Genomic DNA, 53,869 nt, shown 5'->3' on the forward strand with positions numbered 1-53,869 from the left:
GCCAGCCTGCCAAGGGGACAGAGGGGAGGGGACTCCGCCCTGCAGGGAAGGCTCCTGCCCCAGCCCCAGGGCGCTGGGCTGGCTGAAAGGCTCCAGCTCTGGGACATGGCAGCAGAGGATCTTGCCCAGCCCCGAGCACACCGCACGCTGCAGCCCGGCCGCTTCCCAGGGCGCAGGACTAAGCGCCCCAAGGCGCACCGCCCTCCCCGGCTCCCCCTGCCCGACCCCTCCAATCCGGGCCTGCAAACTACATCTCCCAGCATCCCGCTGGCCCCACAGTGCCTCCCCCCACACACACACCTGAAGAGCCAATGAGGAACCAAGGAGCGCAGCCCCAAATACGCTTCCTGCCCCAGTGACACCAGGGCGCATTGGAGACGGTGCTGCGCCGCGGTGAGTTTCTGGGCGCGGGGGCGGAGGGTCCGGGGATGACTGTGGGGTCCAGGGCGCTCGCCTCTCCTAGGTCCCCTCCCTTGGCCAAAGGCGGCTGGGGAAAGGGGGACACCCCATCCACATAAACAAGCGTCCGCCCCTCCCCGCGTGGCTGGCGAGGGGGCCACCTGCCCGGCCCCTGCTTTACCAGGCTGCGAGCCCCATCCCCGGCTGGGTCAAGCCGCCTGTCGCCCCGCGCTGCCGCTTGCAGAGAGCCAGGCTGCAGGAGCTCAAGGACTCATCAGCCAGGGGTCTGTGGCATCTCCCCTCGGCAGGATCTGCCCCCCTGCCCCTCCATTTCCAGTGGGGCTAGGGTGACACTTCTCTGGGGCTTGTTCTTGCTTGCTCAGATCGAGGCGCCCTGTCTAGCTGCGTGCGTCGGAGACCTCTGCCTGCAGCCGCCTCCCCTCCAGAAATCATTGCAAAACAGACTAAATCCTGCCATTGCCCTGTGGGACTCGGGCGGGGAGCTCTGGTTCACGCTGTCTGTGCGTTGTCAGCACCCTGCTGGCTGCCTGGCAGCTCCTTGGAGTTTTCTGGCTCGACCCCCGTGCACTAGAAGAAGCGGCTGGTTCTTTGGTTAATAGGTAATGCACTTTACTTCTTCACGGACGGGCTTTGAATTCTGCGCCTGGGCAGTGAAGGGAGATTGGCTCCTTCACAATAGTGTTTTTTTAAATAGTGAATCAGAAAAATCATATGGAAAACGGTGCTTAATAGGGTTGAGCCTGAAATAACGTACGCTCTGGAGCTGGACTGGAGTTTACAGCTCAAACTTAATAGGCTGAGTTAAAGGATCCTGATGTGTGGGGACAATGGGATCTATAAACGAATTTAGTAACATTATTAATGGGGGGGAGCACTCATGTCATGTCTTTTATGCAGGACTCTAGAATTAACAGCTTTGGGGCTCAGGGTTCTTTGTCTGGACCTGTGTCTTGCGAGTTTAATTACTGTAATAACTTTTGATGGGTGGGATAGATACGCTACAGGGAAACCTCTAATCCCTCAAGCCAAGCTGCCTCTTCCAGATGTGCCCTGTACCTCAGTTGTTACTAACCAGCTGTCATTTTAGGACTATAATTACCAAATAAGTGGCTATAAAACACACACATCAGCTGAAGGGTGGAAGGAGAGCAGAAACCCAGTTCACTGCCCTGCAATATACTTAATCTGGAGTTGGGAGAGTTAGCAGGATCTAGTTTGTTACTAGCTTTGCAATATTAGGGAACCCTTAATGGACCATTGAAAATACTAATGCCGTGAGTTGCACTTGGATAGCACAGAGATGGGAGCATATCTGGATAGTTGTGAGGTTCCCGTAGGAAGTAGCATGTATGTGTGAATTTGAGGAGGGGGAGTTGAGTCTGCAATCTTGGTGTATAATCCTTCTGTTAAATGCTGGAGCTGTGGTAATTTTCCATGCAACTATGACTGATAACTAATCTTCTTTGGACCATAAACTCCTGAAGTCAGGGAATGTGCCCCTGCCTGTTTGGGCAGAGCAGCACTATATATACATGTTTTGCAATTGCAACATTAGCTGGCAATGTGATTATGCAACAGTGAATGTTTGGCCTAAGAGTATCTCACTTGTAGCTAATCACCTTGTCAGCAGGTGTAAGTGCTCCCTGGAGCTATGGAAGCTGGTGCTCTTTATGAGTCACAAGAATTTTTTTTTTCCCCATCCAATTTATTCTTCAGTTTTAAGGCTGCCTTTTTGTGCCATCGTGGCTCACAACCCAGCTCACGAGGCAGGTAGATGCCAACCTAGGTCTCTAGATGAGTGGGATTAAGGGGACGATAGTCCTCATCTCCACCCCAACTCTTTTATATCAGCAAGCTGCAGACCTGCCTGCGGAACTGTTTGGTGTCGCAGTGGGGATTTTAACGAGTCCTCAGCATCTCGACTGGAAGCGGAAGCGGTGATGCTGTGGCCATCAGGCCTTAAGCCAGTGTCCTGCCTTGCTCTTTGGGTGCAATTCATCATTCTTTGAAGCTAGAACGTTCCTGGACTTCTTGGAGACTCAGCTGCAAGAGAGCAAGACAGCACAATTCAATGTGGAAGACTCTGCTTAGGAACCCTGAACCAGATGCCACATCACACCACCACCAGCACCCCACAGTATTCATGGGGGCTTGGGCTTCAGAATTGCTCAGCAGGCAGCATGCTGAGCTCTCTGGAAAACCAGGCTACTTATCAGGTGCTGAAATGGGAGTTCTGCTCTCCTTACATTCTGGTATCAGCTCTGGGAGCTGAGAACCTTTTGAACAATCTCTTCTGGCAGTGATGCCTAATGGAGAGCAAAGCACTTCAGTGCAAATGAGACACCACTGAGAGAGAACTTGGAGCAAGACCCTTGGGAATCTCGGCTCCATGGTCAGAAGTGGGCTGGCTGGGGAGATGAGATGGGAGTGCTGCCAAGCTTTGTGGGTGAGGGGGTTAGGTAGGGCTGCCTCCCTCAGAAGATCAAGAATTCAGTGGGGATGGGCAAGAGCAAAGACCAGCTGGAGTGCTGACAAAAAGAAGCTATCAGAGAGTGAGATGGGAGAGACGGTCTTGGTGGCCCTGGGCCCCATATAGCCCTAAGTCACTGTTATTTTACACAGGGCTAACTTCACCTACCATCAAAATGCAGCCACCTCTGAGGTGAAGCGTGGGATCTTCATAATGGTGCACAGCGACAATAAAAAAGGAGCTGACAACAGGAAAGTGAAGGATGATCCTAGAGCCAATGAAAACTGCAGGGAGGATTTAGGGAGCCAGACTGTCATGACCAGGGCCGGCTCCAGGCACCAGCCAAGCAAGCTCGTGCCGTGGGCGGCAGATTCTAAGGGCGGCTTTCCTCCAATCCTAGGGTAGCATGGACGCCCTTTTTTTATTCTTTTCTTTTTTTGTTCGCCACTCTGGCCGCCCTGTAGGGAGCAGTGACGCGGAGGAGGGGAGCGCTCTGCTGGGAGCCGGCGGCGCGCTCCATCTGCCCCAGCCGGCGCCAGGTCTGCAGCAAGCCTAGCAGCCTGCATCCTTCCCTCCCCGACGACCTTCAACTCACCTGCAGGCGGGAGCGGCAGGAGCCCTCCCGGCAGGTGGCACGGTAGGAGGGGCCGAGTGGTGAGCGCCCTGGCTGAAGGAAGCCCTGGCCGCCCCCCTTCTCTCTCTCCCCCCGGCTTCTTCCCCCTCCCCTCTGCTAGCCAGGTCATGCACTCCACTGCCCGGGGCACATCTGCAGCGCAGGGAGTCCCGCTAGCTGAAAGTTTGCACCCTGGCTCCAGCTGCCCCGCAGGTTTTTTTGTTTGTTTTTTTTTGCTTGGGGCAGCAAAAAAGCCAGAGCTGGCCCTGGTCATTACCCAAGCTGGAATTTGACCAGCACTCAAGAGTCATTACACCTTACCTTGTGGCAAAGGTTATGGGATCCTTAGGAGCCTATGGGGTCAGGCTCTCTGAAACACAGCACCCCAAATGCCAGACTGGAGCACTGGGGACAGGACTTGCCTCGAGGAAAAGATGCTCCCAATTGAGTCACCAGCACCATTCTTTGCAGTGCCTCTGTGTTGCTTTGGTGGTGTCCCATCCAGTCCCTCACTTGGCTTGCTGCCAGGCTAATTGGCGATGTGGGCTCTGACAGCTCCAGCTGACATGGCTGTTGCTGAAGTTGTTTGAAGTGAAAACCAGGCGCTGGTGTTTCCTGCACGGGACTCTGGCCGCATTGTTTCATGATAAGTAACCAAGCTGCTTAGCCCAAGCATGTCTGAAGTGCAGCTCAGACAGGTTCTCAGTGTCCAAGCCTGCAGCTAGCTGTGGTCCATTGACCAGTTAGAATGCCGGTGATGCTGCTTCCTTCTACACCAACGCCCAGAGCTCCAAGGGCAAGAACGGGCCATCCCCTAGTCCTGGGAGACAGCTGTGCCTACTGGAGAAAGGCTGGCCTGGAAGTTTGGGGTCTTTCCCTAACCTTTGTGCCAGGCTCCTATTAAAACTGGCAATGCCAGGCCTGCGGGGCTGGGAACATCGGAAGTTGAGGAACCAGTTTGGAAGAGCTGAAGGGCAAAACTCTGCCATCTCTAAAGCAGAACTGGGCTGGGGCGAGCCAGGGGATGCTATGCCAGGAGGGGTTATGCCTAGGGAAGGCACTAATGAGCATGCTGGGAAGCAGCTTCATCCCCAGAAAAACTGTGCCCTCATCCTGCTTCCCCAGCTCCTGCCCAGTACGGCTCCCATACTGTTATGCAGTGGTGGGTCTGTAGGTACATCCCTGACCAGACACGCCCCTCCAGAAGCGTTGGCTGGACCGTGTCCTGCAGCTCAGCTGTAGCTACTGCCTGTGCAATGCCCCTGGAGAAGGGGAGAGGGAAGGGCTGCTTGCTCCACCTAGTACAGGCCTGGCCATAACTTGCCCCTAAGGCCATGTCTCACCTAGCAAAGTCTTGCCAATATAGCTACACCAGTATACAGTGCACGGCAACAGTAAAAATCTGGTATACTGATACCAGCAAACCTTCCCAGTGGAGACACCGCTTATGCTGGCAAATGTGGTTTTGCTGGCATGGCTTATCTTGGTTCCCTGTGTGAAATAAGCTATCTTTTTTGCCAGTATACTGCCGCTACACTAGGACTCTTGCCGAAATAGAGGGTGTGACTTTTTGGCAACATTTCTATCAGCCATTACTATGCTGGCAAGCTTCCAGTGTAACCCTGGCATCAGCGTCAAAGGTCTATCTAGGACAATCATTCTCAAGAACCTGTGGTGCCCGATTTGATGGTAAATTGGCAATAATGAAAGAAGCCATTATGAGGCAATGGCGGGAGATTGCAATCCTTTAGTAGTGGTTTTTTGCCTTTTGGCAGAAGCTTAAAGCAGTGGTTCTCCGACTTCTTTACTGGCGACTCCTTTCACACAGCGAGCCTCTGAGTGCGATCCCCCTGTATAAATTACAAACACTTTTTATATATTTAACACCATTATAAATGCTGGAGGCAAAGCAGAGTTGGGATGGAGGCTGTCAGCTCGTGACCCCTTCCTTCCCCCATATAGTAACCTTGCGACCCCCGGAGGGGGCCCAACCCCCTGGCTTAAAGGGACACAGTCAGGGCCTTATAAAACCTGATCATCAATAGAAATGCTTCTGTTGAGAGTCTTAATAAATAAATAAAGGTATATGTGGAGGCAGGGGGGGAAATAATATTTCCCTGCATTATCTGCAGTTCCCTGCTAAGGGAAACGCACTAGCAATTGGCCTAAAATACGTAAATGTGACCGTTTACACCAGATTTTTGTATTTCGCTCGTTCTGGGTCAATGGCAGTGCTGCCAACCTCAAGCATTCAAAAATTATGCAATTTGCTTCAATATTCTTATTACATTTAAAAAGTCGTCATAATTCAGGCTGGTTTACTTTCGGGTTTGAGCCTCTTGGCTCCTGTTTTCATGTTTTGGTCCGCAATCAGGAGGCTAGAACTAACTAGGTCAGTGAAATCTGAAATACTCCAGTAGCATCCCTGCGGGAGGTAGGGGTGTAAGAAAACCCATGAGACGCCTGATAAAATGCCAGGAGTTGGCAACAACATTGCCCGTGGATTTATTGGAGAAAAGCATAATCTGTCTGTGAAATCAGGTTTAATACCTGAGCGCTGGTAGGAACTCAAATAAGGAGGTCCTACATTATTTATACATTTACACCTGGCAATTTCCCTTCAAGTTCTGCCGTTGCAGAGTTGACTCCTTGCATAACTGATCAAGTGTCTGGGCATGACTGTAATGGAAAAGGACATCCCAGACTTGGTCAAATCATATAATAACCTGTATAGAGGTGCGAGATTAGACTATAAAGTTCACATTCATTCCCATGATATGGGTGGACTTTTTTGTGGTTGTATGGAGAGAACTCTGCAGAGTTTCAATCTGGAGTCTGTCTGCGCAGAATTATTAGAGTGCCAGCAGAGACATGGAAGGAAAAGGTGTGTGGATGGGCCTCTGTAGGACACGGCTGCTGGCTTCCGTGTCTTTATTTAGCACTGAGTACGTTGTCCCTATTTAGTAACTGGCCGACACCGTGGCAAGTGCTTATTTCCCATACACCCAAAGCTGCCACGAGCTCCTTATTGCCAACCTCTAGAGCTCAAAAAATCAAGAGTCGGGCTCCCAAAATCGTAATTTTTTTTAAAAACACTTCTCTTGAGTTGCCTTCTGATTTTTTTGAGCCTTTGGGGGCTTCCCCCTGCCCCCCCCCCGCATGTTTTTCTCCAAACCCAGGAGAGCCAGATTTGTTTGTTTGTGGTGGTGGTTTTTTTTAATGAAAGCTGAGATTCTTACGTAACCACATGACTGCAGGAGCAGGGGCTTTACCAAAAACACCCAATACCGCAAGAGCTGGCAACGCAAACTGCCATTTAGATTCTCATTATGTACAGGAAAGGAGAAGAGAATAAATCAAGTCTTCGTGGGAGTGCATGAGCCGTGTGACCTTCCGGAACATGCTGTGTCAGCTTTGCCTTGCAAAATGGCAGCGTGTCTCCAAGAAGCTGTCTGTCTGAAGAAACTTAAAGGTGCAGTACCCTGAAAATAAGCTGATGTTACAATAGGCTGATTCAAAGGAACCTGTCTTTCCTCTCTTCCCAATACATGTTCTCTGCTGGTACTGGTATCTGCTATAGGCTTGCTTGGGATTCTGCCAGTACGTAGCAGTTGAGCACACCCGCTTAATCAGTGATCAGAAAGATGAGACGCTGCCCAGCCCTGTGAAGTGGAATCTTAGCCAGGCTTATTTTTAAACTGGTTTAAAATATGCAGACATAGAAATGTGGAGACAGGGTCACCACTAGGCCCAGCAACTTATGGGGAGGTTTTTAAAGGGCGGATACCAAGCTGCGTAGCTCATGCTACAGTTCCATGGGGAGAGTGAGATGTTGCCAGGACCCTTGTGGCCAAAATAGCAGGCGGAGGCAGCTAGCGCAGCCTGGATCCAGGTACTGCTGTGCAAGGGAGTCCAGCATTCATGCAGGAGGCGAGGTGAGACTATGCCAGAAAGGCTGGGGCAATCTGTATGGGGCTGTGGGCTCGGGGGCTTCTGGTATGAAAGCACCATCTGGAAAGGAGGCGTTTCTGTAAAATGCACGAAGCAGCTGCTGCTTGGCAGTCACCCGGAAACCAGCATAACCACATCAGAGCCACTCTCACCAGAAAATTGCTGACTCCCCTGCGGCTGCACATAGGTGCAACTGCACTGACTGTGGGGAGGGAGCGCCTGCCTCCTGCACCTGCTTCCTGGGAGATGCCAACAGGTGCTCCGTTGGCACAAAGAGCCATGACTTCTTCCTCCACTTCAGCAGCTGGGCATTGTGGAAAGCTGGCTTCTAAGGCACCAAGCCACCAATGAGCTAATTTGTCTGGCTTGGTGACTTTGGCAGCTGTAGAACTTGGGAGGGAGATACCACTGCACGTAAGAGAGAGATTCTGAAGGGTCCTGGACCTCCGGTCCTGGACCCTTCTCCCCCACAAGGTTCCTGCTGTATAGGGCATCTTGGTCAGCTGATAAATCAGGGTGCGAATATAACCTGGTGCGAATATAAATCAGGATTGTTGCAGGTAACTTGGAGAGGCTCTGTGCTGATCAGTCTGTGAAGTTGTACTAGACGGTGCTTGTGGGAAATCAAAAAGTCCAAGCGTGATTCACTGGCTTGGTCCAAACGATTACATCTCCCTCTATTGGCTGGCGCCAGTTTGACAGTTATTCACAGTTAATGAGCTACTCCTTTACCTCAAGTAGTCGTGGCTCTTAGCTTTGAGGCTGAGGTCCTCTCGTCGTCCCTGCTAACTATCATGACCCTAGCAGAGCTGAGCACGTGTGCAATCAAGAAGATTGGAATAATAGCTTACCGACTTAGGGTCCTCTTGCAAATCTTTGCTTCAGCTCCCAGGCGACATTTCTCATGCATCCAATGCAGCATATTATCTCATCGCTTAAGGTGAAATTCACAAGGCTTATGTTTTGAGTGCTTAAGTGGTGCAGACTTTTCAGGGCTGGTCCTCTGCGCTGGGATCATTTAAACTGAATTAACTGGCATGAGCTTTTACTGTTGCAAACTTCTGGACTTTTAAGAGCTGGCAGTAAACTCTGTGGAGTTCACTTGCTGATGAAGCTTTGTGTAGCTTAAGTGAAACTATTGCTACACAGTCGTGGGATGGAATTCTTGCTTGTCTCTCTGGTATGTTGTGTAAAAAAACAAAAAAGTTCTTTCTGTACAGAAGAGATCCCTGTCTCCTGAGCAGTTTAGACCTGATTTATCCTACCTTGCTGATAAAGACAAATTGCATGTTTGAAATTTCTCTTTAAAATGACCTAATTACAAAACTACTGTGAAGCTAGTGCTGCTGCTGTGGTTATTCTGGTTCTTATTAATCAAAGAACTATCAGATTTTCTGTCCTGTGAAAAAAATCTTGAGATTTCTGAATTATTTTTTGTCCCAAATACAGATGAAAAGCCAAAATTTTTCACAAAACAAAATTAGCAAAACTTTGATTTCAGTTTGAGCAAAACATTTTTGTTTGAATAAATTCAAAATGTTTCATTTTGATTTCAACCCATCTTTAAAAAATTGTTTAAGTACATTTGAAACAAAACTCAAATCTTTGTCTGAAAAGGGAAAAATAAGATGTTGACACTGTAAAAAAAAAAAAAAAAAAAAAAAATTGAAAAAAGTTTCACATGAAATTTTATCAGATACAATTTTGCAAAATATGTTGTCGTTTTCCAAAGAAAACTATTCTGATTAAAATTTTCCAATGAGCTCTAGGCAGATCCCACTTCAGGCAGAAGAAATCTAGTCCAGGTCTTACCTGTGGCCAATAGATACAAAGTGTTGGCTAAGGCTAAGATCAGACAAATATAAAGCACATCTTTGATCTGTGACAGAAATACATCAGTCAGGAAGGCTTTGTGTAGGTTTTCCTATGTGTTTGTTTTGTTTTGATCCAGTCAAAAATAAATGGATGCTTTGCTATTGTTGGAGACTAAACTAAACTCTCTGACAGTATCAAAGTAAACTGTGATGGCACATAAACTGCGTCCCAGTAGACAGTATCTGACTTGTTTGCAAAAGTCTGTTTTTGTTTTCTTCCATACACAGAGCAGTGCTATACTGGGTCTAAATGGCTCTTTCGAGACTAAGGAAATTACTACTTCTGGGAAGATAATGTTCTTTTTAAATCTTCCCAGACAGAGGGGGACACAGTGTTCAAGACTCTTTAGTAGGTCACAGGTAAGGGGTAAATGGCAGTTGTGTTGCTATTTGTGGCATTCCAAAATAACGTTAGAAGCACCTGCTGTTGGATGCAAAGGCCAGAATTCTCAAAGATAGGAGGCTAACTCCAAGCTTCCAGATAGCTGGCCTACCTGGTGGGAGCTACTGGGCATTCAGCACGCTTAGAAAATTGGGATATGAGTATCTCCATTCAAGGAACTAGACAAAAGGTTACAAATGCCGGGACGCAGAGAGAATCTTGCAATGTTAAAACATGTCTTCTCCAAAACAGATGACTGTTTGTTTGTATGGGTGGGCTCCACAAAAGCCCTCAGCGTTGGTCTAACTCTGCTCCCAATGACGTTGATGGTAAGGCAGAGCTCCATATGCTTGGCCACTTTCATAGTGCCAGCTGTGTAGATTTCAGACTCCTCCTCCAGAGGTAATGTAAGTTTTTGGCCTAACAAACACTGCTGCCGTCGGGTTTGTCTGGCCAAATCTCCCTGCATTGCATTAGGCACTTTTCCTTCGGGGGGCTACTCCATGTGTGCTTTAAGTTTGTTTTGCAGGTGCCCACGTCTGGTGACAGCAAATTTAGTGTGAAGGTAATTTGGAAAATGCTGTGTAAATGCTTATAACAAATGTCTTCACCCCGGCTACCACTATTGTCCTCTCTAGTAGGTTAGAAGTGAACGGAAATATAAAGTAAGTCGCCCAGATCTGTGCTATTTTGAAAACCAGGCAAAACTGAGTTTACTCATCCCACCTCTTCCCCAAAAAACGCCCTGATCACAAGACACACTGTGTAAAGCACATGAGTTCTCGGGCTTTGGTAGTAACATTCATGCTCTATTGCCTTCATTTGTTGCTAGTATCCCAAGGATCTATTAACATGAGAGCTGGGTTAATATCATAAACCCACATGGATCAACCAAGGGTTGTGATGGATTCTCTGTCACTGACAATTTTTAAACCAATGCTGGATGTTTTTTCTAAAAGATCTGCTCTACGAACTTTTTTGGGGAAGGTCTATGGCCTGTGTTATACAGGAGTCGGAATAGGTGATCACATTGATCCCTTCTGGGCTTGGAATCTATGAAATCCATGCCTGAAGCCTGCAAAGAGAATTACCTCTTGCATCTGCCTTGAGTGTAAAGTTTTCTTCTCTGCTTATCTCTATTCATCTTATTGTTACCACCTTCCCCCACAGTGACTGGCCAGCCAACTGGAATTACAAGCAGCACCACACTTGGGTTAAGAGTTTGTGTGTGTGTGTGTGGATGGTGTAGCAGATATGGCAATATCCTGGATAAACCGTACTCAGTTAAGTTTACAATAAACTCCTAAAATACTTATTTAAAAATGCAAATGTTTATATGTTACCGGGGGATTGTATGTAATTTATTTAAAGGGAAGACAGTACTAATGTAAACCCTGGAAAGTGTAATGAGCTTCAAAGGACTCTTAAAATAACAAGCCAGACAAGACTGAACTTTCAGTGGAGTGGCTGTCCTAGGAAATACTTAGGAAAAGGAGAATGCAAATTACCCGCTGTAATACTCAGAATGGCACCCCGTAACCCCCATATTCATCATGTCTATATTGTGATAGTTCATATAAAGCATGTCGTGAGATATCCTATGAAAGGTCATGATCTACTGAAACCTATTGTTCTGTCTAAATATGTATATCATTAGCGCGTATGAAGTTGAGATTTTGCTGTATGGTTGTTCCTGAAATATGCTGTAAGTTTGCTAGTTACATACAAAAGACTCCACCCAGGAAGGTGCTCCATGACTATTCATCAGCAGGGGAGTTATAATCAAGGGATTTATAATTCAATGACAGCTGCCCGAGTCCACACAACAATGGTTTACTTGATCACTGAAACTCAGCAAAGTTCAGCGGGACATGTCTGGGCAAGTGTCTCTCAGGAACATGGATTGAGGGTATAAAATAAGGAACAGTTGAAGCGTGTCTTTGCCTTTCTCCTCCCCCACCTACACTGGAAGCAACTGGAATGCCAAGAAGAAGAAGGTCATCTGAGGAGACTGGTCCAGGCTCAAGGGGAAACCTGTGTGTTAAGAACTGTTTTAAGAACAGTTCACCAGCCACAGGCCTTGTTGGAGGGATCTTTGGTATGCTCATTATAATATCATTTTTAATGAGTTTTCTCAGTAACGCTTTCACTTTAAGAATAAACGTACTTGCTTAGAAAGAGCTGTGTGGTAACTTATAACTCTGGCAATTGCATTGTTCTCTTACTAGGAGAAAAGTATGGCAGGCCTGCTTAGGCAATCTGATTGCGCTGGGGAATTCACAGTGCAGACAAGGAACTGTGCAGCCTAGAAATACCATGACTGATATATGCAGGTCTCCACATAAGAAGATGAGAGCTGGGGACCCAGAAGCCTGAGAGTGGGTGTCCTGGCTGGACCCTGAACGGGGAATACAGGTGCAGTTACCCTGAATTGTGAGAGGTGGAACTAGAGTTAACTCTGCAGTGAAGACAGGTCATAGTTAAGGCTACATTTTAGTCTCAGGTATTTTTAATAACAGTCACGGACAGGCAGGGGTGAAAGTGAGCCAGTACCAGCCTGTATGCAGCCCATGTTAAAGTGCTGCAGTGGCCAGAAACCCAGGTCTTTTTAAATCACCGCCAGAGCCACGGGCAACGGGAGCCAGGCAGCATGGATGGGTTGGCTGGGGGAGGCTGACCCCCCAGCCCCGTCCCTTCAGCCCAAGGGCCAGCCCTTTCCGGGGGCCAGAGCCGGCCCCCATACCCATAGGCGCCGACTCCATGGGTGCTCCAGGACTTGGAGCACCCATGGGGAAAAACTGATGGGTGCACAGCACCCACTGGCAGCTGCCTCTCCTGTGCCCCCCCCCCCCGCCCCAGCTCACCTCTGCCTCCATTCCGCCTCTTCCCCTGAGCGGGCCACCGCATCCTGATTCTCCCCTCTCCCTCCCAGCACTTGCACCATGAAACAGCTGTTTTGCGTGGCAAGCCTAGGGGGGAAGCGAAGGAACGCAGCACACTTGGGGAAGAGGCGGGGCCAGGGCAGGGATTTTGGGAGGGATCCAGTAGGGGCGGGGGCAGTTAGGGTAGGACCTGGGGGGGGGGTGGGTCTGAGCACCCACCGGTGCCAACATAAGTTGGCACCTGTGCCCATACCGGTAAGAATTTATTACTTTCACCCCTGTGGACAGGTCACTGGCAGTAAACAAAAATTCATGGCCCATGACCTGTCCATGACTTTTACAATATATCCCTTGCTAACCCTTGGGTCAGGGGGCCGCAGGTGCTCTGGGGGAAGGTGGTCCAGTGACACCACAGGGGCTGGGGGTGTGGCCCAGGGGAGCCAGGCAGCCCTGCCACGTGGCCCAGGACCAGCTGGTGCTGGGGCAGGGTGAGAGCAGGCAGCGGCACGAGCCCCAGGGCCCCTGCTGGTGATGGGGAGAGAGGGGGTTGGCAGGTTCTCTATCTGGCTCCGACTGGCAAGTCTTCCTAGGGGGAGCGGTGACCAGGGGGCTTCGCATGCTGCTCATGCCACAAACCCCGGCTCCGCAGCTCCCATTGTCTGGGAACCGCAGCCAATAGGAGCTTCGGGGGCGGCGCCTGCAGATGTGGGCAAGCCCCTTGGCCCCTCGGCCCCTCCTCCTAGGAGCTGCAAGGACATGCCGGTGAGAGCCCCCCACTGATGTAAGCGCTGCTCCTGCACCCCAACACCCTGCCCCAGCCCTGAGCATCCTTCCAGACCCAAACTACTGCTGGTCCAGGGGCTACAGAAGTCACGGAAAGTCACAGAATCCGTGACTTCTGTGACAGACATGCAGCCTTAGTCATAATTTGTGGGAGGCTTATGAGACAGTGTAAAGTCATTAGATTTGGATAAAAAGAGAGTCTCGCACGACTGGCTGGCTGGCTTTAGGCCAATTCAACCAATTCTCCTGTATCGGGCCTTGCCCCTAAGAGGGCCCCGTGCCCAAGCCCCAGTACGGTGTATGGGCAAGAGCCGGTGCGCTGTACCGGGGTAGTCCAGCTTCCCCAGAGGGCAATTTAAAGGGCCTGGGGCTCCCAGCAGGGGCTGGAGCCCCAGGCCCTTTAAATTGCAACCAGAGCCCCACTGCTGGAGCCCTGGGGTAGGGCTGCGAGGCTCTGGGGGCTATTTAAAAAGTCCGGGGCTCCCATTGCTTCTACTGCCCCGGCCCTTTAAATAGTCGCTGGAGCTCCGCCGCTTCCCCAGGGCTGGGACGGTGGAAGCAGGGGAGCCCAGGGCTGCTGCTGCTACACCGGTGGGGGAGGGCGGAGGAGGGGGCACTCACCATGCAAGGTGGGCTGCACCCCCTGCCCTGCCCTGCCCTGCCCGCAGCCAGCTCCTGCTGCACCAGCCCCTGCCTGCAGCCAGCCCTGCACCCTCTGCCCGCAGCCAGCCCATCTCCATCCAGCCCCTGCCACATCTCCTGCCCTTCCCACACCAACCCTGCACCCCCTGCCTTGTTTCCAGCCAACCCCTGCTGCACCCCCTGCGGCCCTGCCTGAAGCCAGCCAGCCCACCCCACGCACCTCTGTCTCCAGCCAGCCCTGCACCCCTTGCCCTGCCTGCAGCCAGATCCTACCTCCAGTCAGCCCCTGCCCTGTCCTGCAGTTCCCAGGGCAGTAACCCTGCACACCTGCTTCAACGAGGGGGGCAGGGAGCAGGTGGGACCCACACTTGTGCACGCTCTAGGGTGACCAGACAGCAAGTGTGAAAAATCGGGACAGGGTGGGGGGTAATAGGATCCTATATAAGAAAAAGACCCAAAAATCGGGACTTTCCCTATAAAATCGGGACATCTGGTCACCCTAGCGCACCCCAGGGAGTGGCAGGGACCCACACATGTGAAACAGAGCTCGTTTCTAGTTCAGGCCCATCTTTTTAAAAAAGAACTTTAGGTAGGGTTAACATACATCCATATTTTCCCAGACATGTCAGGCTAAATTTTAAAAATTTCTCCTGGGAAACTGAAAGGCTTTTTAAAAAAAAATTATTTTTTTTTAAAGTCATCCCTGCCGGGGCCCCGCTGAAAATGTTCAAATCGGGCCTCACACTTCCTAAAGCTGGCCCTGTGCGTGCGCGCATGCACGCGCCCGCGCACACAGCACACACACACACAGGGCCCAGGGCGGGAGGATAGTTGTTTCTGCTGATGAGTGCTAGTGACCCACCCTACCAAAAGCTTTTTCCAATGAGCAAAAGCCCACCTATGCTGCTCCTGCTCATGGCTCTGCTCCAGCCAGTTATGTTCTATTCAGCACCAGCCAAGTGAGGGTTATTATAATCTCATTTTGAGGCATGGATATGCCAAGATCCTAGCGGCTTTTACTTGGCCGCCAGCTTGCTTGGCTCAGCCAGGGGGTGAAGGACTAGAAAGCGCAAAGCAAGAACAGGAGAGGGAGAAGAGAGGGCAGGAGACCCTTGGAAGGCAGCACAAGAGGCAACAGACAAGAGAACCAGGAAAAAGAGGCCCCATAAAAACAGAGCAGCCAACTGTTTACGTGCCTAATGGTCAAGCGTCTGCCTATATATTTCTCTCCCTTCCTGAGTCCCTCTGTCTCTTTGCAAATCTCATCTGAGAAGATCTTTCTGTGACCATTAAAGCTAATCAAAATGTTTTCCAGCAAAGAGGAGTTTGGGTGGGTGGGGTTTTTTTTTGTTTTGTTTTGGAGGGGGTTAATTATATTTTATAATTTTTGTAATTAACAAAATTGGAGTTTTCACAAGATTTCAGTTTTTGTTAAAACATTTTTTTGAAGAAAATCAAAAGGGGTGAGTTTGTTTAGTTTTGGTCAGAAAAATCCAACATTCTCCATCTCTCTTCACCCCCTGGGGGGTGGGGCCATGTAAAGTCAGAGAATGTTCTTTGCTTCCCTAACCCGGGAATAACGTTTTTCAATTGAAAACGTTAGAAAAGACACATTTTATTTTTTGGAAGTTACTTGTAGAATATACTTTCCCCTCTCCACCAGCTCTACGGAATATATTGTGTTCGGAATGATTTCTGGAGAGGTAAAGAATTAGTGTGCAGTACAAAGCACCCCTACCCGCTGCATGCTAGCCTACAGAACTGTGTTTCTATTACTGTTTCCCTCAACAACTTCTCCCATGCATTGATTCTCTACTAACCTGCCCCTCATGGGTGGCGTGTTTAAGAGGCCAGGGAAGGCTAAGCTTCCCCAAAAAAAGACCGGCCGTGCAGGGGGGACAGGCTGCGGATGTGGTGCCGGGGCACCCCTCCGGAGGCATCCTGGCCCACCGCTGCCTTTGGAGCACCGGAAGTGAAGCTCCATAGAAGTGGAGCCGGGGGCCACCAATGCCCGGACCATGGCGTTGCCTGCAGTTCGCTCCGCCCTTTCCCCCAAGGCCCTGCCTCTGTCCACCCCTTCCCCTGAGGCCTCCCCCCACCCACCTGCGCTCTTCCCTGCCCCACCCCTGCTCAGCCTTCCCCCCACCCAAGGCCCTGCCACTCGCTCCTCTCTGCTTCCCTCACCTGCCCCGTGGCTTGATAAAGGCAGGAAAAGTGATGGGGCCATGGCCCCATGGCAATCCCCCTGTTCCAGGAAGGAAGTGGAGAGGAGCAAGCAGCGGCAGGAGAGCCTTGAAGGAGGGGGCAGAGAAGGGGTGGGGCAAAGGGAAAAGGTGCAAACAGGAGACAGACTGAATGAGTCCAAACCAAAAGGCCTCCTGATACCTCAAGGGCTGTGTTAATATCATGCCTGGTAAACAGGAAAAGTGGAACCAGAACATAACCAAAGTTGGTGCGTTGGAATCTAGGCCTAACGGGCAGACAAAATCATGAGGGGATGGGCTAGTCCACCCATCACTCTTTTTGTGGGTCCTTTAAAGAAAGAGACTTTAGAGGAGAAAAATTGGCAAGTTTCACTATCATGGCTGCCACCCCCACCATCTCCCAGGACCCCAGACCTTCTTTGTCCTAATCCTGAGAGATTCCCTGACCAGACTGAGCCAGAGAGAGGGACCCAGACATCATCGCCACCTCTACTGGCTTCATCTGAGCCCTAAACACTACCTGGGCTGAAATGGGATCAGACTGTAACAGCAACACCAGCCCATCTCAACTAATTTCTCTTTTCTCCCAACAAGGACAAGTTATGGCAATCTCTGATACATCTGAGAGTCTGTCAAACAAGGTGGTTTTTTTTCCGCTCCCTTTTAAAAAACCTCCCCCCAACTAAAGGGAAGAGAAGTTGTTAAAATGAAAGCCTGATTCAATGCCTTACATTTCAAAGGCTTTCATTGTTTGTCCTTCTTTTCTTGATTTTTAGTAAAAGGTTAAAAGGATATTTCCTAGTGTGTTTGCCATGGTGCTAAGCAGGAGGAGACCTCTGTGTACCAAACCCCAAACCTTGTTTAACACTGTCTAATGTTGCACAGTGACTGGGTTATGTTACCACTTATTCTGTCTAAATGAATACAGCAGCTCTAACATCTTTGATGTTTACAGCAGGCTTTTGAAATTCAGCAGGGTTTTGCCCTATGAGTTCTTGTGAGTCTATTGCATAGCATCCCACCTGCTTTTCCTTAGCTCCCACGCCTACAGGGAGTTCTGCCTCCAACACAGATGCTCAGAGCTCTCCTATTTTGAGTCAAGAGGTTCCAGCCTGACCTTATGGTTTTGCTTCCAAGGTGAGCCCCAGCTCTGTTGAACAAGTTGGCCCCAAGTTCCAGGGATGGAACCCTGGCCCTATTGAAATCAGCAGGAGCTTTGCCCTTAACTTTAGTGAGGACAAAATTTCATCCTAGTAATGTCGTGCTGGTGATAACTTGAATTGAGTGCATCTATGTCGATTTTCACAGCTCACCGTGCTCTGGTCTTGGGCGTCCCGTACAGATAGGCAATGAGGAATTCCTTCAGTCATCATCATCAGTTCTGGCTTTCATTATTAACTCCTTCACAGCCAGCCTGAAGAGAGTTGCACTTTATCAATTTGGTCCGCGTGTGTTTGAGGGGGGAAGTGTTGCCTAATGGCTAGAAAAAGTGCCTGTGAGCCCAGACCCCAAGTTTTATTTCCCGCTCTGCCACTGACCTGCTATGTGACTTTGAACAGGTCATTTCACCTTCCCTTGCCTCAATTTCCCCATCTCTAAAATGGGATGAACACAAACGTTTCCATCTTCCAGGGAGGTAGAGACTGCAAAATGGTCAGACGACTTACCTGAGAAAACAGAACACAGCCGCAGTCTGCAAGGACAGCCCTTAAGAAAATAGTATTTCCAACAAGAAATGAAAGAATGAATAAAAAACTACTGAGCCTGGAGTTCTAACTAGTTCTGTGCTCCTGGGCTGATGGCAGCCCTCCCAAGCAGAGATTTTATAGTCTATACTGCACTGAGCTCAAGTTAACCCCTTGGGCACTAGAGACCAGGGTAGTGGCCTGTCTGAGGCTAAATTTGTGTTTGTAGATTTCGGAGATGCTTAAAAGATTTTAAAAATGCAAAGGCTGCAGGAGACAGTGTCACAATAGATTTTATCTGTTTCCATGGCAAGCTTCCCTGCAGTTATCTAAGCCCCTCATAATTATTAATGGATTATGTGAGGTAGGGAAATTTTAGCTCTGTTTTCAGAAGGGAAACTGAGGCCCAGGGGAGCTTAAATGATTTGTCCAAGGTCACCCAGGTAGCCAGTTCAACCCACCTAGCCTGGTTCTGTCCACTATGCTATGCTCTCTCTCATGCGGCCCTTTCATTCTGTGTATGTCCCATTTCCCCCTCCTTATGGGCTGTGATCCCACCTCCTGTAACATTAGCAATGCAGTCATGCAGGCACTGCCAGCTCATGGAAAACAATAAGAACACTACTGCACAGAGATGCTGTGAGTCAGCAGCAACTGAGAGCTGAGAAGCAGCAAGAGGGAAACTGAACGATTCAGGAACTGGAGGGAACCTGAGGTCTGAGGGAAAGTGAAGGGACACGACTGCTATTCGGAGATCGAATGAAGGGAAAAACACCTGTGAAGTCTGGACTGGACAAATCTCTTCACCCCTCAGTCAGAGGCCTTTAGCTTCCTAGCCTTTCAGTTGCTTTAAATAATGGGATTGTTGTGGAATTAAGGGGTGATTTGCCCATGTGAGCAATAGGTTTAATTAAGTGAGCTGTACAGCAGCCAAATTCCACAGAGCCCTGGGTTCCCTCATTCCTGGGCTCAAGGATGATGGTAAGTGGAAAGCAGCTTTGCATCATCAGGTGGTTGCACTTCAGTCTCTGCAGTTTAACCCCTGAATTGCTTATTTCCCCTGCAGAATTTGTGATCTCCCACTGTCAGTCCCATTCATGGCGGGGCTCTGGCTGTCAGCCCCACACATGGCAGCCCGAGCCCGGGGGCTGACAGTGGGAGCCCCACCATGCATGGGGCTGATAGCCCAAGCCCAGTTGTACAGCAGAATTTTAAAATATTCTGCGCAAAAAAGATAATTTGGGGGGCATAGAATTCCCCCAGGAGTAAATTTGCTATTTCTTCCTGCTGGAGTGTGGGTTTTAGCATCAGAAGTTAGCTGCATGCGTGCTGTTGTTCATGTAAGCTCAAGGACATGCAGGGTGCTTTATAGGAGTACTTTTTTTCCTAAGTGATGATAAGAATCCTGTCCAGAAGAGAATATTGTCCTAGGCCTAATCCTACAGGCAGGCAGAAAGTTGCACATACGCGTAGTCCTATGAAGTCAATGCTAGAGAGTTAAAAACGTGCTTGCAAAGTCAGAGGACTAACAGACAGAGATGGAATGCAGGCGAAGTCTGAGATAAAAGATCATGGAGTTAGATATTCACGTTTCGCCACAAGTCCTGTTGGTTCTAGTTTTAAGACAAGAAAGTTTGGTTTTCCAGCAAGTGTTACAGCAAAGACACGGGTGTTGTGAGCAGAGGCTGAGGTGATTAGCAAGGGAATGATAGTTGAAAAGAGAGAGAAGATTTTTAGCAAGGCCTTGAACAAAACAAAGATTTCTGGTATTTTGATTGATGAGGGAACTCAGTGCGTAGGTAGCAGCATGGAAAGTGAGACATGAGTCTTTATTAACCAGTAGAACTGGTTGTTCTGTTTGTTTAAGCAAAACTGAAATTCGGTATTTTGATATAAAAATGGAAACTAAACACTGGTTTGTTGGTTAAAAATGATGTTGTTTCTAAGAGTGGGAAAAGTTTACAAAAACTGTTGGGTTTCTGGTTTTCCATTGATACCAGAAAATTTGGGGGGAGGGGAGTTCTGAAGTTTCCTGAAAAGTGAAAACCTGATCTATTAAACTGATTGTAAAAATGAGTAGTGGCTTGGTCACCACCTCCCAAAGTATTGCTTCGTCCCATGCTTTAATCTATGCACAGTGGTATAAAGTGCTAGCATCGTTTGGTGTGATATCAAAACTGATAATAGTGCAGACTTCACAGCAGTGGATTTCATGGAGTTTCTCGCACGTCTTCCCCTTTTTAGGGTAATGATTTTGTTTGTTTAAAATTTTTGTTGTTGTAGATTGATTTGTTTCAGGGTGTTTTTGTTGTTTAATAGGTTTATTGAATAGAAGGGATAGGGATCAGTGTTGCAGGTGTCATACAGTGGTGGAAAAACTGTTTCAAAGAGGAAGATTTTGCAGAGTTTCCTAGAGATGGTCAGACCCTGAATTCACCTGATCTCCTCTGAAAGTTTATTCTACAGCTTGTTCCCTGGGACTAATCCCCATCCTCTTAACTGTAACCCTTATGGGGTATGTCAGGCTATAATTAAGGCTTCGAATCTTTCATGGAGGTCATGGATTCCGTGATTTTCCAGGACTTCCGTGATTTCTGCAGCAGCTGGTGCGGCTGACCTCAGGACTACCCAAGCAGCTGGGGCGGCCCTGGGGCCAGCTGCACCCGTCGCTGCTCCAGCAGCTGCAGGCAACTGGTCCCGAGCACTGCCCCAGAGCAGCAGTCCGAGAGCAGCAGTGGTGCCCCAGGCCACCCCAGCCCGGAGGAGCAGCGGCAGGGCCACGGGTCGCACCTCCCCCAGGAGCAGCAGCATCCGGCGGAGCACCGCCCCACCCCTATCAGCAGGTAAGATTTAGTTAGGCGTATTTTTAATGAAGTCACAGACAGGTCACTGCCCCTGACTTCTTGGTTATTGACCATGACTTGCCCGTGACTTCTACTAAAAATACCCATGACTAAATCGTAGCCTTAGCTCTAATGCACAGGACTCGCACAAAGCGTTGCTCTCTTCTATCTCTGAACAAGGAGCTTTGTTAGAATAAGAAGCACAGAGGAGAGACAAGGTGGGTGAGGTACCTTTCATTGAACCAACTTCTGTAACCCATAAGGGTTACAGTTAGGAGGATGGGGATTAGCTAACCTCCAACAAGAAGTGCTCACTCATGAAATCTGTAGCCCCTTTTTGTCCTATGACTATGGGGGGTGTTAAGTGGCCACTTCACCTAGAATGATCCCTTAGAATATGTGCTGCTGCTAAACTACCTGTTCGACCTTGTATGTGGCTGTGACACTGAGTGCCTTTCCCAGACCTGAGGAGGAGCTCTGTGTAGCTCGAAAGCTTGTCTCTCTCCCCAACAGAAGTTGGGCCAATAAAAGATATCACCTCCCCCACCTTGTCTCTCTAATATCGTGGGACCAACATGGCTACAACACCACACACAATGAAGGATGCAGTGTTAGCACAAGGTTATCATAGAATCATAGAATATCAGGGTTGGAAGGGACCTCAGGAGGTATCTAGTCCAACTCCCTGCTCAAAGGAGGACCAAATCCCAACTAAATCATCCCAGCCAGGGCTTTGTCAAGCCTGACCTTAAAAACCTCTAAGGAAGGAGATTCCAGGGCCACCTCCCTAGGGAACACCATTCACACCCACTACTCTGAGTGAAAAGTTTTTCAAAACCACCCATGCAATTAAGACCATGTCTGAGCACTGAGAACAGTCTAGCATTCCATCCCTCTAATTGGAACCGGCCAACCGAATAGCCCCTCTCAGGAAAAGCAGACTAAAATAGTGAGAACCCCATCCCCTATTCTTCTGTCTCGTAAAAATTAGAGTTGCTTATCCTCAGCTGCCTAGCATAACATAGGCCAGAAGCCCGTGTGAGATCATGATCTTGTGACGGTCCTCAGTGAGACAAGACGAAGACGATAGCTAGGGGCTGGCTGGGTCTGCCCTATGAACTTAGCGATGCTATGTGGTCGGAACTACCTCAGAGGAGCTAGCCGTGACTTTTAAGACGAGTCTCAGAAAACGTGGTCCCGTCTCCCACCCCCAGGCGCGCACAGCGAGTGCATCACTTCCCGGGGCCTGCTGAGGCCGGGAAAGCTGGGCACAGCCAAGATAGAATAGCGAGGGAGCTAACGCTGGCTCAAGCCACAGCTCGGGGGTGGGGAGGGAAACTGAACGAGACCCCCCCCGATCCCACCCTATAGTATGGGACGGGGTGCTGCTGCGCTACTTGGTCCCATGGCGGACTCTGTAGTGAATGTGGGGGGGGATTGAACTGTCTGTGGCAGCCAAGAAATCCTTGGCAGAGACGTTGTGTCGTGTAAGTGTGTGTGTGGTGTGCGCCCCCGAGACTCTGCCCATTCCAGGGATCCAACCTTCCCCTCCAGCCCCTGTCCACACTGTTCCCCCGGGTTCCCTGCGCTCCCTGTGTTGTGTGTTGGACATCACACTCAATCCCTTCACACTGCCCCACTTTCCCGTCCGCTTAGTTCATGAGCCCAGAAATCCCTCAACTGTTCCGCCTTTCCCCTCCCCTTATTTCATGTGGGGATGAACCGAGCTGTGCGGCGTGCAGTGGCAGCGTGAGGCTTTATACTGGGTGTGTTTCCGCAGGGCCGGGCAGCATGGGGTGGGGATGGTGTTTCAGGGGGCTGGGAGCACTGGGGGGATGGTGTGTCGGAGGGCTGGGCTAGGGGGTTTTTGGGGGGCTGGGCGGCGCTGGGGTGGGAACGGTGTTCGGGGGGGGGCTGGGCGGTGCTGGCAGGGGCGGGGTGTTCGGCGGGGCTGGGGGGGTTCGGCCCCCAGCTGTTTTCTTTGGAGTAATATGGCCCTCACCGCTTTACGAGTTGTGCAGCCCTGATATAGAGCTTCTGCCTAGAATCTTGCCACATCCTCCCTGGCTTCCTGATACAACTTTAATACATATTGTAGTCAAGTGCATGCAGAATTCTTGCTTTCAATTGCAGTATTGTCACTAGGGCTTGTAATCATTGCTGTCTCTCCCTAGGTGTTGAAGGCATGCAGCTTGTAACAGAGAGGCTCCCATTATTTCCAAGAGCAAGCACTTTGAAACAAGGAAAAAAAGCAATTTCCCCTTAATCTTAAAAAAAAAAAAAAAAAAAATCAGCCCAAGAATCTTCATTTGCTCTGAGTATATGGCCAACTTAACCACTTCATCAGCCTCAAACATGAGAGCAGCAAATCCATATCCTCCAGTTAAGGCCCATTAGAAACCTTTCTAGTAGGCAGCAGTGTTTACTGCAGAAGGCCTGGCATCTCTCTCTTTGCTTTAATGAGACACTGGCTCACACAGCGTGCCATGCAGCAGCTGTAAGTGATGGGATATTAGAGTGAGAAGGTGTCAGTAGGATTTGTCACATTAGAGGACCACAATCCCAGTTCAAATGAACCTTCTGGTGGCTAAAAAGCTAATATGAGGGCTCGGACTTGTGCAATTGGCATAATAAAAATGCTACTCACAAAGCAGCAGCAAATAAAAGCCATAGATCCAGCCGGGGGCCACTCTGTCTGGAAACAGAACCGTTTACTCTAAATCATTCATATTAAGGCAGTACCTAGGAATCTTAATCAAGCTGCAAGGCTCCAGAGTGCTATGTAGTCTACACAGGGGCGGCTCCAGGCCCCAGCATGCCAAGTGCGTGCTTGGGGCGGCAAGCCATGGGGGGGCGCTTTGCCAGTGCCACGAAGGCGGCAGGCAGGCTGCCCTCAGCAGCTTGCCTGCGGAGGGTCCGCTGATCCCATGGCTTTGGCGGACCTCTGCCAAAGTCTCGGGACCAGCGGACCCTCCGCAGGCAAGCCGCTGAGGGCAGAGGGTCCGCTGGTCCTGCGACTTTGGCGAAGGTCCGCCAAAGCTGTGGGACCAGCAGACCCTCCGAACTCAAGATGCAATAGACCGAATGCAAGAGATGGGTGAGAGGGAATTGGCCAACGCTTGAGTTAGCACAGTTTGTCAGCGACAGTCCAGCCACTCTGTACAGTTTGAGTGGTTCTCACTCGAGCTAGATTAACTCTGCAGTTGTTAATTGAGTGAAGATAACTTGAGTTAACTCTGTGGCGAAGATTAGACCAGGGCAGGCAAACTTTATGGTATGAGGGCCCCATCGGGGTTGCAAAACTGTATGGAGGGCCAGGTAGGGAAGGGTGTTCCTCCCCAAACAGCCTGGTCCCCACCACCTATCTGCCCTGTCCCACTTCCCGCCCGCTGACTGCCCCCCTCAGAATCCCCGACCCATCCAACCCCCCCTGTTCCTTGTCCCCTGACCGTCCTCTCCTGGGACCCCACCCCCTATTCAACCCCCCCTGCTCCCTATCCCCTGACTGCCCCAATCTTTATCCACACCCCAGCCCCCTGACAGGCCCCCCGGAACTCCCACGCTTATCCAACCCCACCATTCCCCATCCCCCTTGACCGCCCCCCCCCCCAGAACCTCCACCCTGTCCAACTGCTCCCTGTCCCCTAACTACCCCCTGCGACCCTCTGCCTCTTATCCAAACACCCCCCACCCCCTGACCATGCTGCTCAGAGCAGCAGAAGCTCGCAGCCTTGCTGGAACCAGCCATGCTGCCCGCACAGCGGCATTGCTGCAGGGGGATGGGACAGCAGGGGAGGGGATAGGGGCAGCCTCCCCAGACAGGAGCTCAGGGGCCGGGCAGGACAGTCCCGCAGGCTGGATTTGGCCCGCGGGCCACAGTTTGCCCACCTCTGACTTAGACAAGGATAAAATTAAATTTGGTTGCTTGGAGATCTCACTCCTGGTTACTCTTCTGTGGCTGTTAATTAGCACTACCCAATAAAGGTGTGTAAACCTTTTCAGTTTAAGCTCTAGTGTTAGGCACGCTAATGTCTTAATCCAGACTTTTAAAACTAGAAAGGCCTAGTGCCGTGTTTCTCTGATTACCATCTTCCCTTCAACACACATGCAGTCTGGCTACCGCTAAATGAAAATCAGAGTTTCTGTTTTACAGGAAATTCTGGTGTTTCAACATTTGTTTTAATCCCAAACTGGATGGAATCACTGAATGAAAAAAAACCTGATATTTCAATGAAAAGTTCTGAATCAAAAATGTTTGGTAATGTTTTGACAATTTTTGATACAAAAAATGTTGGTAATGTTTTTGGTAAATGTTTTGACAGTCCCGAATCGAAAGATTGTTGTGGTCTGTTAAACAGAATGGAAATGTTTCTTTTTGAGACAGTTTGACATGAAAACTGCATCTGCCTTTGGCAGTGTCCCCAAACTTTTTATCTCGCGTTCCCCCAGGGCTGGGAAGTGTGGCCACGACTGGGGCTGGAGCCACGGCTGGGAGCAGGGCCAGGACTGGGGGCCAGGGCTGGGGGCCAGGGCTGGGGCTGGAGTTGCAGCCGGGCCAGGAACTTGAGGTTGAGGCTTAGGCTGGCCGCAGCTGGGGGTGGAGTTGGGAGCAGGAGTGGAGCTGGGGCTGCAGCTGGAAGGAAGCTGAGGCCAAGCCGGTAGCCAGGGCCACAGCCGGGTGTGGAGCCGCAGCTGGGGCTGGGCCAAGGGGCAGGGCTGGGGGCAGGGCCAGGAGCAGAGCCATAGCCAGGAGCTGGGGTAGGACCAGAGCTGAGGGCATGGCTGGGCTGGGTGGCGCTCCCTCCCTGCCCCTCATGGGGACTGGTCCAGGTCCCACCATGACTCCCTCCGCCCCCGAACGTTCCTCTGCACCCTCACAGTTTGGGGACCACTGCTGTAGCCAGTAGGAGCAGAAGCAACCAAAGCAGGAACCTTGGGACATTCAGCACATTTTCTAAAGTTTTGATGGGACTTCCTCTGCCCTGTGCTGACAGCCAGAGTCTTTTCACCTCTGCTTCACTCCACATGTACCCTGTTACCCTCTTCTCCCCAGCTCTGTCCCACCTTCCCTTCAGTGTTCCTTCTCCATGCCCTTTGCTTTCCACTTAGCTGATCCCCCTCCCAGCTAAACACATACATGCACACTCTCTCTCTCTGTGGCACTAACATGCCATTTGCTTCCATCACGTTGTTCACTCTGCCTGGATGGTTCTACTCTGTTGCCACTCTGTCTCCCTTGTCTGTTTATATTGTTAGCTCTTCAGGACAGGGGCTGCCTGCTACTCCATTTGTACAATGCCTAGCGCAAAAGGGCCCCATGATTGCTTGGTCTCAAAGTTCTACTGTAATATATTTGACTTAGAGAATGCTTATAGGTATTTTTCCCCCTTCTGTTTCAGACACCACTGTTCAGGGGTTGAAGGGATCTGGAGAAGAAATGCCAGCTGCATACATCACTATTCCTTTCCTTTTTTGGAGAGCCTGACAAGAACTCTACCAAAAGAAACTAAGCGTTTTCGGCTTTGCGTAAAATCAGCCGTCTTGTTGTTGTTTAGAAGTGAGTGCTTCAGAAAGAATAGCATCATGTACACGTTCCTGCCTGAAAGCTTCAACCCGGTGAAGCCGAAGCCATCCAAGGAGCTGAAGCCAATGATCGGTGCAGTCATCGTCGGGCTGATCTTGTTCATTGCGGCGGTGGTGGCGTGGTGCTACTACACGGCATCTCTCAGGAAGGCGGAGCGACTAAAGACGGAATTGATGGACCTGAGGAAGGATGGGTTCATCATCAAAAACACCAATGGGGAGGTGGTCTTCAGACTGGCCTTCCAGTCGGGCACCCTCGACCTGGAGTCCTGCTCGAAAGAAGGGGAAATTTTAACCTGCACCAGGTCAGACAGAGGGAAGCTGAATTTCTTCATTCAGACAGTCAAGCCCAAGGACACGGTGATGTGCTACCGCGTCCGCTGGGAGGAGTTTGTGGCGGACACGGTGGTCGAGCACACCATGTTTTGGGAGGACGCTCACTGGTACGGGGGCTGTGAAATGAGCGTCCAGCACTGGCCAATCAGACTCCCAGGGTACCAGGAGCCCATGCCGTTTGTGACGAGTGACGTGTATTCCTTCAGGGGCAGCTTTGGAGGCATCTTGGAAAGGTACTGGCTGTCCTCGAAAGCGGCGGCTATAAAGATTAATGACTCGGTGCCCTTCCACCTGGGGTTTAACGCCAGTGAACGGTCGCTCTTCTTTCAAGCCAGGTATAAGGATTCTCCCTACAAACCTCCCCTTGGGCAACAGCCTTTCCCGGAGCTGAGCTACCGTGTCTGCGTCGGCTCGGATGTGACCTCCATTCACAAATACATGGTGCGCAGGTACTTTAACAAGCCTTCTAAGATCCCAGCAGAAAACGCCTTCCGGTACCCCATCTGGTCTACGTGGGCTCTGTATAAAAATGATATTGACCAGGATAAGCTGTTGCGTTTTGCAGAAAAGATTAAAAAGTACCGGTTTAATTGCAGCCATATTGAAATCGACGACACCTACACACAAACTTATGGCGATTTTGACTTTGATCCGGTAAAGTTCCCTAATGTGACAGAAATGTTCAAAACGCTGAAAAAAGAGGGATTTAAAGTTACCCTGTGGACTCATCCCTTTATAAACTACAATTCTTCCAATTTTGGAGTGGGGATAGAGCGGCAGCTCTTTATCAAGGAGCCGACGGGGAAACTTCCTGCGATGGTGAAGTGGTGGAACGGCATTGGCGCCATATTGGATTTTACCAATCCCACAGCCAGGGAGTGGTTTCAGAGCCACCTGAAACAACTGCGGTCGAAGTACGGCATAGCGTCCTTTAAATTTGACGCTGGTGAGGTGAGCTACCTTCCAAAGCAGTTCAGCAGCTTCAGGCCCTTGTCGGATCCCAGCATCTGGTCCAGACGGTACACGGAAATGGCCATTCCGTTCTACGAGCTCGCTGAAGTCAGAGTCGGCTACCAGTCTCAAAACATCTCGTGCTTCTTCCGTATCATCGACCGCGACTCGGTTTGGGGCTATGAGCTTGGCCTCAAGTCCCTGATCCCTACCGTGCTCACCATTAGCATGCTGGGATACCCTTTCATTTCAGCTGATATGATTGGTGGGAATTTTTTCCCCAACAAGACAGAAGGTGCTGTTGAAATCCCGGACCAGGAGCTGTACATCCGCTGGCTGGAGCTTTCAGCCTTCATGCCCTCTATGCAGTTCTCCATACCCCCCTGGCTCTATGACAAGGAAGTGATTGAGATTGCACAGAAGTTCACAGAGCTGCATGAGTCCCTGGTTGCCCCTCTGCTGTTGGAGCTGGCTGGAGAGGTCACTGACACGGGCGACCCCATCATACGGCCCATCTGGTGGATTTCTCCCAGGGATGAATTTGCTCACAAGATTGACTCCCAGTTCCTCATTGGGGATACCCTCATGGTGGCCCCTGTCCTGGAGCTGGGCAAGCAAGAGCGAGATGTGTACCTCCCGGCCGGCAAATGGCGCAGTTACAAAGGGGAGCTGTTTGAGAAGACCCCAGTCCTGTTAACAGACTATCCCGTTGACTTGGACGAAGTTGCTTATTTCCTCTGGGTATCTTAATAGGCTCCTCTATCCACTCTGATCTTTGTGATAACCATGCCTTACTTTAGAATCTTAAAACAAGTAACAATTCTAAATGCACAGTATGTTTCTTTGGGAGGGGGGTACTGGAGGGGAATGGGAAGTAACAGGATTTTGTTTTTTAAATATCCTATATCTTGTCCATAATTGACGCTCCAGTTTGGGCAGTGGTGTAAATGCAGAAGGTATAATAGCATAACACGATTCATACAGGAAGCCAAGGCCTTTTCAAATCTCTGAGCTCCAAAGGTAAAAACACCCCTGGGTTTTTAGCTGTGCAGCATGTGGGGTTTTTTTTATTATTATTTTATTTCTCCTTTAGAAACGTGGCCCCTGGGGGGCCTACAATATTTGCCATAAACCCCTCTTTTAGGTGCAGCCTATGAATCCAAATCCCATAGTGCAATGCTCCATCTTGAGCTCAATGAAAGGCTGCCTGCTTCAATAGGAAGCAATGCATGCTGGGGGCCGTAGTTTCTGGGCCACACCTCTCCCCATAGTGAGTGCTGCTGCAATCTGCTCCGTTTTAATGCAAATAAAATGCACTCTTGGAGTTGTTGCAAGTTGCAGCGGAACAAAGGGAGGACCGCCCTGATCCCAGGGGCGAAAGCAATGTTGGAAGGGAACAGGGAATGATTCGAACACGGGAAGCAATGGGTTACTACAGCACAACTAGCCTTACATTTTATAATGTGGCAAATATTATTTAAAAATGACTTTTTTAAGAGGATAAATCTAGCTATATATTTTATTCCTTAGTCCAGCATTGGACTGGACCTCAAATGCCCAACCCCTCATCTCTCTCGAGTACCAGGCTGGCCAAGGTATTTGACTTACCTGCAAGTATTTTAACTGTATGTTACTTACCCGGGCAGGCTGCATTATTCTGTCCTAGCCTGTTGCTAATATCTACCGGAAGGGTCTCCTCCTAGAGCACGGACTCTGCTTTTAACACTATTCCTCATAGAGCAACAACATTTGTACTGTGTATTTTCTTTCCAGGGAGTAAAATAGGTTTCTTTGTTACACACCTATCCTGCAGATACTTCTCTTTCCCCTTTTAAAGATGTGCTTGCAGCTTGGTTATTTGTCAGAGGAATTGCCAGAAGCAAAATAACCTCTCAAAATGTGCATGTGACACTCCCCAGAGACTGCAGGTGCCTGCCCGCCGCACACAAACAGATCCACCAGCTTTGCTGCCGACCAATGTATCAATATGAAAAGCAATGACGTTTGCACTGAACAGGGCTGTGCCGATGGGGCTTTTTCATTGTTTCCAAGGAAAGGTTATGGTATTCATAGTCCAGTTAAGCTAGTATTGCATGGCAGTCTCTTTTAACTGTCTCAATTTTAGCTAAAGTTTCTTGGGCCAGTTTTTCTTTGTTTGTTGCTATTTTTAAAAAGCCCAACACTCACTAGCTCTCACGTAGGCACCTAATGAAGTGGCTCAGTGGAAGCCATTGAGTGCTGAGCACATTGGAAAACTTGGCCCCATGTAATTTACTGTCACTCTAGAAGTAGGAAATCTGAAGTTTTGGCCTGAAGGTATAATGCAATTCTAACCTACCTGTGAGTGTGTGTTACCCATTGTCCTCTGTACCTGAGCCAGGGCCACCCGGGGCCGGTGGGGGGGGGCAAGTGGGGCAGTTTGCCCTGGGCTCTGTAGGGGGCCCCCATGAGAATATAATATTGCAACTTTTTTTTATGGAAGGGGCCCCTGAAATTGCTTTGCCTCAGGCCCCCTGAATCCTCTGGGCAGCCCTGACCTGAGCCACAGAGGATGTGAGTCTACCGTTGCCCCTCCTACAAAGCCTAGCTCTCTATCTCAAGCTGCAGAGACTTGTGGTGTTAACTCGGGAAGTCCCTGGTTCGGTGCCTGGGGTTGGCTGAGGTAGCAGCCACTGTCGTCCTAGGGGCTTGATCTTACACCATTGAAGTCAATGGGAGTTATGCCTCTGAGTTCATTCTTAGCAGGTTTTGGCCCTGGGACTGCAAGGCAAGGATAGAGCTGAGTTGCTGCTGGTGAATGCCAGCAGCCACCCAGTTCTAGTCTCCTATCAAGGAAGATGCTGGTGCAAGCAAATCCTGTGTGCTCTGTCTTTAATTCAAGTGGTTTTGTGCTCAGCCTGAGCAGGTGCTCGGCCTGAGCTCATGCTGAAGGCTTGTCATGGTATAATTCCCCACCCTGAACCTCAGCGTCCAAAAGATGGGGTACCAGCATGAATTCCTCTAAGCTCAGTTACCAGCTTAGTACCTGTAGCGCTGCCACCAACCAGGAATTCCAGTGCCTGGTACACTCCGGCCCCCCCCAACCCTTGCCCAGGGAACCCCAAGACCCAGATCCTCTGGACCTTAACACAAGGAAAGTAAACCCTTTCCCCCACCATTGCCTCTCCCAGGCTTCCCTGGGTTACCCTGGACTTCCTGTATTCAAACTGCCTGAATCTTAACAGAGAGGAAATTAACCTTCCTCGTCCTTCTCTTTCCCCTCCCAGACTCTCCTGAGAGAGAAGTAATCCTAACACAAGAGAAAATCTAACCTTTCTCTCCCCTCTCTCCTTCTCCCACCAATTCCCTGGTGGTCAGACTGTCCCCTGGGGTCTCACCAGAATAAAAACAATCAGGTTCTAACAAGAAACTTTTATTAAAGAGAGAAAACAGTAAATTATCTTTTTGTAAATTAAGATGGAATATGTTTCGGTCTTTCGCTATAGACACTGGGAATACCTACCCAGGACCTAGTATACAAGTACAATTTAAATCTTCCAGCAATCCATAAAATTTGAATCCTTATCCAGCCAATGCACATTGCAATAAGAAAAACAAACATAAGCCTAACTCGCCTTATCTACCTAGTACTTACTATTTTAAACTTATAAGAGCCTGTATCGGAGAGATTGGAGAGAAACCTGGTTGCACGTCTGGTCACTCTCAAAACCCAGAGAGAACAACAACCAAAAACTTAACAGCACACACAGAAACTTCCCTCCCTCAAGATTTGAAAGTATCCTGTCCCCTGACTGGTCCTCTGGTCAGGTGACAGCCAGGCTCACTGAACTTGTTAACCCTTTATAGTCAAAACAGATATAAAGTACTTCTGTTCTATTAACTCCTACTATCTGTTTATGACAAGGCTACATTACCAGCTTGCTCTTGCAAAGTTTGGATGCCCCAGGTTAGACCCACTCCTTTGTGGTGCGACTTGAAATGTAGCCAACTGATTTCAGCACTGAAAATATGTCAAGACTATGTCTTTGGGGACTCCTGACTGTGCCTCATTTTCAACTCCTGTGGGGTTTTTCCCCTTTGGTTAGCTGTATTCATAGTTTTGGGGAAGGATTCTTGGGAGGGCGGCTTTGCTACAGCATCTGGATCAGATCACAGATCCTGAGTACAGGGCATAAGGTCTCTGTGTACAAATTGACCACAGTAGCCTTGCGCCATTAAAATTTTGGCATCTTTAGCATTGGGTTTGGCTATATTGACTGGTGAAATGAGCCAACCCTCCCTTTATCTGAGAGGACTGACAGACATGACAGTGCCCCTACAAAACAGCTGTTTCTTGTGCAGAAAAGCTGGGGTATGGGTGTGGGAGGAATCTTAAAGAGGGAGACCATGCCTGGCTGTGCTTTCAGTGTGAACCTGAAGACTTCAGCTGCACAAATCTCTGTTCCAGAGATTCCAGTTGGCTGGAGAACTCTTCCATGAAAAGTTTTCATGGGTGGTGGCAGGAAACATTTGAACCTTTCTGTAAGATTGTTGCACTTTTCGTTCCTGCCACCGTTGAAGCAGCGGGGCTGCGGAAATGCAACAGAAGGTAGAACCAAGGCCTCTGTGTCGTTGGATACCTGAATTAACCACAAGCTGCTCCCAAAGGTAGAACACCCAGAAATAACTAGCAGCTGGAATTCCAGGGTGCTTCGTAACTGCCTCTTTTGTTGTGCAAAGGTTTACTAGGAAGTGAGAATGTGAGCAATGGTATGTCAAGTCTTTGTTTAATGGAACTGGATCCTTGTGGTTGTGCAAAGATGGTATTAGATGCTTAATTGGGCCACTGTTGTGAAGGCTACAAAGGATCTTAGCAGAAAACTCATCACAGCTTAGATACATCCAAGTTTCCTATAGACACATCCTCCCCTTCAAAGGAAAGAATTTTATTATTGAAAGTTGAACTATTTAATTTAACTGGTTAGGAAGAAACGTTAGTAACGTGTGAGCATCCTTATTTCTCCACCAAATGCCACAGCGGCTGGGAGACAAAATGAAACACCTGCAAGGAAACTACAGAAGAAACTGTTAAACCTGTGTCGCAGGCAGCTGGACAGCAGCACAGATACGTCCCCAGGTTCTGTGGCAACCTCCATCCTGTGTAAAACTGGTGTTGAGAGGACCCTCAGCATTGCTATGTAGAATTCATTTAGCAGCTGACCTTCTCCTACCACTGCAACAAAATGGGAAGTGGCTCAGCTCCTTAATGACACTGAGCAACCTGATGGGGGCCAAAAAGGTGTTTTGTCTTGAAGTTCCACTTCCCTGCTCTGAACTAGGAGGGACTGGGAATGGATTGATTTGGATCCTCTCCAAATGCAAGGGTTCCACACTAGAATACTCCTTACTGTACCACTAAAAGGGATGAAATGACCTAGATTGTTCTAGGCTTGTAAGGTGGGTAACGGCACAAAACCCAGGGTCAAGGAAATACCTGTGGTGATGGAGGTGGGTGGACTGGTTCAGATTTGCCACCCAAATGTCTGTCTAGCCCTGCCTCTGGGAATGGCTAAGCTGCATTTGGTAATGATGCAGGGATGGCTCAGACTATGTTTGTAGTATTATTTTATTTGAATCCTGCACCACTGTATTGGTTTTGCACAATGCTGTAAATCTGCACATGCCTTTGCAAGTCAGCTTCTAATGTTCATTTTAACCAGTTTTCTAACTCTCTTAATTACTGAAGAAACAACGCAAGTCTTCTGTTAACTGAAATAGCTTTGGGAGGATAAAGGGAATTTTAACTAGGTCCATCTGCAACAACTTTGTGGGAACAGTTGCATCAACAGTGATGAATGTAGATTACTTTCACACCTGACGTTCTATAAAATTAATTCTTAATAACAAGCCCTTTATAACTGCTCTTTTTAAAATGTAAAAGCCTCAGAGAATCAGGCTTGTTTTCCATCCCACGTCCCTCTACCCCCCTTTAATCTCTCAGGGGTCAGGCTTGATGTATAAATGGTCTGTCCTAAACTATAGATCTGTTTGCTTTGTTGGAGGGCTTTTTTCCTCCTTGTGAGCTCTGCAGTCAAGGAAAGATGTACGTTTAGGGCTGGCCTATAGAAGATACTTCTCCCACGGGATAAGGAGAAGTACCATGTGCCATTTTCTTTTGGAAGATCAGCAGAGCAAAGGGAAAGAAAGACAGTTTTGCTCCCAATTTCATTGTGTGACTATGGAATAGCCCAGCTGATGCTGGAATTATTCAACACTGGTGAAAGTGAGAGCAGAATGTAGCCCAGAGAATGCACCATGTCCAGGATTCAGCAAGGTATCAAAGCATGCACTTGTCTTTAATGGGGCTATTTACTGGCTAAAGCTAGGCCCAGGCTGGAGTACCTTGCTCAGTTGAGGACCATACTTCTGGTAAAGAAAGAAGAGAGGCTATTTCTCTGATTCACAATAACAGTCCAGAAAATCATTTAGGGACCTAACCACTTGCTCATTTACAGCACAGGGTGCATTTTCTATTTTAACAGGACAGGTTTCACTTACAGCTGAGTGCTGGGAAAAAGAATGTGGCATATATTTGGTGCAAAACAACACAATTCACTTATGCCACCAATCCAGCCTCAGTACATTTGCTCCTGCTGCAATGCTGGCTGTCAAATTTCAAAACTGGTATCTACACAAAGAGTAGATGATGATGATGAAACTTTAATTTAAGAACCTGTGCAGAGCTCCTTTGCTGCAAATAGTGTTTCCCTCCTGACTTTTCTTTCTTTTTTTTGTATGAAACTTGGCCCTGCCTTGTTCCACACTAACCAAAAAGAGAGGGAAATGTTTGCATTTTGTTTAACATTGATGGGAGGGAGGGAGGGAGGGTCACATGATCACTGACGTGTCATGTTTCAAACTATTCATTTTGAATAAAAGACTCTTTCAACCCCTTGACTTCGCCTCTTTCCTTCAGTGTGAATGGCACCATAAGACCAACTGCCATTATATTGAAAAGCGTAAAGCTGCAGCCAGCTGTATGCGTGTTACACAAACCGCCAATGCATGCTCCAGCCTGTATCTCTTTAATGGGAAGCATGGAGCTGAAAGAGACACAGGGCTGAGAGTGAGTGGTAAATTACAGATGGGTTTGAAGGAGGAGATGGCTGCAGAATGGATGGGTGTAATTTGGGGCTGTGTATATGGTACAGAGGTAGGAGTAAGTCCTACTCTGTCTGGTCTGGTATAGCTAAACCTTCTGTTAGTATTATAGGAGCACATAGCGGCCCCAGGTGAGGGGGTATTGTGCTGTACAAATGCAGATAGTGAGAAATGGTCCCTTTCCCAAAGAACTGACGGTCTGAATGACGAGGCAGGCACAGGGTGGGCACAGAGAGGCAAAGCGCCCGTGGTCACCCAGCAGGACAGTAGCAGAGCTGGTAACAGAATCCAGATCTCCTGAATCCTAATCCAGTGCCCCACTCCATAGCCCCAGCCAGCTCTCCTGTTATGGGCACCTCATTAACTAAACAGAAAGGAATTCAGGGCATAGCAAAGTGAAAGACAGAGGTGGCTGAATGAAATGACTCGTGAGGAAAGGTTAGAAGGGCTGAATACTTATATCTTGGCTCAGAGATGGTGACTAAAGCCTTGATTCAGCAGTTCTTGTTCCCCTGCATCGTCCATTGACTTCAGTCGGAGCACTCCTGTGGGTGAGAGCTGCGAGTCTGGGCCCAGTGGAGGTGGGAGATCGTTGGTGAATATTTGAAGGTTGCAAGGATTGTAGAAAAATGAGAATTGCTGAGGGTATGGCTACACTGGCACTTTACAGCGCTGCAACTTTCGCGCTCAGGGGTGTGAAAAAACACCCCCCTGAGCGCTACAAGATACAGCGCTGTAAAGCCTCAATGTAATCAGTGCCGCAGCGCTGGGAGCGCGGCTCCCAGCGCTGCAAGCTACACCCGTAGAGGATGTGGTTTACATGCAGCGCTGGAAGAGCTCTTTCCCAGCGCTGGCGCGCCAACCACACTCACACTTCAAAGTGCTGCCGCGGCAGCACTTTGAAATTTCAAGTGTAGCCATACCTAAAGTGTGTTACAGGGGCATCTAAGTGGAAGCAACAGGATTAGGTTAGGAAAGGGAAAACATAGGTGGAGTATCAAGGGAAAACCTTCCTGAGGGTGAGACATAAGCTGTACAGCAGAACTAAAATTCACTTGCAAATTTAACACCATTAATTGGGGCTTGAATAGGGACTGGGAGTGGCTGGCTCACTACAAAAGCAGCTTTGCCTCTCCTGGAATTGACACCTCCTTATCTATTACTGGGAGTGGCCCACATCCACCCTGATCAAATTGGCCCTGCCAACACTGGCTGTCCACTTGTGAGGTAACTCCCTTCTCGTCATGTGTCAGTATAACAATGCCTGCATCTGTCATTTTCACTCCATGTATCTGAAGAAGTAGGGTTTTTACCCACACAAGCTTATGCCCAAATAAATCTTAGTCTTTAAGGTGCCACCGGACTCCTTGTTGTTTTTACATAAGCTGTGAAACAGTCTCCCTTGGGAGGGAGTGGAAACCTCATCGCGTGGGAGACTTAAAAGTAGGAAATACCCAAGAGGGAATGATCCTGCCGTGACACCTAGAGGGGAGGGAGAGTCATCAATCAAAGGTCCTTATATGGCCCCTGTTACCCCAAAGGGCATCATAGCACCTGACCTAGTATTTGCCTTTTGAACACCATGACGTGGGAGGACAGTGCCATCAGCTGCAATTTGCAGATGGGGACCCCAGGAACAGGAAGACTGAAGTGAGTCCCCTGAGGTCACACAGGAAGTTTGGTGGAGCAGGGACTTGAAGCCAGGTCTCCTAGGGGGGCAGGTATCACTCCAACCACTGGACTCTAGTGGCTGGCTGGCAGAGGACCACTTGCCATCCAAAACTTCACTGTTTCTATGGCTGAGCCATATAGTTTGTGAGACACCGAGCATATGGTCAGGGCTGTGGCCGGAGCATGGAAGAAGACAGAGTCCGTGCTGCAAGGAATTTATAAATTGACATGGACACGATCTCTTACTCAGTATCGAAATATCCCCTCCTGCCTCTGATTGCCCAGCTGTGTCTCTTGCCTTATACTAAAATTGTAGGCACCTTGGAGTAGAACAGTGGGGAGCTGGGTCAATGAGTTGGGCACCTAAGAGCTGTGGTAATAATAACTCATCGTACATGTGGGAAGCCCAGGGGCAGGTTAAATCTTAGGGCTATTGGGTTTAGAAGGCCTTTGTCTCCATTTGCATCCTGATTTATTATAATCACTCACAATGTAAAGGTCTGTGGGGCTTTGGCTAAGAAGCGACCGCCTGATTCTTCATGCTGCAGCCCATAAATGGTCTTGGGGTGTCACTCATGCGAGAGGCTGCCCCAGCACCCCACACCCACAAACAAGTGTAGTGAGCGGGATGGGGCACCTGCATGAGAGTGCCCACAGGCAATACACTCCGTAGGGAAGAGCCAGACATGATACTGCTGGGGATGCTGGATATTTCAACAGCCATGATCACTGCCCCTTTGAAAAGGGTCCCCCTAGGCTCTGGGCACCAGCACGATGCCCAGGGGGGCAGTGCTCTGATTGCACACCTGCCTAACCTGGGGCACCTTTGAGCTAAAGATTCTGGATTTCAGGCCTCACCAAGGAGTCTCCAGCAGCCCTCACCACAACTTTCCAGTGAGCGACCCAGAGGGTGCAGGGGGAGGAACCCAGAGCAAGGTAAGAGAAGAAGCAGCAGCAGTCAGAGCCTGCTCAGCCCAACCTACTCTGCTAGGAGGGGAAGCCGGGAGACAGGGAGCCTCAGCAGTACATGGAAGAGAGGATGGATGGACTAGGGGGAAGCGAAACACATAGACTCAGAGAGTAGAGGGCCGTGGGGCACTGATGTGTGTGGGAGAGGGAAGGAGGTGACTGGTGTGGAGGGGAGGCTGCATCTGGGAGCCCAGTTCATGCTACATGCACAATGTTATGTAAAATTCTCTTTGCTTTGTGCTGAGCCCAGATCAGCAGATCTACCTGGCCACGTCCCAATGAGCTGGCCTACTGCTCCCCCAAAGTGCTGCTGCCTACCCCCAGCATGGGTGAGTTGGAGCCACTCACAAGGCACAAGTCGAAGAGAATTCCTGCAGCTGTGCCTATGAACTCTGGTTCTGCTCTGCGCTGACTGGCACAGCTGTGAGTTGTGGGGGGAGGGGGAGAAGCATACTACAAGAACTCCCGAACCTGAAGCAAAAGACACTGCCCAGCATACTCTGAGGAGTGCATCTTGCTTATGCTTTCATGGCTATGAATAGCGCTTGTGCTGTTTTCTCAGATTAATGCTAAGTTACTTTTATTAAAGAAACTCTTTCTACCTCCGACTCTGTGCTTGCGAGAGGGGAAGTATTGCCTTTCAGAGGTGCCCAGAGGGTCGAGTGCAATTTTCCCAGGCATGGGCCTAAGCCGATTTGGGTTATATTGTTGAAAAGGAACCCCCGAGATACTGAACCTGGCCCTTCTGCTGCCCACTCCCACTGGCAGAAGGGTTATACAGATTTGCACATAAACCACTTTCATGTGACTGAAACAACCCCCTCATCCTGCCCCCCTCCCCTACTCCTTTAGCACGGCCAAGCACAGCTGATACACTCTGGTGTTCCCTGCACTTGAACAGCCTGTCCTGAGAAACACTACTGCGGAGAAAGCCTCTGCTCCCAGACGCAGCTGCCTGCAGCAAAGGGGTTAAAAGAAGTCTCTCTCCTCATTCCCCAATCAGGCAGTGCTTGTTGGAGACCCTTTTTTGTCCAGTAGGTATCAAGAGCACAGGAACTATATTTAGCCCTGAGCTTCGCTCTGTTATGTGGAATTGCTTTTCTTTCATGGTTTCAGATAAAAGGCCTCGCTCAGTATTTTTCCCCACTGCTGCATGTGCAGTTGGCTCAGGTTTGTTTTTAATTGCTACCCAGAAAAAAAATGCTTTGCCCTTGGCTCTGTGCTGCCCTTTCCAACCCTGACACTCAACCTGGCGGTGTTTGTACAATGCCTAGCCAGTGGGGGCTGGTCCACAGCTCCTACACATTGCCACATCTGCATCCTCCTAGCTAGCTGGCCCTTCCATCAGCGACTGGGTTCCGGGACTGCTTCCCGGCTGGCTATGGTAGAGCAATGAATGCAAAGCTTGAGTAAGGAGAGGCAGAAGCACCTTAAAAGTTGAGGGGGAGGACAGGTGCCCAAACTGTGGCCCCCCACCCCCTCATGCCATCCCTCTGGCCCCTTCCCTGCCCTCCCACTGCCCGTTCCCCTGAGGCCCTGCCCTTGCACCACCCTTCCCCTCCCCAACCACCCCCCTGGCTCACTCCGCTCCACCCTCCCTCCCCCCATTGCTGACTCTTACAGCTGGTTAAAAGTGGGGGAGCCATGGCCCCCCCCGTTCTGGTGCCCCAGCTTGCGTTTGAGCCCACTGGAAGGTGACCCCTGGGAGAGGCTGGTAGTTTGTAGGAGGACAGGAGAGAGGATCATGGTGTGTAGGGGCTGAAGGAGCCTGGTACCACAGAGATGAGCATGGGATGGACAACGGAGAAGGTGCTGAACCCAGCTATCATAGTGACTTGCTCTGGCCTCTTTAGGCCAAAATTTTTGGATGCTCACACATGTGCGTGCTGCCATTTGAGACCTCCAAGGTGACAGCTACGGATGGCCAAGGTGCCGGAGTGGTGGGCAGTCCAAAGGGGTGATTTGATTTAGGAGACTGCTCTAGAGGAGAGGTGGGGCAAACTGTAGTTCAGTACTGCAGTAATGCCACCCTCAAGAGAGTAAAAATCATGAGTCAGACTCTGCCAAAATCATGAGCTTGGCTCCAAAAAAATCATGTGATTAAAAAAAAAAAAAAGATCATATTATGGTTTTTGGCCTGTCCTTTGATTTTTGAATATGTGTGTGTGTGTGTGTGTGAATTAGTGTCTACATCCGCCTATCCCCTGCTCAGCAATTAATTCTGCCTCCAGTCAATCCTGTCCCCTAGTTCCCATGTCAGTGCTGCCCCCCACAGCCCTCACCCAGCCGCCTCATCATTCTGCACCCACATCAGTTCTGCCTATCCCCCCCACTCCACATCTGCCCAGTCCCCACATCAGTTCAGCACCCCTGCCCCTCCCATCAGTTGCACCCTTCCCAGCCTCACCTCTGGTCCCCCTGGGGTTCTTCACCCCACTCCCACAGGCCTGGCAGGGTTGCAGTGGGGTCTCCTCTGCCCCTTCCCGGCTCAGGGGCAGCTCCAAAGGCTTTTCATCCCCACCAGCCATTCCCAGGCTGGGTGCTGCAAGGCAGGGAGCAGGGTCACCATCCTGTCCCCATTGCTCACAGGAGGAGAGCCAAAGGAGGGGGCATAACAGCTGTTGGGCTCTCTAGCTGCCTCCTCCCTAGTGCCCTCCATGAGAATGCATGGCTTTGGGCAGGGGGCGCAGGGAGAGATAGCAACTGGGTTAGATAACCAGTCAGAGAGCTCCAACTCTCCCATGTCATTGAGAGACAAGGCTCCAGACCCAGCCCAAATCCCACCACCAGTGGCAGAAGTTGGCAGCGATGCACAAGGTGCTGCCCCAGCTGGCCAGGCTCATCCTGGTCCAGGCATCACTAAGCCAGGAGGCTAGGTGTCAGACAGCAGCCCTCCAGTGGCTACGAGGCCTGCTGCTCACACTTCAAAAGCCAGTCGCTTGGCTAAGACAGACCCTCCTCTTGCACACCATCAAGAGGTGTGGACAGACCAACAGCCCTTGAGAGTGGCAGAATTTCTCCTGGGTCGGTGGGAGCAGCATAGAGAGGAGACAGAGAGGCTGGAATGGGGTTGGGACAGTGACAGGGGGATGGGTTCATGTTCTAGGTTTTTGCAAGGAGTGGGCAGGTTGCAGGAGGTATCACCCAGGGGTTTCCTTGGCCTTATGACAGGCAGGGCAGAGCTGCCTGACAGGGTGTCCTCAATAACTAGGTCCTGCCTCTGTGAGACTGAGGAAGTGTGTTCACCCTCACAGAGGCACCAGGTGCTGCAGCTTTAAAGCCCAGAGCTCATTTCACCAGCTGTGCTCCTCTGCCAACCACGAGTGCTGTGTGGCCCACATGACTGGGGAATCACGCAGGAAAAGGGCTGTGCACAAGGGCGAAAGTAATTTAAAGGACTTACCGGCACGCCGGAGTCCAGGGAAGGGGGCGTTGCCTCAACCGGAAGAGGCAGATCCTTTACATACTCAGGCCCTTTAAATCCAGATTTAAAGGCCCCGGAGCTCTGGCTGCAGTAGCAGTGGCCAGAAGCCCCTGGTCCTTTAAATCACTGACGGAGCCATGCCGCCACTATCCCAGGGCTCCAGCAGCGGGGCTCAGGTGGCAATTTAAAGGGCCCAAGACTCAGGCCGCTGCGGGGAGCCCCCCGCCCTTTAAATCACCAGGCTGGGGAAGCCGCTTTGGTCGGGCACAGCACACCAGCGCTTTCTGGTACGCTGTACTGGACCAGCTTACTTTCACCTCTGGCTGTGTGGTTCATCTTTTGTTATGAGAGGAAGTCTTGTTCAGTGGTTAGAGTGCTAGCCTGGACTGTGGGACACCCAGCTTAGATAGTCTGGAATTAATCCAGCTGCGGGATTTATATGGCCACTATCACCTTGCAACCTGTAATGCATTTATTCACAAACAGCCCTCTGCCCGATGAGGAAGGGCTGTGCTACTATCCCCATTTTATGGGGGGCAACTGAGGCACAGAGTGATTAAGGGACTTGTCCAAGGTCACTCAGCGGCTCTGTGACGGAACAGGGAATCAAACCAAGATCTTCCAAGCCCCTAGCTAATGCCCCATCCATCAAGCCCATCCTTCCTCTCCTTGTGTGACTGATAATAGTCCTGTCCTGTCTCACAGTCTGGGGGACGTGTGAGGCTGAATACACTAAAGACTGAGGTGCTCAGACACTGTGGTGAGAGGGCCAGATACGTACCATAGATACATCCTGCTGTTTCTTTACCTTGTGAGTTCAAAAATCTGCATCACTGTTGTAACAAGACATTCTACTTACTATTTTTTCAGGAATAACAAAACTGAAGCGTAAAACAGAAAAGGGGCATTACCCTGTGAGTGTAACCAATGCCTGCATACAGTGTATGTGTAAACCTTATGGGCAGAAGCTCCAAAGGAGAACGAGCTCTCTAGGCTCTCTGGTGGTGAAAAGGGAAAAGTGCTGCCATACAAAGCTTTATCTGCCCGGGCTACCTACCCCCAATTCCTCAAGTGACACTTATTTGGGAGCTCACCAGAACTACACATAAACTTGGATTTTGGGGGGTAGACAGCTCTCAGAGAGGCTGGGAGAGTGGATAGAGTTTTTAGCCTTGTAGTAAGAAATAGATTTCTAAGCAAGCAGGGCTTTGCTGATGGGTTCTTAGATTCTTGACTCCTCTCCTATGGCAGCTTAGGTGAGAGATGTTGTAGATCAGAGGTCGGCAATCTCTGGCATGCGGCTCGCCAGGATGAGCACCCTGATGGGCCAGGCCAGTTTGTTTACCTGCTGCGTCGGCAAGTTCAGCCGATCGTGGCTCCCACTGGCCACAGTTCGCCGTCCCAGGCCAACGGGGGCTGTGGCAAGCGGTGCAGCCCAAGGGATATGCTGGCTGCAGCTTCCTGCCACCCCCATTGACCTGGGATGGCGAACCACGGCCAGTGGGAGCCGCAGTCAGCCGAACCTGCCAACGCGGCAGGTAAACAAACTGGCCCAGCCCGTGAGGGTGCTTACCCTGGCAAGCCATGTGCCAGAGGTTACCGACCCCTGTTGTAGATGGAAGACTTTGCTGCATGAACCAGCTATTGCAAAAGGCAGTAGCAGAACTAAATGGACTCCAGGGAGGTCCTGCTTACACAGCACCTTAGTAAAACTGACTCACTAAACTGGATTAAGTGCAGGGAGGACAGATGAGAAGCTCCATAGCTGCTGGAGACAGATCTTCTAAGAGATGCTTGGCCTACTGCTACTTGCTGAGCTAAACCATGGGACTTGGTAAATGGGGGGATGTGGTCTGGTTGTTTCCTGTAGGATACTCTCAGTGATGAATGGAAAGGTAGTTAAATGATTATTGCCAAAGTTATTGGAAAGGGGGGTGGTACTTTTTAATAATAATAATTCCTGGCTCTTAGGAGTTCTGATCATTATCCCCCTTTTACAGATGGAGAACCTGAGGCAAAAGGAAGAGAAGTGACTTGTCAGTGTCACCCAGCAGGACAATGGCTTTCCCAGGAATAGAATCTCAGTCTCCTGAGTTCCAATCCAGTGCGCTATCCCATAATAGTAAAAGCTCCTATTCCACAAAGTACTTAAGCTAGGCTTAGGGATTTAATCTTTGAAGTCAATGGGATTTAAGCATGTGCTTAAGTGCTTTGCTGAATTGCGGCCAAAGGTATGCTAGCTTAATTTTACTATCTGTAACAGTCACTAATATTTCCCAGTGGAGGGAAATTATTGCCACAATATTACTGAACGTCAGCATTAATTTCTGCTTATTCTGATAAATCAGTCTGCAGCAGATGGTTACCACCCTTTGCTGCTACATCCAACGCCATCCCATGTGGTGGTGGCAAGAATTTGAAGGCCTCCGTCTCTGCAGGAGTGTCACTGGTTCACTTTTAAAGGACTACGCTGCTCTGAGCAATTCCTCAGCCAATGACAAAGCAATTTTTAAATAAGATAAAGATATGGGATCAACAGAGTCGGTGTGGAATAAAGGAAGCCATGTAATGTACCCTTTAAAAAAAGAGCATCAATGTCATATAGGCCTGGGGAAAAAACCCTAGTAGACACTGTGTTTCTTTGTATGTTATATCTATAAATAATACCACAGCCAAGACATTAAGCTTTGGAACTGGACCTTTTAAAGGCTGAAATATATACAAAGCTATTTTAATTGTCCTGTTTATTAACACACAAAAATGGTTCTGTGCAATTGGACTCATGATTATTATTTAGAACGTCACAGAGAGGTATGTTTAGCTCTGGAACTCAGAGCTACCTAGTTTTTTCAATCCATCACTTGTTCACAAAGCTTAAAACTGATGGCTACATTTGTTATGATACCCAAAGGAAATAAGCAACTTCATCCAAGTCAACGGAATAGTCTGTTAACAGGACTGGGGTCTTCTCAAACAGCTCCCCTTTGTAACTGCGCCATTTGCCGGCCGGGAGGTACACATCTCGCTCTTGCTTGCCCAACTCCAGGACAGGGGCCACCATGAGGGTATCCCCAATGAGGAACTGGGAGTCAATCTTGTGAGCGAATTCATCCCTGGGAGAAATCCACCAGATGGGCCGTATGATGGGGTCGCCCGTGTCAGTGACCTCTCCAGCCAGCTCCAACAGCAGAGGGGCAACCAGGGACTCATGCAGCTCTGTGAACTTCTGTGCAATCTCAATCACTTCCTTGTCATAGAGCCAGGGGGGTATGGAGAACTGCATAGAGGGCATGAAGGCTGAAAGCTCCAGCCAGCGGATGTACAGCTCCTGGTCCGGGATTTCAACAGCACCTTCTGTCTTGTTGGGGAAAAAATTCCCACCAATCATATCAGCTGAAATGAAAGGGTATCCCAGCATGCTAATGGTGAGCACGGTAGGGATCAGGGACTTGAGGCCAAGCTCATAGCCCCAAACCGAGTCGCGGTCGATGATACGGAAGAAGCACGAGATGTTTTGAGACTGGTAGCCGACTCTGACTTCAGCGAGCTCGTAGAACGGAATGGCCATTTCCGTGTACCGTCTGGACCAGATGCTGGGATCCGACAAGGGCCTGAAGCTGCTGAACTGCTTTGGAAGGTAGCTCACCTCACCAGCGTCAAATTTAAAGGACGCTATGCCGTACTTCGACCGCAGTTGTTTCAGGTGGCTCTGAAACCACTCCCTGGCTGTGGGATTGGTAAAATCCAATATGGCGCCAATGCCGTTCCACCACTTCACCATCGCAGGAAGTTTCCCCGTCGGCTCCTTGATAAAGAGCTGCCGCTCTATCCCCACTCCAAAATTGGAAGAATTGTAGTTTATAAAGGGATGAGTCCACAGGGTAACTTTAAATCCCTCTTTTTTCAGCGTTTTGAACATTTCTGTCACATTAGGGAACTTTACCGGATCAAAGTCAAAATCGCCATAAGTTTGTGTGTAGGTGTCGTCGATTTCAATATGGCTGCAATTAAACCGGTACTTTTTAATCTTTTCTGCAAAACGCAACAGCTTATCTTGGTCAATATTGTTTTTGTACAGAGCCCACGTAGACCAGATGGGGTACCGGAAGGCATTTTCTGCTGGGATCTTAGAAGGCTTGTTAAAGTACCTGCGTACCATGTATTTGTGAATGGAGGTCACATCTGAGCCGACACATACATGGTAGCTCAGCTCCGGGAAAGGCTGCTGCCCAAGGGGAGGTTTGTAGGGAGAATCCTTATACCTAGCTTGAAAGAAGAGCGACTCTTCACTGGCGTTAAACCCCAGGTGGAAGGGCACCGAGTCGTTAATCTTTATAGCCACTGCTTTCGAGGACAGCCAGTACCTTTCCAAGATGCCTCCAAAGCTGCCCCTGAAGGAATACACATCACTCGTCACAAACGGCATGGGCTCCTGGTACCCTGGGAGTCTTATTGGCCAGTGCTGGACGCTCATTTCACAGCACCCGTACCAGTGAGTGTCCTCCCAAAACATGGTGTGCTCGACCACCGTGTCCGCCACAAACTCCTCCCAGCGGACGCGGTAGCACATCACCGTGTCCTTGGGCTTGACTGTCTGAATGAAGAAATTCAGCTTCCCTCTGTCCGACCTGGTGCAGGTTAAAATTTCCCCTTCTTTCGAGCAGGACTCCAGGTCGAGGGTGCCCGACTGGAAGGCCAGTCTGAAGACCACCTCCCCATTGGTGTTTTTGATGATGAACCCATCCTTCCTCAGGTCCATCAATTCCGTCTTTAGCCACTCCGCCTTCCTGAGAGATGCCGTGTAGTAGCACCACGCCACCACCGCCGCAATGAACAAGATCAGCCCGACGATGACTGCACCGACCATTGGCTTCAGCTCCTTGGACGGCTTCTGCTTCCCCGGGGTGAAGCTGTCAGGCAGGGGTGTTCTCATGGCATTCCCCTTTTCAGAGCTCCTGTTCTTTCTTAAACGATGAAAGGGCTGATTTTCCATGAGCTCCTGAAGCCAAAGCTTGTGGCTAGGAGCTTTGTTTCTTACTGTGTTGTTCTCCTCTGGCTCGTCAAGGAGAAATACGAACAGGAGAATCAGTCAGTCATAGTATCTCCTCCAAACCCATTCAGTCTTGCTGCACTGATCCCTGACACAGCACGGGGGTGAAACGTTACAATCATCAACTAAATGAATCCAGCTAATCGACCAAATCATCCCTGTTGTAGCTCCGGTGAAGACTCCCTGTCCGTGCTGCTTTCACTTGCAGCTCTGCTCCAGTCTGGTACATTCCGTTCCCTGGCAGCTGAGCGAGGGTTATTATAATACCACTCTCTCAGCCGTGGGTATGCCAAGGTTCCCGTGAGCTCTTGGCTGCAATGTGGCTCAGCTCACCCAAGCTGGGAGGAGGGGAGGAGACAAAGCTAGAGGGCCGGGGAGAAGCAAACAGGGCTCTATGGAGAAACATGGGTAGGTAGCAGAGACTGCAGGCTGGCAGCTCCACAATGATCTCGGGCTTCTTGTCTTTTGGTCAAGTAGATTCCTGGATGTATTTTCCCCACCCTGCTGTAGTAAATGTGAGCATGCTGGCAGCTGGGCATCCACTTCCCTGGACCAGCTGCAAAGAAGTGATGAATCATTTCTGAGGGGACCTGGTAATCACAGCCATCTAATGGCATGAAGGTTAGTTGTCTGTCTGCACATTGCTCCCTGAGTGCCATTAAGCTGCTAAAATAGGAAGAAGCAAGCTCCCGCAAGAGAGCTATTTATAGCCTCATTGTGTAGGCCCTGATTCAGCAAAACACTTAAGCAGGTTGGTTGTGGGACACGAACAGGTCCGGTCCATCCGTCTGAGGGTTCGCCAAGGGCACATTCACTTTACTGATTGGCTGAATTGCAGGTGGCGCCGGAACATTCATCCACGTATGGCTCTATCAGCGCCAGCGGGCATCTCCTTCTCTGTCCGTGCTGGAGGCAGGGCTCCACTCGTCCACACTAGCACAGCGCCACTAGCTGCAGGGAAGTGGCTCTCGCTTTACACCAGGGTCAGTGAGAAAAGTTTCAGTCTCACTGGGGTAGAGGGGAGTGTGCATCCCATTGTCAGTAGAAAGAGAGTTTAACAGAAAACTTAAAGGAGAGCAGTGTGGGAGGGAAGATTTCTGGGGAAAGAGTACTTGGGTATTTAACTGGGATTGCCATAATAGAAGGAACGTGTTCATCATAGAAATGTCGGGCTGGAAGGGCTCCTGAAAGGTCATCTAGGCCTGCCCCCTGCACTGAGACAGGACCAGGTAAACCTAAACCAGTGGTTCTCGATCTTTTTGGGCTCAGGACCCATTTGTAAATGTTTATGGCCTTTCGCAATCCAGTAACTAGTCTGGCGGTGGAGGCTCTTGGGTGGTTTGGGTCAGATCCTGTCTCCCGCAGGGGTTGGATCCTGCACGGCACTCACCCCACAGTGAGTGGCGGCTCCTGCAGCTTCTGTGCTGTGGGGCTGGCAGGCTTGGCTCTCCACTCCAGGCATTGCAACCTCCAGGGCTGCAGTGCCCCTCAGGTTTGGGTTCACATGCCCTGACTGGACCACATTTTGTGAGTGGAGTTGTGACCTGGCTAACAGGGATGCAGGGCCACTCACTCAAATTTGGCCTACCGAGATTCCCATCGTCATGACACCTAGGCTAAACCTGAGTAGCGCTGGGACCCCAAAGGTTGCAGTGCCTGGAGCAGGGGGGCAAGCCCAGCCGCTCCCATGAGACAAGAGCCACGGGAGCTGCCATGTAAGCCTTTGAACCATTCTGGATACCCAATTTTGGGTCCTGATCCACGGGTTGAGAAACCCTGGCCTAGACCAACCCTGACAAGGGTTTGTCCAACCAGTTCTTAAAAACCTCCAATGCCAGAGATTCCACAACCTCCCTTGGAAGCCTGATCCAGAGTTTAGCTACCCTTAGAGTTGGAAAGATTTCCTAATATCTACCCTACATCTCCCTTGCTGCAGATTAAGCCCATTCCTTTTTTTCCTGCCTTCAGTGGACACGGAGAACAATTCATCTCTTCCTAACAGCCCTCAACATATTTGAAGACTGTGAGGTTGTCATAGTATTCTTCCCCAATCTGAACTTTAGGGTCCAAAGATGGGGTACTAGCATGAACTCCTCTAAGCTTAATTACCAGCTTAGATCTGATAAGCTGCCACCAATCAGCGACTTTGAGGCCTGATAAACTCGGTCTCCAAACCTTACTGGGACCCAAGATCCAGACCCCCTCTGCGCTTAACACAAGGAAGAGTAACTCTTTTCCCCCAGTCCCTCTCTAGGCTTCTCCCCCTGGTTACCGCTGGCAAGATGCACTGATTCCAACTCCTTGAATCTAAAACAGAGGCTTTCCTCACCTTCTACCCCCCCCTCTTCCCCTCAACTCCAGAGGCAATAACCACATCTCAAGCTCTAGTGAATCTAAAACAAGAGGAAATTTAACCTTCCTTCCGCCTATCTCCCCTGTACTGTCCCTCAGACCTCAAGTTCCCTGAGGCCTAACTAGGGGAAAAATCAAACAGGTCTTAAAAAGCAAAAATTTAATAAAAGGGGAGAAAAAAAGTAAACCGTTGTCTCTGTAATCTAGATGGTAATACTACAGGGTCTTTCTAGCTTATAGACACCAGAGAAAACTCCCCCCAGCAAAATACCACAAACTACACATTTGCAATACAGAAAAACAATTAAGATATAACCGCCTTTCTCTCTAATTACTCACTATTCTGAAATACTATGAGACTGTAGCGAGGAGATTGGCAAGAACTGGCTTGCACGTCTAATCCTTTCAGGGACCCGAAGAACACAAGCAAAAACCTCAAAACACAAACACAGGTTCCATCACCGAGATTTTGAAAGTATCTTGTTTCTGATTTCGGTCCTTCTGTCAGATTGTTTCAGTTCCCGTTTGTTACAGCTTTACAGGTAAAGAGAGATACATAACGCCATTACACTATCTGTTATGACAGGAGGTCTTCTCTCACTGTCTCTCAAGACTAACGTGATTCCAGGCCCAGACGTCTACATCATGAATTAAACAGACCCTTAGCTTGAGCCGGCCAAAGCCCAAGTCAACTGGGGCGGGCCAGCACGCGGGGGTCCTAATTGCGTGTAGAACCTAAGGGGTCAGGCACCTTAATGGCAACGCCGCGCCAAAGGGGCATGCACAAAATTTTCAGTAGCTACTACACTGCAGCCGGGTCCTGCCACGCTCCAGGGGGCTTGCATTTATTTAAATTTACCTTTTAAATGAAGCTTCTTAAACTTTTCAAAAACCTTATTTACTTTACATACAACAATAGTTTAGTTATATATTATAGACTTATAGAAAGAGACCTTCTAAAAATGTTAAAATGTATTATGGCACGTGGAACCTTAAATGAGAGTGAATAACTGAAGACTCAGCACAGCACATCTGAAAGGTTGCCGATCCCTGGTGTAGACATACTCAGTGAGGCACAGAGAAGGGAAGAGACTTAGCAAAGGACACCCGGCTGGTCACTGCAGTGCAGGTCAGATAGAAATAGACCCCAGGTTTCCTAAATCCCAGTCCAGTGCTCTGACCACCAACCCACACCCTTATTTTGCTCTGGTGGAATTCTCTCAGTCAGGTGAGAGGATCTGTGAAAACAGTGGGAGTTAGGAACCTAAACACCTTTGAGGATCTGGGCGTGAGTGGTTAACTTTCACTAACCTGTGTAAAAACAAATGAGTTTTAGAAATCAGATCTATCTATCGGTTTTTAAATGTTTTGTCAAATTTCTCAATAAAGGAACAAAACGAAACAAGGCTTCCAATGAGTCCTATCAGCATAGTTTGTGAAGGACTGGTTAAGAAACAAGTCCTCAGAAACATCTTGTGGGTGATAGTGGGAAAAGACAATAAGCTTGACCATCTTAGCTATGCAACAAGTGTCTCAAAGTGTTTTTCCATCGTTCTTACTGACATCTGCAGCTCAGCAGAGTAATAATAAGATGCTTGAAGGTCCATTAAAAATGCCATAAATCAGTCATTTCAATAGCCATCAGAACGGCTTCCAAGCGACCTAAATGATCTGCTGTGGCTTTAATAAGATCTCAGCAAAGAAAAGATATGTTGGCTGATCTTTGTACAGCCTTGGCTTTGCTGCCCCGAGGCCTGAAATGGAAAAAAGATCAGCACTGAGAAAAAAATAATTTCTTCTGTCTAACTGACGTGGCCCTGGAGGTAGCTGGAAATGGTGAGTGAGTGAGTCGTATTCCAGTAGCATCCGAGAGCTCCAGTCATAGTCCAGCACCCCCATTGTTCTCGGTGCTTAGGGTGACCAGATGGCCTAATTTTATAGGGACAGTCCCAATTTTTAGGTCTTTTTCTTATATGGGCTCCTATTACCTCCCATCCCTTGTCCTGATTTTTCACATTTGCTGTCTGGTCACCCTATTGGTGCTGCACACATACAAGTAACAAAAGAGGCCCTGCCCCAAAGCGTTTACAGGCTAGGCATTTTCTATACGCTGAAAGTAATAAACAAGGGAAAATGGGGAGCGGGAAATAAACCCACAGGCTCAGGAGTTTTAGCACCAATCAGAGCAAGAGGGGGGACAGCGTGCCTGTGCCTGGCCAATAAGAAAGACAAAATCCATCAACACTCCTCCCCTTCCAACTTCCTTGAGACAGGGCTTCTGTTTTGCTGTTGAAAAATTCCAAAACTGGTAATTTTTATGAAAATGTTTTGGATTTTTTTCCTCAGAAAAGGTGCTATTTTTTCCCCCACTGAAACAGGAAAACTAAACAAAAAATAGTCTTTTATTTTTTATTTTTTCAGTTCATCTTTTTTTTAAAAAAGCACTTTCCCCCCCGTTTTTGGTGGCAAAGTGGAAAAGAGGTGAGAAATGGGAGGCAGACAGGAAAAGGGGGGAAATGAAAAATTTTTGAAACTAGTTTTCAATAAAACTTTGAGCGAAAGCTTTCAAAACCTGCGGAACAAACAAATGTTTCACAATTTTCAATTATATTTTTTCCCTTCCACTTTTCAATCATCTCTTCTCACATCCCAGCCTTACAGTGCCCTCCCTCCTGGTGGGGGGCAGGGGGCAAGGCACAGGCTCCTTGGGGCAGCAGACCCCATTCTCCCCGGGGCACAATGTCACAGAAGCTCCTGCTGCATATGGCTCCACACTGCCCCCTGCAGTTATCAGTAGCACAATTTAGTCATCAAGGCACTGGTGGGAGCTGTAGCGAGAGAGGTTCTCGAACCAGCAGCAGGATCTCTTGGAAAAGGAGGAAGGTGGAAGGCAAGAGGGAGAAGCGGGCAGGGGAGTAGAGAAAAAGAGACAATGTGCTTGAGTTGCCAGGTGCAACTTCATTGATATGAACGGAGTCACTGGTTCTCCTGATTTTGCATGAGAAATGGCAGTGCTGCGAGTCTGCCTAGTGCCATCCTCCACCCTCAAACCTGCATTCTCCTGATGGGCCTTTGTTCTTTAGAGCTGGCATTGGAAAAAGTAGCCTCAGCCCAGGGAGTTTGCAATTTGCCCTATTTCTGTGTCCTTGAAACCTTCTGAAAGGCTTTCTATGCCAGCAGGGAAAGGGGTAGGGGGGGGCAGCTGCTGGAGAGCTTTGCTGGGGACAGAAAATGGGCCCATCCCTCTTCCACCCTGACAGCACCAACTATGGCATGTGACAGCCCTGACAATCTCCCCGCAGCAGCTGTGCCCATCTGTCAGTGGGGATCCGGACACCAGCGCTCTCCGAGCTGCTGCTGTCGTAGTGTCATGGGTGGGACATCTCGGTTGGCTGGCAGATTTTTGCAGCAGCTGCCGGAATCCATCATCCAGTTCCAGGGCAGTAGAGGCAGGAGGGTGAAGGGGAAAAGGAGAGATGCTGAAGCTGGCAAGTTGGTCTCATGCATGCCGAAGGGGCGAGAGCTTCAGGTGCTCTGCATAAAGGTGATGGGGGTTGGGGTGATGAGGTGCACAGCACAGACTTGGCACCTTTCAAACCAACAGGCTGGGACAGCAGCAGCATCAGTACCAACTATGCATGCACCCTTCCCTTCAGAATCCCAAAAATCCTTGCAAACCTTAACCAGTTCAAGAATGGTGACGGTGAGAGGCCACTGGTTCCAGTCCGACCCTGGCTAGCCATGACCAAACAGGCAGTTGCTCTTCGGCTACTTGGTGCAAGTGAAATACGTTTGGTGGGTTGTAGTCTGCCTTCCATTCGGGAGGTGTCCAAAGCAACAAACCCGTCCTGGGACCACAGGCTGGCCTGGATCTTTCAGGCTTCTTCATAACGAGATTAGGTACCGAGTGCTGACTGGATAGATGGAAACATTCCCCTAGGAGGTGCTATAGATGGCTATAAGAAAACTATTGGACTGTTGGACTCTATAACAATTAATTTGCCATTTTTAAAAACAGCTAGTAATCATGTGTTAGCCATTTATCAACTAGCGCTAGATGGAACCTTAATATAAAGTATGGCCGAAAGCATATATACTTTTCCACAGCGGTCTGGCAGATTGGGTAGCTATGGCTGGCATGTAACTTCATGTTACAGGATTTATTACTGAAGGGATTTGGAAGCATGTTTCTTCACCAGTCTCTTTCCTGTGTGTATAGCTGACAGGATATAATAGATATCGGCGATCACCATGGATAGGGGGAAAAGCCAAGTTTATCACAAGGGATGCTGCCAGGCTACAAAGACCACACGCAACACCTGAACAAGAGATATATCATAGGGTGGATACAGATGGCGCAGTGACATTCTCAAGGACTCTCTATGATCTATAAGGATGGAGAATAAGGATGCCTGCTTCTCTGTCAATAACAATATGTAGCACTTATGGAGAGCTCTGCCATTTCAAAGCAGTGTGTGAGCATTAACTAACCATTCCCTGCAGTGTCGCCATGCAGCTACTAAGTAGCAAGGTTGTCTTTAAAGGAGCTGTTCCTTTCCTACCAGAACACTGTGAAATCTCTTGTTCCTCTCAGACCTCTCTAAGAAAACTCAGTGCTGGAGACATGTGCCGGATCAACAGCACTAGAGATTCATACCTGTGTCTGTCCAGAACAGGGGTAACATGGGCAGTGGCAGTGCACTCTTCCACTACCTCCCTACCAATGTGCTTTACTGCTGTCTTGCAGTGATTGCTGCTATACCCAGAGGGGAAATGGGAATTCAGGCTCCCTGAACCATGCCGTCCTTGGCCTCTCTGCCCAGACTCTCAGCCAGGTCCAAATGGCCATTTGTGATGTGGATACTTAGACTGAAACCATTATTTGCTGTAATGAGCCGTAAAACCAGTGTCCCTGTTAAGTCTGTGGTTTTTAGTGTCCAGCAGAATTATGAATTGAAATTCCCGGGCTCATCTTTTGAAGGTGTTGTGCAGGTTTCCTTTGTGGATGAGGACTGAGAGGTCAGCTATGGAGTGATCGCTTTGTGAAAAGTGTTCGCCCATGGCTGATGTGTGGTTGTTTTTGATCATTTTATTGGGTGAATTCATTTGAGAGCTTAGCAATTGTCTGGTTTCACCTACATTTAGTGCCCAGCATGAGGTACACCACATGTTGTGACAGGCCCATGTGGGACCCCTGGATCTTGAAAGGCATGTGGTGGTGATAGTGATCATTGTAGCAGCAGAGATGTGTCTCCGGGGTTTGCATCTGTTGTTCCAGTGGGATCTGCTGCTGCTTTGAGTTGGTGTGTCCTGCAAACAAAGTCAGCAAATACGGAGAAAATCCCAGAACCTAGGACTCTTGTGGCAGCCCTGACAAACATCCATCCATAAGGCTAGGCAACCAGACAGCAAATGTGAAAAATCAGGACAGTGGTGAGAGGTAATAGAAGCCTATATAAGAAAAAGACCCAAAAATTGGGACTGTCCTGATAAAATCAGGATGTCCGGTCATCCTGCATAAGGCCATAGCCTGCTCTGGACATCAGTGAGCATCTCACAACAGTAGGCAGCAAAGAGTTCTGTGGCACCTTATAGACTTACAGACATTTTGGAGCATCAGCTTTCGTGGGTGAATACCCACTTC

At 49.3% G+C, this 53,869-nt stretch overlaps 2 protein-coding genes across 2 annotated transcripts; one reads left to right on the forward strand and one right to left on the reverse strand.

The window, feature by feature from the left end:
• The first annotated feature begins 322 nt into the window (after positions 1-322).
• Positions 323-28,952, forward strand: MYORG (myogenesis regulating glycosidase). The gene is made up of 2 exons (XM_032780168.2): positions 323-393; positions 26,149-28,952. Exon 2 carries the CDS (start codon positions 26,333-26,335, stop codon positions 28,367-28,369), a length of 2,037 nt encoding a protein of 678 aa, XP_032636059.1. The 5' UTR covers positions 323-393; positions 26,149-26,332; the 3' UTR covers positions 28,370-28,952.
• A 14,588-nt stretch (positions 28,953-43,540) lies between these two features.
• On the reverse strand, positions 43,541-46,080 carry LOC116824684 (myogenesis-regulating glycosidase-like). Its single transcript, XM_032780165.1, has one exon. The coding sequence runs from the start codon at positions 45,814-45,816 to the stop codon at positions 43,720-43,722; it is 2,097 nt and encodes a 698-aa protein (XP_032636056.1). The 5' UTR covers positions 45,817-46,080; the 3' UTR covers positions 43,541-43,719.
• Positions 46,081-53,869: the final 7,789 nt, after the last annotated feature.

The sequence above is a fragment of the Chelonoidis abingdonii genome, chromosome 6 (genome assembly GCF_003597395.2).
Source record: "Chelonoidis abingdonii isolate Lonesome George chromosome 6, CheloAbing_2.0, whole genome shotgun sequence".
NCBI lineage: Eukaryota > Metazoa > Chordata > Testudines > Testudinidae > Chelonoidis > Chelonoidis abingdonii.

What these genes read in the sequence shown, in the direction of transcription:
- MYORG (XM_032780168.2), top strand. Translation starts at nt 26,333, where the DNA reads ATGTACACGTTCCTGCCTGAAAGCTTCAACCCGGTGAAGCCGAAGCCA.
- LOC116824684 (XM_032780165.1), bottom strand. Translation starts at nt 45,816, where the DNA reads ATGGAAAATCAGCCCTTTCATCGTTTAAGAAAGAACAGGAGCTCTGAA.